Genomic DNA, 72089 nt, shown 5'->3' on the forward strand with positions numbered 1-72089 from the left:
AAAATTTGAATAACCAAAATCTCTAATATCTGCAGATAATACTAAAATGAAGCATTTGAGGCATTTCTGAATTTAATTGAATGAATGTATTCTTTATAATGTGGCATATTTCAAATAAACAATTTCATCTTGAAGCAGATTTAACCACAAGGAACTGCAGTATACTGTTGATCCTTCAACAACGTTGCATTAAATACATGTAAAAATACCATAATTTGACTGGTTTATTAAGTATTTAAAACTATTTTGTTGTAAAACAGCCAAAATTATGAATATACACTTATTTTAAGTATACTAATATTCATATACCAGCACAGTAGTGATGGTTTTAAAGACAATAAAAAACAGCCTTGGAAACCAGGGCTGACGTACCAACAACTGGAAAAAAAATACTTACCCACAATCCCAGTATAAGACATCAGAGCTGAGAGCATGGCATACATAATCCATGGTGGAGAGCCCATTTTTGTCAGTACGTACTTCTTTATTCTTCCTACTGGTAAGATTATTGTTGTAGTCGCCTACTTTTGTAAGCTTTGCTTGATGTCACGTGACCTGACTGTCATTGCTTTTCATGTTCACCAGAAATGTCCTGCTCATCATCACAATTTGGACTATGTGAGAATGATTTTTATAGAATTGTAGAAGTTCCCTTTAGTCCATAAGACCTAAAGCATTGATGAGGAATTAACAATCAGCGGCTATAATGCATGTGGTCGAGCTCTCTGTTGTCTTAAACATTGTCTTATTTGCTCAAATCTGGCTTTAGGGTAAAGACTGTACAGTGTCAGGCAAACGTTTGGGCACCCCTGGTGAAAATATCTATTACTGTGAAGAGTTAAGCACATTCCTTTAACCCCTTAATGCAGCAAGGCTTATTACACACTAAGCTGTATTACTCAGTCACTACAGGGACTCCTGTACAAACCGGTGGGGCTATTCTTTAGTAATAGAAGCTTGTAAGAACACTTTGGGCCCACCAGTAGTCCATGGGCTTTTTAAAAGGTCAATATTAAAGCAAGGTTACTTTTTTAAGGTTATGTCTTTTACAGTTAAAAAAGTCTGGACACCCTGCATGGTCAGTAGTTACTAACACCCCCTTTGGCAAGTGTGAAAGCTTGTAAACACTTCCTGTAGCAAGTTTTTCGGTTTTTGTTTGGGGGATTTCCGGCACCCATTCTTCCTTGCAAAAGGCCTCTAGTTCTGTGAGATTCTTGGGCCGTCTTGCTGTACTGCTCTTTTGAGGGCTGTCCAAATATTTTTAATGATACTTATGTCTGGGGACATTAAGGGCCATGGCATAACCCCTTAGCTTGCGCCTCTTTAGGTCAGTCTTGAGGTTTGGGATGATCAAACCATGTTCACTCGAGGCTGAGAAACCTGGGTGTGTTTGTGTTTGACCAGTCCATGTTGTCTGATGCTCATGATAAACAGCTGACCGATTTTTAAAAATGAAAACAGTAAATTAAGACCAGTAGTTTCTAATGCAGAGCTAGAGATGCTTACACATAGCTTTTATTTAATCTCGGATTGATTCCTGCTACTAGATCAAACAAAAGGTCTCATATAACTCCCCTGTTAATACTTCTGACTTTCTGTTTCTGACTATAGGACCCTGTTTAAAATTCTCACGTTTATTTAAAGAGCGTTGTGTGGTCAGGCTCTAGGTTATGTGGCTGAACTACTCCACCCTCATTTATCATTACCTTTGCTTAGATCAAGTAAGTTTCTTTCTAAGAATCTTCTGTCTGTCCCAAGCTCCTGCCTAAAGACTTGTGGTGATCCAGCATTTAAGGTTTTTGATCCTGAGCTATGGAACACACTGCCACCCTTCTTCAAGATCCACTAGCTAGTACTGACTTGGCATGTTCCACTCGGGAGTACAAACTACCCAGGATGAGATGACGCTGTACGGTAACTTTGCAATAGGAACAGCAGAGTGGCGCCTAATGCATTCGGAACAAGAACACATCTGGGCGTTCGGGCTGCACTTGGCTAGATGTGAACTTTTGAATGGAATAGTAAAGGGCTGCAACTGATGACGTTTCACAAGTCCACAGAAACACAAGCACAGACAAGAATGCAATGATGACTGTGAACAAGCCATTACCCTAACCAGCGCATTAAGGTCTAGGACCTTGGTAAAAGCTATCCGACAGCTTGAATCTTTTGGGGTGCCCGACGCCTGCCGTTCCTCCAACATTTGCATGCCACTGTATAGACGATCCACGGACACCCCCGCAGACCTGTACAAGACCTGCGCGAGTCGGTTTAGTCAGCCGAAATAAGACAGACAGTGCACAGGCAGACGTATGTATATGTTACTTTAATACGTGTTAAAGGAATAATATTTGCGTCAGCAGACAGTGTTATGACGTAGGACTCACTGAGAAGGGCAATGGCAAAGGGACCCCTTTCTACGCAGGGTTTCAGTAAGGCAAGGCTGCATCAACAACTGGGCTGTAACAATCAAGTTCCAAGCATGGCATCATACAGTACTAGTGACACTAATCAGGTCAAGCACACATTGTACAAACTCTTTAAGGGGAGACAGAGGAGTAACCCTTCAACAAGACTTCAAAAAGCCAACAGACATACATTCTCTTATAGAGCAGAAGAAAGGTGTCACCATTTTAAACGGGTGCATAATCCAGGATCTTAAGACTCAGACACAGCTGGAAAGATAGAAGATTAACAAAAACAAGAAGACCAAAAAAAAAAAAAAAAAAAGAAAAAAAAAAAAAAGGGGGTTTGAAAGAGGGTTTGGCAACTTTGTGATTGCTGTAGTCGATTTCCCTGGTTTCTCTATTTCTTCAACAAAGGTGATTGGACGTCCGATTATGGGAATGGGATCATGTTTCTACTGTTCGGAGTATTTGACCAGAGAGGCGATGTGGTGATGAGGCTATGATGCTCCCCTAAGCGGAGCTCAGGATCTGTCTCATGAAGATGACTGGAAATTATTATAAAGTGCTGTTCCGCTGTTGGAAGCAGCCCAAAAACTCCTCCATACAAAGCCATCCCGTACAGAAAGACTGGAATTGGAATTAGAAAAATACAGGTACAAAATCCATTACATTCAAGAGACAATTCTAGCACAAAAGGGTTGTACATCATAAGCTTTATAGCTAATATAGGAACTTGAGATTCATAGAGGCATCTTCTACAGTATATAGAAAAAAGAGGGGAATGACATTTAAATGGACTGGGAACCAAACCTCATCTATGCGTCATGCAAAGGTTCGAATGTTCGAATAAGCGTTTCGTCGTTCAAGGCAATTTTTAAATACAGTATCCTCCCTCAAGACACAGGAGGGCTAATAAGAGCAAATTTCATGAGTAGGGAAGCAGGTGTGAGGGGTTTGGGGGTTGGGAGGAAATCATTTAGAAAGTGACATTTTGGTTTGGGTCTAAGGTGCAAATATCTTTTTTTTTTCTTCTAAAATAGGCAATTTTAAAAACGTCCTGTACACCATGCCAAAACTGCAGGTAGAGGCTGAGGAAATCCATCAGAAATATATAGAATTAGTTGTGCTAATATAATGCATTTATTACCTGAAAACAGACACGCTGACTACACTCAGGTCACCCAGTCTGTCTGGCTTTCCATCGCACCATCAAATTTCTTAAAAGAGAGAGACAGCGTTCCCTTTTCTTTGGCAAATGTCTGGAAACAAAAACCCCGCTTGTTAGACGTAAGCTTATACAGTACAGTTCATAATGTACGCCTTCTTCCGTTATCGCTCTCGCCTTGATGGGAAGAACAAATACGGTGCGACGCTGGACGCGCACACAACACTTGGGAAGACATTTTGCAGTGAAAACTGGATTTAAGACGAGCGTTTGGAAATCGGCTGGACCGGGCCCGAGAATCGAGCAGCACCTCCTTGTGGAAATACTGGTCAGCGGGAGCTATTCCGGATCACATCAGCATGCGATTCAGTTCGAATAATCATAAAGGTGGGCAATACGAGGATATTTGAGTGTGATCAGATTTAGCAGGATGCACAACTTTTCTGAGCACATCATCAGTACTTCAATAACACTGACCTCTGAGACCTCTTCCTTCCTTCATTACAAGCAGCGTAATTAGTCCTGTTTCATTCGTTCATACAAGAAATTCTGAATAAAGCAGAGCAGATTTTGATTATCAAACTAGCAGACTATCATACTGACAGCCATAACATTAAAACCACAGGCTGGTGAAGTGAATAACATTGGCACCTGTTAACAGGTGGGATATATTAGGCAGCAAGTGAACAGTCGTGTTCTGAACACTGATGTGATCTATGGAGGCCCCACCTCACAATGTCATAATGTCTTGGTGCCAGATACTACAGGACATCTTATTGGCTGCACTAGGGTATATACACAACATTAGGCAGGTGGTTAATATTATGGCTGATCGGTGTATATTGTGCATTGTGAAAACGCCTGTATTTATTGTGATAATACCGTCATATTGCCCACCCCTAAATAACTGATTATAGTAATCACAACCTGATAATGTACCTTAAGACAACCAATAGAGTATCCTAGCACTCTTAGAAACAAAGGTGATTCAAAGGTGATTCTTGGAGCGATACCGCTTTAATAGAAGAACCACATTTGGATCCATAAAGACCTGTGTTTGTAACAGAGAACAGAGAAAGTGGTTATTTAATGGAACCCTTTGTAGCACTTTATTTTTAAGAGTGTGGGACAATCCCGTTCCAACATCTTAACGTTTGGGAACGAGGCATGGCGGAGGTTTCCTGAAAACCTCCTAATGTCATGCGGCTCACAGAGAGGGGCAGAGAAGTGGTCAGGAGACTGACTGCTGACTGAGCGGGTCTTTGAGCTGATCTCAGCAGATCAATATTCCCCTCAGCCTTTCGGCATGCCACGAACATGACTGCTTGAACCTGTCCAACTTTCTGTTCAAATACAATGAGGTGAAATCCCTTGGCTTTGAGCTAAATGCTCGTGGTGTGTGAAGAACAGGGGAGGTGGAGGAGGGCAGGGGGACATTCAGACTCTAGCAGGTACGTACACACACACACACACACACACACACACACACACACACACACACACACACACACACACACACACACACACACACACCTCACTGTGCTCATTAGACACTAGCCAAACACGTGGCAATGCAGGTTGCCTCACATGTGCACTCCCAAAAGCAGGGACTATTCCTCTAGAAGCGGTGCATTGTTTCTCAGTGCTCATTGGCTTAACAGGTAAGCATAGGTGTGTATATATATATATATATATATATATATATATATTTAAATTTATATTTTTTATATATAGACATATATATATAATTTATTTTGTGTTTGAGCTTCTGATAATAGTCTTCATCCAGTAGAGTGGACCTCTCGGCGAGGTTTACAACTAAACATTATTATTATTACAAAGAGAAAAAGGCCAGCAAAACCACGCCCTAAAGCACACAACACGATTAAGGGATAAAAAGGATCAAATACAGTATACTATAGATTTTTCTCTTTAAAAAATCAAACAAAAATGTATAAATTCACAGACATCATTTGGAGAAAAATTCAAGGGTGTGGGGGAAGCGTCAGTCAACTTAGTTAGTAAAAAGCGCAATGGCGGACATCGCGGCAAACGTCTAATGCAGGTTTTTTCAGCCTGGCTTGGAGCGTTCCTTCATTTGGACTGAGCAGCGGCCTCCCTGGAAGCAGAACTGGAAGTTTTCAAGCATCTTCGAGGGGGCCGACACGATGCTGCGCATCTCTGCCGCCTCTCGTTCGGTCAGGCGTGTGGCTGGGAGGAGCTGATTGTGAGCACGGATTGTGAACGGAAAGAAAGCAAAAACAACAACAACGTGCATCGACCCAGGAGCACAGCCTGATGAGCCTCTGGAGATGCTGTGGGCACTAATGAGTAGAGAGAGAAGCAGCAAGTCCTTTCCTGCACTTTGTCTTATCCATATCCTTTCTCTCTTCCCACAGCACAGTGAATCTCCCAGGAATGGATAAAAAATGGCAGAGAGGCAGGAGAGAATCCCATGTCCACGCTGCGGAAAATGAAGAAGGTGCGCCGAAGTGAACAGCGCCACCTCGCCTTCAAAGTTAATTAACGACGCCTTCGCCGCTGAAGGACACTGCCGGGAAATGTAAGCGGATCAAACGATAAAGTGGAAATTTATGGAAAAAAAGCTGATCCGAGAGCAAAGGGAAACATTTACAAAAAAACAAACAAAAAAAACCCAACCACATATTAATCATGATCAACATTGCCTAAAAGACTCTACCGTAGCTAAAAATTAGTGCAGTGTCTGTTACGAAACTACCTTAGGAAACTAGTAGCACTCTTTTGGATAAGCTATCGAGACGCTACGCACACCAACGTGTGCGCACACAGGCAAACACGCGCGCAAACATCCATACACTGCAGGAAGGTCAAGTATTGACATAAAATGCATTGTATCATTCAAGTATACTGCTCTAAAAAAATCTATTCATCTCTATAGCTGTGCACGTGAAGAGTGGAAGGGTGCCCAGTACAGTAACAGGGTGCTGTTATAGCAGAACATACAAAACCAAAAAAAAAAAAAAAAAAAAGAAGGAAAAAGAGGATGGCTTCTGACCAGGTCAGTATTCAGTCAATCAGTAACTCTGTTTGCTTTGGATCACAGAGCACCCCTCACAAACACACACACTTCTCCAGTTCCTCTCAGCCTCGAGCTGGGGCAGATTCCTTGTCGTCCCGTGCACCCCGCGGCATCAGGGAAGCCCCTGGAGCGCTGGCGGGCTCACATGCATCTGCTGCATGGGGCCTGACACACCACGACAGAAGTCCTTGGACAGAAAGAGGCATCTAGGCATTATAAGTGTGCATTGTCAAGGTGAAGCCTGCGCTGAGAGGGGCTCGAAACTCGGGCGTAGAAGCAGGCTGGCTGTGAGGTATGGGGGGCAGTTGAGCAATATCTGTTGCACTCATTCACGCACCACAAACACACACACACACTCACACTCAAACACACACAGTGCGTGTATGCTTGGTTCCGGCCAGGAAGGAGAACAGGAAGCCACAAGATTTTCCTCTAACAGAGAGAGATAGACAGACAGATACAGAGAGAGAGAGACAGGCAGAAACAGAGAGGGAGTGCAGAAAAGTTGAGCCGGTCAGGCTTAAACAGACATAAAGAGAGAGCTCCTATATCGTATTAAAAACCTGGCTTTACAAAGAGCAGCCAGCTCCTTCGCTACAGCATGTCCTGCGTGTCTGGCTCTAGTGGAGGAAGCATGCTTGGTTCCTCTGGGGCTCGGCACCAGCCTGCCACCCCCACGTCTCTGTTCGATTGAGGGTTGCGTGAAATAATCCTCTGTTAGTGAAAGGCGGCTTCCTCCTCTTCTTCCTTTTCCTGGTGAACTCAGAGTGTCCCTCATCGCTCCATGATGTTGCTCTCTCTCTTTTCTTTTCTTTTCTCTCTCTCTCTCTCTCTCTCTCTCTCGTTCTCTCTCTCCTTGGAACAAAGCTGAAGAGTTTGAGATATGCCCCAGTAAGTCCACTCCCAGACCAGAGCTGGTCTAAACCAGCCTGAGCTTTCACTGGTCTGCGCAGGAGATCAGCACAGCAGTCTGAGGAGCCATGTCCTTCACCTGTCCTTCAGGCCGCTGGCCTCTGAAAACACATACACACAACACAGTATATCAGCTGAAGTGTTCTGATATGCTGTGACTGGCAGTTTATCATGGGTTCTTTAGTAATAGCTACATACACACACTTGTGATCAGAAATGTAAATGTCTCCGCTGTCCAATGAAAACCATGTATCTCCGTTTTTAGTTTAGAACACCGATTTGAACACCGTGTAAATCGATCTGTACACTGTGTAAATAATTCTGGATAGATGGACCAATAGAAATGCTCTAAATTACTTGGAATGAATTCTTATTTTAAGTTGCCTTCTCCTGTAAAGTCCCTATTTTGGATGTTTTTGAACTTCCTCTTAGTAATCATGATTGACTAGAGCTGATAACTTCTCTGTGCCCACATAAAAAGGGGTTGTTTGACAGCACTCATTTGATTGACCACACTGCAGTGGGGCACTCCAAAGAGTTCAGTGCATGTCTGAAATTAGACAAAGATAAAACAAGCAGAAATGTCTCTTGTAGCCTTTTCCAAACCTTTACAGATCACAAGACCATAATTTCAAACATAAGCTGCTGCACATTCAAGTAGGAGGTGTATCCACTGAGGTATATCCACAGGTGTATCCAAGATCCAAGAAATGGTCCCCTTCAGCTGAGAGGAAATTGGTTTGGATGGTCAGGAACGACCCAGAAAGGACCAAGGCACAGACCTGCCATGAACAACACTGTCTACACTTGTCAGGCTCCACTTGAGTTTCACATGGCCATGGACAAAAAGGCAGCATCTAAGAGAGAACCCCATGCCTCAAAAATAACACACTCAAGCCTGACTAAAGTTTGCAGCTGACCACATGTACAAAGAAAAAGCCTTCTGCTTTCGGAGGACAGTTTTATGGTCTGATGAGACAACAATGAGTAGTAAAGATGAGACAGTCAACGCCATGGACACCGTACCATCTGTTGCAAGTATGGTGGCGATAGAATCCTGCTCTGGGGCGTTTAGAAACTGGTACATTTCACAAAGTGGAAAGAGGACTACCACAGAAGTCCTCAGCATAACTGCACAATTCCATTTAGGCATAACTGGGTGTTCTAACAGGACAATGGCCCCAGTGACATTAAAAGTGGTTGTGGAATAGATAAAGCAGGCTAACATTAAGCTTTTGGAATGGCTTTCCAAAGTCCTGACCTCAAATACACTGTGCTTAAAAGTCGGGTCCGTGCCAAGAAACCAACTAATTGAATGAAATGCTATCAGTTGTGCCAAGAAGAGAGGTCAAATATCTAAGCAGAATTCTGCCAGACGTCTGGTCAAGGTGCAATTTGCTGAGGGGGACATTTAACATTTAACCAACTTATGTACATGGATTTGTATGTATGCCCGCAACTGTATACATCCCAATATGGGACCCATACTGTGCAGTCCCTGTGTGTGTATATAGAGTACACTGTTGCATACCTATGCACATTCTCCATGGCTGCAACCTCGGCAAGGGCTGCCAGGCTAAAGAAGGCCGGCAGGCTGTCTGACGCTTCTGCGCCATCTGCCTCTGCTGGTCTGGGGTCAGTGTAGCAGCTCTCCTTGTTGCATAAAGTCTTGTGAGTTAATGGCTTTTCATCCTGGTCCTGGGTCAGCTCCTTGGCTTTGTCCGCTGCAAAAACACAAAGCCATTTAATATCAGATCTAGTATCATGCCATATGTTAAACATCAGTTCATGTCGAGAACCAAACCATGCTCATACATTAAGCCACTCAAAGCAGTATTAACATTTTTGAGACAACCCATGAAAAGTATTAGAGCATACACTGTTTGGACCAAATTAGTGGGACACCAGCTTATTCATTGTTTTTTTCAAAATCAAGGGTATTAAAAATAGTTTATCCTGCTTTTGTTGGAGTAACTGTCTCAACTGTCCAGAGAAGGCTTTCTACTAAATTTTGAAGCATTGCTTTGAGGATTTGATTTCATTAAGCAACAATTAATGAGATCAGGATGTTGGATGATAACCACCTGACCACATCCCAAAAGTACTTGAAGGAGCACCATCATTCCAGAGAACATAGTTCCACTGCTTTACAGCTCAATGCTTTATACCCCTTCTGCCCACACCTGGCATTAGGCACGATGCCACCAGGTGCCACCAGGTTCAGGTTCACACTGTGTGTGTGTGTGCATTTGCACATGTGACAGCAATGTATGTAAATTACAGTAGCTGAATGCATTCATTAGAGGAGGTGTCCACAAACATTTGGACACATAGGGTACATTACACAGTATATAACAGCGCGTCTTCATAAAGACCACCAGGGTGGTTTGTATATATGTGGACTCATCTGCTACTGTCTGAAAGATACGTGGATGACTCACCCTCTGCGGGTGATAGTCGCCCGTCGGCCGTGCGCACCAGATGAGTGATCTTACTCTTCCTGGCTTTCCTCTTCTGGCTGCCAACAGGCACATCACCTGCCTTGCGGACGTCTGGAGAGAGTGATGTGCACGCAGTGTCAGGCTTTACCGTGTGACCCGCCTCAACAATCACCGGTTCTGGCTGAGCTATGGCTACAAATAACAGAACAGACAGGGGCAGATATGCAGTCAGATGGAGATGCTACACCAGGGAAAGGTACTGTAAGGAAAGGCACGGCAGACTTAGCAATGCAGTGTTTAAGCTAGAATGTTTCTCAAGTCTATTCGTGAATACAACAATTTCCACGAATGTTCCACACATGTACATCAAGTGACTCTCATTCTGTGTGACCTAGATTTGATTTCGTCTGCAACACAAAGCTCTGAAACCTGTCTAAACCACTGATCAACAACACCTCTCACCGCTGGCCTATTTGCCCACACACTTTCATACACGTACACACAAGAACATCCACGTACCCACATGAGCACGCATCCACGCAAGTACTTGCTCAGTCATTCACGCAGAAGACAGACCAAGTGAATTAAGCCAAAAATAAACCAAAATCACATGGCGCATGCTTTCTCTGTATCACCTTTGTCCGAGGTACCCGGCTTCTCCTTTTTGTGCTTGTACCTGCTAACAATCTTGTGGAATAAAGTCTTTTTCTGAGATGGGGATGGACCTGATTGTAAATAAAACAGAAAAGAAGGAAGACAGCATGCAATGTTAGGTGATTGCCATGACATGCTCTACAATGGAGGTGAGCATTTCCTGTTGCCATGACCGAAACACGCAATGAGTGGATACGCCAGGAGGAAGTGAGCTAAAGCGGCCCAATGTGCTCACCCTTGCTTGGCGTGGGAGTTTCAGGAAGGCTGGCTGAGCTGGCTTTCTTCCTTTTTGTGACTGCAGTGCTTTTTTTGTCGAATGTGAGGGGACTGTATTGAGGCAGGCTGTTAAACTTCTTCTCAAACTCTTCCTCCAGCTTTCCCAAATTGCTGCAGACAAGAGAACAATGTTAATCTCGGAACCTGCTAATAAACTTTACAGTAAGTCCTTCTAAGCATAAGTGTAGAACAGGTAAACGCCAAAAACCTATTTTCATTGTTAAGAAATGAACACTGATTTGATTATTTTGCACAGATATCCCTAAATAGACAATGAAAATAATTCATGTCAATACAAAAACCATGCTTCAGTATTAGTTTAACTACAGTGTCATAGAGGAGACAGAACAATGAAGAATAAAGCAATGAAAGTGAGTGAGAGCTCACCCTGGCCCTGCCTCTTCTTTAGATTTAGACTTCTTCAGCTTTTTAGGGTTGCTGGCAGCTGGCTGACTGAAAGCACAGCTTTCATCTGTCCATCCTGTTTCGAGCTCAGACACACTGCCCCGCACTGAACCTCTCTTTCCTGTAGGACACGTGTGCACAAACACAGTTATGAGAAAGTGAAGAAACAATACATATTCACATTCACAAGTTTTGAGAGAGCTGCGGTGACCAGACTATGTTAAGAAATTCCAATAACACTGCATTTTGCAAACATGTCCTGGTATCAGATGACAAAATCAATCAAGTTAATAAACCTGTGCTTCCAAAGTACTGCCAAAAGAATGTCCTACAAACCTGACAAACATTGGACTGTTCTGAGCTGTTTTCCTAAAATTACATCAACGGAAACTGTACAGCTTTAATAGTATACACAGGTGTTACACAGGTGGAAACTCCGTTCCCAACAAGGGAACTCTTTATTTAAAGCTATGAGAAGTTTCCAGAAAATGACACACAGCTAGTCTTTTTCTCTGCTGTCTATGAAAGTAAGAACGAAGATTGTTGTTTGATGCCAGCACAAGCATAACAGTATCAATCTGAGGTCAGCAAACTGGACTGGACCTAGAAACTAAACCTTGAATCCAGTTTCCAGCCCTGTATTTAGTAATCACTGGAAATTTAGGGATCAGCTGATGTAACTGATTGGCCATCTCGTGTCAGACCAACAAAGAATCAAAGGCCCCGCCCATGATCTGATCATATGTGGCTAGCACAAAGTACAGGTGTGAACTTGAGGACACACTGTAATTATTGTAACCTTAATGTGAAGTCATAAGAGAATGCCAGTACCTCGGTCCACGTTGGCTCGCAGTGAGGTCAGCATCCCCTCAGAGACCAGTGTTTTATACAGTGCTCCCTTACAGCTGCGTTCCGATTTCCTATATCCGCACACCTCAGGTTTGGGTTCAATGTCCCTCTCCTCTGGTTTGACTGGCTGGGCCTCCAGTTCTCTCTCTTCTCCTGTGACTGGCTGTGGAGCATCCCCCTCACCTTCAGTCACTGGTTCTGAGGAGACCATCTCTTCAGCTCTGATTGGCTGCTCTGCAATGCTGTGCTGAGATGGGACCTCCGTGCAGCTAGGAGGCTCCACCTTCACCTCCATCTCCTCTCTGCACTCAGGTTTCACCTCCATCTCAGGGCTAAGTGGAGCTGCATCCCTTTCAGTCTCCGGCGGCTTGCGGTCCTCTCCGCTGTCCGGCTCCTCCTGCTCCGTCGCCTCCTCCTTGGCCCTGAGCTGTTTCTTCACTTTGGGTTTGGTCTTTTTCTTGGTTGAAGGAGGCTGGTCCGTTACGATGGTGCCGTCCTCGCTGTCTGAGGGTCGAGATCGTTTCTTGGCTGTCTCCTCCGAGCCGAAGGCCCCTTTGGCCACGGCCTCGATGGTGTACATCAAGCTCTCTAGGTCTGAGCTGGACGACGGGCGCTTCTTGCAGGTCTTTTTGGGCGAGCTGGGGCTCTTCTCAGCCTTTGTTGCGTCTTTGTCTTCCTTCAGCTTTTTCTTTTTCTTCTTCTTTGCGGGCTGGCTAAGCGTGGGAGCACTACAGTCGGTGGGGGAGGAAGAGGTGGAGGAGGATGAAGACGGGGTGGGGTGAGGAAGATCTGGGTTGTTTGGGTGCTCGGTGGGGTCTGCATTAGCGTTGCTGTGCTGAGCACAGAGAGAGGACGAGTCCACAGCAGGGTGAGAAGAAAGGGCCTCCAGTTTCTCTGCCTCAGAGGCCAAACACATCTAACACACACACAGACACACACAGAGTTAGGGTCCACTGAGACAGTGTCTAAGAGCTGGCCATAATGACAAGATTTATCATTATTGTGGTAAATTCTTTTCTTAGCCAATCTTTTATAAATGTGCCAAAAATAATAATGCAACCTAGTGAAAAATACTATATTTTCTATTTATAGCCCATTTGTAGCTTCCACTACACAATACTAAACAAAACACATCCATGGCAAAACATCTACACAGCTACGGTTGTGGAAAGCAATGGCCACCAGGTGGCAGCATTGCAATCATAACAGTACATAACAGGCCAATTATGCAACAGAGCCGCCACCCGCTGCAAACCTCAACCAGCCAGTGTGTGACTGTGCTTGTTACTAATGTTCCTCAAGTCAGTGTGTAATAAAAAGGCATCTGCATGTCTAGCATGCATACGCATAAACAGATACGGTCAGCAGTGAGTGAGTGTGAGGGCAATGTGACCGTGAGTGTGCGTCTGTACCTCAGCAAGCTGGAAAAGAGCAGACTGGCCACACTGCTTGCCTTCAGAAACAGAAGTCTGGGAACCACTGGAGGAGATCTGCAACAGTGAAAGTGAAAGAGGTAGTGTAAATGTACAGCAAAAGACAGTACAAACATTCAGACACGCCACACAGACGCAGACCTGTTCTTCAGTTGTCCTCCACAGTAGTGATGTGAATTACTTCCCAGCAAATTATAGGAAGAAAGTATGAATGGTGAATAGAGAAAGCCAGCTTGACCTTATTGGAGTTCCAGCCAGCAGATCCATATTACACCTGAATCTCACCTTCACTCACAGTCGCCACTTTGAGGGATGCAGATGAAGTTTGCTCGGAGAATGTTCAATAAAATGCTACTATTTTCTACTTGTTGTTGTTGCAGTAATATCTCACTTATAGCTAATATTTCATTACTTTATACTTTTATCTTATTTATGATATTCAATTTGTTTATATTCCAGTTCTGAAGTGTTTTAAAGGTTAAAATGACAATAATATGCATTTTAATGTATTATTTATTTAACAATTACTTCTTGGACAATATATCGTCCGAAAAAAAGAAACATTGTGACAGGCCTAACCAGAGCCATTGCAATTCACATATGAACTCTGGAAAATTCCCGGAGTATATTCACATATGTTTTGTACAGCTGGAGATCGTCTGTGTCAGACTTGTTCTCACTACCGGTAAAGTTCTGCATGGTTTAGGCCAGGGCCGGCACCTGTGTAGTGCGTGCATGAGGTACGAAATGACCCGCTGTCAATTCCTCAGGAAATAACCTGTTCTGTTCACACGTGGGCTCACTTGGACATTACCTGGATTTTGTGCTATAGGCTGCCAGGAGAAAGTCAAGAGTAATGTCCGGTACAACTGATCTGGACATTAGCATTTACACATACGGCTCCTCTGGGTAATAGCCAAAAACGCTCTGGGTTACCGAGCATGTGTGAGGAAGGTCTATGTTTATTTTGCTCTATGTCAGTATCAACAGCTCGTATTTGGAAGGATTTGTGGAAGTAAGGCATAACAGTACTTGGGTTTTAACACTGCTATACAGGCAAGATTGACATACATTATGTCAAGTCCCTCAATCTGTTTCAGCCATTCAAAGACATACTGATCTGTATGTAGCATCTGTTACATATAGGGTTAGGGTCATTTACAACAGACAGAATTTCAACAGAACAGATTAGATTTCACTTCGGTCCTTGCATGTCAGTGATTGGATCACATTCTGATTTCATCTGACAACAACAAGCTTGTTGTTAACACACCCAGGACACACTGTGATCAGATTATGATCAGATCATTTAAAACACGTCTAGCAGTGGTCCGCGACAGATCTTGACCACATTCAAGTGTAAATGAATTGCGTTTTCTAAATTGGCATATTAGTTTTGGAATGTGATTTTAGGGGACGCTGGTTACAGGTTGAGGGGGGTCGCTAGGAAGCTTTATGTACTTAAGAGATCACCATAGTGAGGCTGATGATCTCTTTAATCAGAGAGAACAAAAAGATGTTTCCAACAAAACAGGTGATTCAATTTAAGTGCCTAGCAGCATAGAATGGCTGCTAATTTTACAATACTGGAAGTAAATGTCAATGTCTGGGGTGAATGTTTGAGGACAGCTTCTTCATGTCTGTGCCATTTTTCCCCCCACAGTTTTCAACTTTTTTTTTTTTTTTTATACCACAGCTACCTTTAAAGCCCATTTAGCTTGTTAGCCGGGTAAGTACCAGCTTATGCTAGAAACTAGCACAGCTCAGAGTTCCCACAGTCTGCAGAAACAGGATGGTGCAGTGTTTACATGTTGGCATTTTTTAAAAAAAGTGTCATTCTGCACCTCGCTACAGAGTTGGGTTAAAACCACAATGTTAAATGAAGAATCTTGCGGTTTAAAGTTGTCATGGTGATAGATGCCAGGTGTGATATCTGACATGGTGCTTTTTAATATTACTAATATACAGAATAACTATGCACACAAATACATACACCAGACTACATCAGACTACAGACTGTAGTCCATCTGTTTCTCTGCATACTTTGTTAGCCACCTTTCACCCTGTTCTTCAATGAGCAGGTCCCCACAGGACCACCACAGAGCATGTATGATGTGGGTGGTGGATCATTCTCTGCACTGCAGCGACACTGGCATGCTGGTGGTTAGCGTTTGTTGAGTTGGTCCACCTTGCAGATGTAAAGTCAGAGACTAAAGCTCATCTGTTGTAACACAGTTTGTGTCGTCATCCTCTTCATCAGTGGTGACAGGATGCCGACTACAGGACGCTGTTGGTCGGATATTTCTGTTTGTGCTAACACGCCACCACCACATCAGTGTCACTGCAATGCTGAGAATGACCCACCACCCAAATAGTACCTACTCTGTGGTGGTTCTGTGGGGTCCTAGCTACGGAAGAATAAGGTGAAAGGATGTTAACTAAGTATGAAGAGAAACAGATGGTCTACAGTCTGTAACTACAAAACTACAACATGCACCTATATGGCAAGTGGAGAAGATAAAATGAACAGTGAGTGTAGAAAGGAGGTGGTGTTAATGTTATGGCTGATCGGTGTAGGTCAACCACAGCAGCTGCAAGGCAAAGCCTTCTCCATCTTCAATGAAGATGATATCTGGCATGTTTTGAATATTTATCCTATATTTAACACTGCACAATACACTGGTGGTAGCAGATATGCATATGGCTTTATAGCACGTTAGTGTAAAATGGAAACGATGTATGTGGTGACCATCTGGTCACACTGGAAACACATTTGTAGCGAAAGTGCAAAAGGAATCTGGCCAAAGTTGATCCCAATACTATCCAGACATAAAACCTATGTTACTGCAAGGTGTAAACAAGCTCTTGGTGTCTTGGAGTTGCAAAAAAGGCTGCAGTGGGGACTCTACCTCAGCTAGCTGGAAGAGGGGAGACCGCACACAGCTGCTAGGAAGATCAGGCGAGTTGGGCTGAGACGGGCCACACGCCTGAAGGAGAAAGAGAAGAAGAACATGGAGCAGTGAGCAGTGTATCAGCGCTTCAGAAAAGGCCGGAACAAGAACAGATGCTGCTTTTCTCACATATGTATCGCAGTGCAGTGATTTCCACGTGAGGCGCTCGCTAATACAGCAGTGAAGGGAGCAAGTGAGCATCAGCATGTAAACCATGTTCACTGGAACTGGGGCCAGTTCAGTTCAAGCGGACTGATTCAATTAAAGGTGGAGGTGTAGACGATCTCCCCATGAGGCACAAAGCTGTTATTACAATTGCAATTCCACTGTTTGTGTGTTTGACTTCTGTAGCACTTTAATGAATATGGTAGGAGCCAGGGGAAAATGTCCTTTAGAAAAGTCAGCAGTTCTCAATTACTATTACACAATCTTATTTTTATGACCCTCTTGAACTTGTCACAGTCTCATTTCTTAATTAGCTGGGGTGGACAGGTCCACACACTTCAGTGTGTTCATATTACAGCCATGAGTTGAGCTTCAGGACATAGCCTGCTAGGACAGAACTCCATTTCTAAAATTAATTTATATCACATATAATACTGTCATTCAACATTTTATCAGAAAATACACTGAACATTATCGGTTACCTCAGATGCAGTTGATCCGAGCTGAGACTTGCCTATGGCTCGTTAATGCTCCCTTTCAATACATCCCTTTCAAATGCAGATCATTGCTTACATTCTCCTAAGCGTCCTTTATGTTCATATGGATGCCATACATCCACCAGAGGGCAATTCAGAGTGAGACGTTTCTGACCAAACACCAAACATGGCGTCATCAGAATGTAATTGTGAGAATGTACTTACTACATAAAATATGAAAAAAAAAGGGGCATTAAACTCTATGTTAGCAACATTAGCTTACCATCTCTTGTTGTAAACTAAAGAAGCACACGTCAGATACCACATATGTCTCAGCAAAATAACTGCATCTGAGGTAAGAGATAAATCAGGTTCATTTCAACCATTCCTTCAACCTTACCTATGCTGCATATTGATAATTTAAATGTGAGGATATACTTTCAATGCCCTGTACGATAGACTCTGACGCTTAGAGCTCTCACCTCTGCCTGGGGGACCGCTGGGCTTTTACTTTCTGAGCTTTTAAGTCCTTCAGCAGGCTGGTGTGGACAGGAGGAAAGCTGAGGACATAATAGCACAGAGTTAAACAATAGCTTCATTACACTAAAGGTGCATGTTGGCACACAAGCCTGAGAGAGATGCAAAGTGCTAAATGTGTGTCTAAGTTTCTCACCTCGGCCAACTGGTAAAGGGCAGATTTTCCAGAAAGCTTGGCGACATCCGAGACCCCAGTCTGTGAAGTGCTAGAGGAAATCTACAAATAGAAAATAAATAGAAGAACAAGAAGCTAAAGCTTAAAAATCCACCCCAAGAAAAGATTTCAACAGAAGAAATACTTGTATGATGTTAAAAGCCAAAACTGTATGGTTTGAGCTGACCCTTCCCAGTTGAGCCATGGTTTATTATTAAGGCTCCACTAGAACACTGGTCAAAGAAACTAATGACTTTAGCGAAGTAATTTTCCTCCTAAGGTTACACAGAGACAAAATACTGTTCAGCACTGCAGATGCAAGGACTACAAAATGAAATGAAAGTCCTTTCTGAAACAAGAGGATCTCTAAAGGTACGTTCACACAGAAGGTAAAAAAAAATCATTGTGTCAGCAAGAAACACACTGAATCTGATATTTTCAGTTCTGATTTGGGCCACTTTCATATGTGGTATTGAAATGTAATATATATATACGATCAGTCTGAACCGCCACATGCAAGTTTTACATCAATCCAGTTCGACATTCCTCATAAATGCAGACAAGAGAAAAAGGCAAAAGAAAATAGACAACAGCAGTGAAGGAGGTAACAGACCTCCTGTAAATTTTGGTAAATTTTGAGAAACCGAAACCTCATGTGAAGCATTGCTCTTTTGCACATGACTGTCAATTTAGGAGCATCAACTGAATGTCGGATATAGGTCACATTAAAAACATCAGATTTGAGCCACTATTGGGGCCTCTATTTTTGTTAATGTAAAAAGACCACTAGTTCCAAAAGATACAGGGGCAGGTTTTTTGGCCATTTGAAGGCGAGTGCAAGCCCTCACTTTTTTTTATGTATATATACACATGACCATACATCTTCTGCTATCTACAATAACAATAACAATAACAATATATATATATATATATATATATATATATATATATATATATATATATATATATATATATATACACACACACACACACACACACACAGCCATACATATTTTACTATCTGCAATAATGGAGTGATGAACTGAATTCAGGGCACTGTGTGTTTACTAATATGATATACAGTTATACATTAGGAAAATACACTAATACTAATACTCTAATCTCTGTTGAAGTTCAAGGTGAAATACAGTTTCAGGCTTGCTTGCCTTTTAAAGAGAAAAGAAAAGAAAAGACGTTTAGGCAGATGATGTAATACAGTTTATCCATAGAAGTCAGAGATGCTGCTTATTGTTTTTTGGATGGACCCCCTTTGGCACTCTTTAGTGACATAAACACAGCGCTGAGGGCAATTAGGATCACTTAGCAGCAGCAAAATGGAATTCACTGCAGATTAACAGGAGTGAGAGGAGTCCACAGAGACCCATGCCAGGCAAAGCTCTTCTCAGACTAGAATCATTCAAGACGCACTCTTATTACGCACACACACACAGCTCAAATATGCATAAACCTTTCAGAGTGATACACATTTCAGATTAGGAGTGATAAGAACAGTGACAATGTTGTTTGTATGCCAGCATACTGGATATGAACTGAAACAATGACTGTGAGGTGTAGCACATTTGTATTAATTTGAGGCTATTCACATACATTCTATTTTGGGTGAACAATAGAGAAATATTTCTATACAACGTTGCAAATGCTTTGCTGATCATGACTTCCTGAAGTTGTTCTGCTTTTCAGGTGTTTATACTTGTTACAAAGCTTACTATACAAGGTCAGAAATGTAGTCTGGACAAAAGGTCTATACAAGTCCCCAAGTCACCACAGTTGGGGTGTTGCGTGGGTCACTGTTTGTGGCTATACTGGCCGACGGCCTCACATAGTAGAACAATAGCAGTTACGAAAACCAGCATCAATTTCAGATTGAAAAATCTGTTTTGTCTTTTTAAGAAATGACCATTAAAACCGTTTGCCCTGAACTTGCCTCCCAACCTTCAGGAGAATGTTAGAGATCTGCTTTTTTTCTTCATTGTTTGCAAAAGTGGCTAAGTAATGACCATTAGCTTCTACGGTGCGGCAAATCTACACAATATACATGTCTCATGTGAATCACATGTTTTTCCGTTTTCCATATCCGAGTCATTTTCTGCTTCCTCTTACTGAATCTAATTCCATGGACAGGACCTGATCGTAGGTCAGTAACAAGATCTCTCTGAGATGCTTAATGAATGGGCCACAAAAGCTCATGTGTCCTCCAAAAGCACAGGGACACGACTGCACTTACGACATACAGCATTTGCTCCATATTTCTTTTAATGGCACAGAGACCCAGCCAGAGCACCTAGGCATGGTTTGTAAGAGCCACGGCTCAGTGTAGCCCTGTAATAGTGGAGACGGGCCTGTCATAATGAATTTGACTAGGCAGACATCATGTGTTCGTTATATCAGGGGACAAACAAAGAGTATGTATTTCAAATAGAACTGCAGAATGAGGACCCCCACGTTTACCTATAGCATGCTCTCCTCATCTCTGACCTTGAAAGCCCCATTCACCTTCATCTTTGTCCTACTGTGGTTTTCTAGATACTGTACAAATCAAATGAATTTGCTATCAAAGTATTACGGTCAGTTAATACTGCAATAGCTCAGTCCTTTGATTTCATATTTAGTGCTTACTTTGTTAGAATGCTCTGATACCAAATCCACATCTTTTAGCAGCACGCTTGACACAAAATAAGCCTTTATCTCTTCTGCTACAAGCTGCAGATTGTACCACATTTTCTTTCTTCACCCTCATAACTCCATCACTAACATAATCAGCCTTAAGTTTCATATCCGAAAAATAAACAGAACACTTAGTTGACTGTTAACAGTCTAATAGTGTGTAAATAATATAACAGTCTGGTGTTTTCATGCTAATTACCTCAAAAGACAAAAGGTATTTTTCTATCAGGTATCTGTTTAGCTGAAATATTCAACATTTGCAAGTACATAATCTTCATAAATAAGTATGCAATTACCCATAGTGTGGAGGAACAAAGGTAATATTGCAAAATTTAAAAAACTCAATTTAGAAATATATGATGTGCATCATGATACTTACTAATGTAATTTTATACTGTTAATTTCTACTGTTATTTTTGTTAGATTAGTCTGATTTCATTTTATGAATTTTTATTTTTTTTTATATATTTCACTGGAGTTGTCATGTATCGTAGTATTTACAATATCCATTAAATATTCAGGAAAGTTTATTTATCTGATGTAATATATAATGAAAAGAATATAGATTAAACACAACAAATACAAACTGCCTAATCCTGCCTACAACAGATCTGACCGTTCCAGACATTACACAAGACTCCACAAGACCTCTGAAGGTCTCCTGTGGTATCTGGTAACAAGAGGTTAGCAGAAGTCCTTTAAGTTGTGAGGTTGGATCACACCAATTAGCCTTAGGTGCCCATGACCCTGTAGCCAACTCACTGGTTATACTTTCTTGGGCCACTCTTGGTAGGTATTGATCACTGCATACCTGAAAAACCCTACAAGATCTGCCTGATGTTTTGGAGATGCTCTGACTCGGCTAGCCAGCACAATCCGGCCCATCTCAAAGTGGCTCAGATCCTTAAGTCTGACCCTTTTTCCTGCATTTAAAAACACCACCTTCAAGAACTGACTGTCTGCTTGCTGTCTAATATGCGTACCCCTTAGCAGATGCCACTGCAGATGAAGATAATCAATGTTTTTCACTTCAGTGATGCTAATGTTTTGACTGATTGGTATATATTTATCTATTGAAAGTTTGGGGTATACACACACACAAATGTAAAAGACATACATTTTTAAATTTTTAATGATTATTTTTTCTGTTATACATAAACACAAATGTGGCACTGACAGAGCACTTTGAGAAATAATTCATATCTAATTACACCATGTCTTTCACATTGACGGTATTCTTCAAATTCTATATAAACTATTAATATGCCTTTCTTGTCCATATCTGTCACCACATACATTTGTACAGTCATTCTAACGTGGCAATCATTACACTAAATAGCCATTAGGTGGTGGTTCCTGCTCTTAACAGATATCGCAGCTTTTTTTTTTGTGTTTTTTTGTGTCTGACATGTGCAGCGTACCTCATAAACAGCCTGTCTAACCATGCTGACAGGCGGTGTTTGATGGAACTGAGTGCGATGCCATTTGGGTCTCACTAGGGGGCAGGAGAATCAGCAGTGCTACTGATGGCAGTCAGGTGGCTGTGCCTTTGGAGTGTGCAATTGCTTCCCTTACAATGGTTAAGGTCAAGGCACATATCTGCTCAGTGTCTCAGAGAAGTCACAGCTGCCACCTTTATAACATTCAAATCTCCCTTTCTGAACCTAAGTGCAATAACCTCATACAGCAGACAGGGACAAAATCCTACAGTATCTTTAGAGCATAGCTCAGGGGTGTCCAGTTTTATCCACAAACAGGCTAGTCAACTGATGAGTCTTCAAACAACTGATCACATGTGCTTCTGCTTGGCTGCAATGAAAACCTGCAGCCACATCTGCCTTTTGCGGATAAGACACCCCTGGCGTAGCTGCTTCACAGTTCTTTGAGAAAGCTAAACACTAAACACAATACTGCAAACACTGAAATGCATTCCTTATGGTCTATCCCATGTACTCAAACCTATCTTTGTTATAGAGAATTGTGCCCACTGATGTAACAGCACAGGAGGCTAAAGTGTGAGGAGACTATTGTAGTGACACCATACCTCTCTGGCAGTCAAGGCGTGCTCCCCAGCTAACAGCAGCATGCTCAGGCCACCCATCTTTGTTGGATCTATACACAAATACACGTAGAAATTAGAGTTCATGGGACGACACGGTATCAGTACTTATTTTCATTAAACACGGGTTTTACTAACCAGAAATTAAATAGAAAATCAGCATTATTGGCCTAGAAGTTGTGATAGACTACAATCAAAGAAAAAATATAGGTGTGTGGGAAAACTGAAGATCAAGGAGTAACTTGTATGTACAAAATAAGAGACCAGTGCACATTGAGTTTGATGCACAGGAGACACGAGTTGATACAGGTTAAGAAAACAAGCATAGAAAATATTTGCATACTAGAGGAACCAGTACGTGTTGATAACTGCCATGCCACAGAGGGGGTGCAATTTATTCGGACATCAATAAATGAAGGGCTTTTGCGCTCCTATAGAGTTTGTAAACTTGAACACCAAAATTCTTCACCACAAACTATATAAGAATGTTCTCTGTACCTGAGCAAGAAAGTAAATACAGGAACAAAGGTCCTGTGTTCTGGAATCGTTTATATTTATTTTAATTCATTACTTTTTCATTTTACCATTTTCTACCCAATTTGGAAAGCCAGTGCCCCCAGCACTAGGAGGCCACCAGCACATCTCCTCTGACACATGTCTTCTCACCACCTCTCTTCAAACTGACGCTGATGCAGCATCGCTAGGCAGCCAACACACTGAGCAAAAAGCTTGGCACAACAGCTAACAGACACCTGGTCAGCACAGGCATCCAACATCACCCCACCCCAGAGAGAGCAAGGTCAATTGTGCGCTTTCGAACTGCAGCTGTTGATGACAAGCAGCATGACTGGGAATTTGAACTAGCAAAGCTCCGATCACAGTGGCAGCACCTTAGTCCACTAGACCGCTCTGAGCTTTTAGCGCATATGTCTGTGTAATTTCTTTTCAAGGGTCTCCGTAGGGTTGTTTTGGCCTGCTGCCGAGTACAATTACTGTATACACACCTGCCCAAACAAACTTCACCAAGGGTGATGTTTAAATTCAATGAAACTTTCTTTCCAGCCTGCTTGCTTGCTTTGGTTATGCCTGATATGTAGCTCTGGATGTCAGTAAATACTGGCAGAGCTGACTAACATCTGGATCCACAAGGCTATCGGATCATGTGAAAACAAGGGAAGCAGACAAGAAAGAAATCTCATTTAGTCACTGTTTTCATGTTTTGTGAGGAGCAAGGAACATCCTTTGGCACTTTAAGGTCATTTAATTAATGAAACATAATTAATCATGTGCAGACGCATGCTCTCTGCACATGATTTTGTCAAGGGGGGGCTCAAACTTTTGCCCTTGACTGTGCCTCAAACATGTATCAATGCAGCGCCCATTGTCAATGTCACTAAACTATTAAGTAGACTGAGCCTGACATATTAAGCATGACATTAGGGCTAAGATATGTAACTGTACAGTGTACCTTTTAGGGCATGTGGACCTCATAATGTGTCATAAAGTAATAAAGCAGGTGGTAAGTGTATCAGTGTATTTAATGCTACCCACCTGCCATGGCAAAGTTAAGCTGTGGTGTGCCGTCTGATTTGGGCACTTTTTTGGCAACAGCAGCATCCTTGGTTGGGTTGGAGGGCAGAGACCAGGCCTTCTTTCTGACGTTACTGACTGTGTGAGTGGGACTCTTCACTGGCTTACTGGTAGCAGGACACCACTTATAACCTGGGTTGGCCTTCATGAAGGCATCTTTATACTATAGAATGCAGAGGGACACATGGCACAATTAGGGACATGAATCCTCAAACAGATACAAAAATATACATTCAGTTTTACAAGAAAAACAATAGCAATTTGACATTGCAGTTATTTGGAGAACACTCCTAATAATCAACAACTACAAACAACTACAGTCATAGATTTTTTAAACCCTTTTTTGAAAAGTCACACAGCAAAATAAATAATAATAACTAAGAGACATACAGTGACTACATTGCAATGACATACACAAGTCTTTAACAGTTTTTCCTGAGTCTTCCTGAGAGCACTGCTCTTTGGCCTGGTTAGACTTGTAAGATATTTGGCATGAAAGTATAATAGAAAAGATGCTAGTAACATGTTGAGACACACGCTATAGGTATGACAATTCTCTACATGCACTGCATCAAGTACATTTCTGGATTTGACTAAGCACTGAAAATTACGGTATTGCTTAGCCCCAAACTCAAAACTGACAAGTGGCAACTCAACTTTTGCTGTGGGTTATTCAGGTGCAAATTTCCAACAGTATTTTGACTTTGATTAAGTCATCCTAATCTAAACCAGGCCAGGGGACAATAAGCCGTTTTGATCAACTTGATAAAATAGTAAAAAATTATTCAAAAATACTGGTAATTCTACTGTTTACCACAAATAGTTTTTACAGTTACATATTCCATTTGTATGAGAGACAACAACAATGAGACACTTTGACACAAAATTAATTTAAAATAAAGAAACTCATGTCAATGTTTAAAACTACACACTGACACCAAATTAAAAATGAAAAGCAGTGTTTCTTTTGGTTCTTGATTATGAATTGTAGTACAGAACAGTTGTAGTACAGAGATTCTAACCAATGACGATGCCCATTTGGTTCTATAGAAATGAAGCCAAAACTGTCTGCCATGTTGTCAAATTTGCAATCGGAGTCTGTGCAGTAGAGACCAGAGGTGAAGCCAGACCCGTCTACTCATTTGGTAGACCCGTACCTTTCTCCCAGTCCAAGCATGTCTTATATCCACCTTTACTGAGCTTACAGCACAGGAGCAAAGCAGATTTTCCCTGGTTACCCAGTTTGTCCGGTAAGTGTAATGTTTCAACAGTAAAATTTTATGTACGTTCCACTACAACGCAGCTACTCCATGTAACGAACAGAATTACAGGTCCTGCAGATGGTCTTATTCACCCAAGGCTGTCAACCACTTAATTACTGAGTGTAACCCCGCCTTCTTACGATATAGCAGAGTAATGTTTTAAATACTGATTACTGGGGGGAAATAAAAATGTGCTAATGTAAGCACAGGGAAAACTAGCTGTTGAAATTAGACACGGGATATGGAAAGACAGTTTAGATGAGATAAAGTAAAAGGAATGGTGGAGCTACACATCATACTGCAACCAGCCGGCTCCTGTGGTTGCTTCCCTTTTTGCACTGTCCACTTCTTCTACAGTCACTGATTCTACCTAATGGTCCTATGTTTGATAAGTGGCCTGAATCTGAACATGATACTAGCTTAAAGAACAATCTGATTTAAGCTTTACCACTTCAGCTTTCAGTAACCTGACCTTATACTGCAGACCTACACCCCCAGTCCTTGGTGCAGTGGCTTACCTCCTTAGCCATGTCTGTATACTTTTGCTTCTCGTTGGGCTCCAGCACAGCCCACCAATCAGCCAGGATCTTGGTAGCTCCACGGTTGTCCAGCCGCGGGTGTTCTTGGCGAACTAGCGAGCGATGTCGTTTACAGAATAGCAAGAAGGCATTCATGGGCCGGCGAGCTCTCTGCTCCGAGGAGTCTTCCTCACCTTCGTCCTCCATCGCCCCACATTCAGGTTCCTGACTTCCACGCTCGGCACACACCACCGGCTCCTGGAATAAACGTAAACACATTTAGGCACACTACTCAATTGGGGGCCTGTGTTCAAAGCCTAGAATATTCAGCTCCAGATTCCGCACAGCATGATCATGGGGAAGAGTGGTGACAGCAGGAGGGGTAATCTATAACTGTGTTATAGATCTAAGCTTTAAAGCACTAGACTGGTATAGAGTTATTAAAATAAACCGGCCTAATTTTCTGATACATAATTCAGCTTATCTTTGTTAGTATGGAGACTGATCTCCGATCCTAGTATTGGATCGGTGGATTATTATTTTGAAACATAAAAATAATTATAGTGATCATTAAAAAAGTGGAGCGAAAGAATGTAGTTGTAACCTGTCTTCATTATATTTGTCCTTATTGTTTAATCTTCTCTTGTGACAGCATGGTCGACAGATTGGAAAAGTGCTACCAAAACACTGTACAATACAAGAAATAGTTTGAATTATTTTCCCCTCTCTGGTACACAACACATGCTCCAATGCTTCGAATTTACAGTATTTCCAGACAGTAACAAAATGTTTACATCTTTATGATGCAACTAATCAAGTTGCATCATAAAGATGTAAACATTTTGTTACTGTCTGGAAATACTGTAAATTCGAAGCATAAAACACATCAAATACATGCACTAGCTAGTGATTTGTTGACTGTGATGTCTGATTGCATGGTATAAATGGCTAAGGCAAATGAGTTGTCCAAAAAGTTCAGAGAACAGATCACTGCCTTTACAATCAAGGGAAATGACACAAAACTAGAGCAAAGGCACTGAATGTTCCTAGACATACAGTTGGAAGCACAGTTCGCAAGTCTCAAAGTTAAAGGAACAGTGGGTACACTACCTGGATGTGGCAGAAAGAAAAAGCTATTATCGGCTGCCACCAAATTGCTGGTTCAAAAACCAGCTCAACTGACTGCAAATGATTTGGTGGCAGCAGGCACTGAGGTTTCTGTTTGCACGGTAAGGCACATACTAAACACAGAAGGTCTTCATTCCCGTACACCTCTACTAACCCAAAAGCACAAGAAAATTCAGGATTCTGTTCTGTGGAGCGATGAAACTAAACTGGAACTTTTTGGGCCAGTGGATTAGTGGGTATGTCTGTACGAGGAAGAATGAAACATATGCTGAAAGGAACACCCTGCCTACAGTGAAGCATGGCGGTGGCTCAGTGATGCTCTGGGGCTGCTGTGCTTCCTCTGGCACTGGAATCCTCAAAAAAGCAGCAGGAAATCCAAGAAAACATCATGCCTTCTGTGAGGAAGCTGAAGCGTAGGAGTCATTGGACCTTCCAACAGGACAGTGATCCCAAACATACTCCGAACTCCACCAAGGCTTGGTTTCAGAAGAAGTCCTGGAAGATTCTGGAGTGGTCGTAACAGTTGATTGACTTTAATCTCATAGAAATGGGATTTGAAGAAGGCGGTTGCAGCAGCAAACCCAAGAATATTAGTGAAACGGAGGCCACTGCCCAGGAATGGCCTAAGATTCCTCAGGAACACTGCCACAAGCTGGTGTCTGGCTATGCATCATAATTGCAGCAAGTCATAACAGTAAAAGAATGCGGTACTAAGTACTAAAGACGACGTCATTAAAAGTGGCATTTTATGTTGAATTCGAAGTTTAAAGTTTGTAAATTTTGCAAATAATCTCAATTAGCAGTGGGTATTGAACCAATTTGATTGCAACTGTATATTATATATATTGCAACAGTCTTACATCAAGACAAAACGCACAGCTCGTCATGAAGAAAAGCCTATTGTTTATCACAATAAGAAAAATTAGCATAATAACAATAAAATATAATCACACTGTACAACTCAACCTAAACCTAAATCAAATCCTAAAACTAATGGACTGAATGGCTTGGTAATAAGATTAATTGAATCAGGTGTATTGTGAGCATGAAAACCTGTAAAATGTACATTGCAGTGATCCAATAGAGTATCGGGCCAACTTCTACCTTCTCCAGGTCTTCTTCATCGTCCTCTTCTTCTTCCTCTGAGAAGTCCAGGGCCTTCTTCTTTGACAGCAGCGGGTGCCACTGCAGGCACTTGCGTTTAGGCCGCTGTTTTCCGCTCACCTCGCCCTCTGCTGGCGGCTCCTTCCCCCCTCCTCCACCCTTCATGATGCTGATGACCCTAACAAGGACAAAGGTCAGAGGTCAAGCTGGGGCTTCGGTGCACTCCAACAACATGCTCTTAAGTGAGGATACAAAAGGGCCAGGGAGGCGTGACACACTTGTAATTACTTTGGCTGAACAGAACATTACGTTTCTTTTTTTGGCGCTGCAGGGAAGTGCACACACACATACACACACACAGAGGCTGTGATTTAAACTGTGCCATAACCCCCTCTGCTGGAGTGTCGGGCTGTCTCGCCATTACTAAAAAAAAAATAAAAACTATTCAAATTGACCTTGATCAAGGAATTGGCAATCATTAGCTGATGTTTTGAAGGATAACGTAAAATCTGAAATATCCTGCTGGTCACAGTAAGACTACATGTATAACCTTGCTGTCATGCAAAAAAAATTGTATCTCTGTTTTTGCCATTTTTTGCCCTTTTTGACATAATATAAATCTGGGAGCTGTTCTTTATGTTGTGTTCAACTTTCATAATGAATGGACCAATATAAATGCTGCAAAATGACTGGAATCAGTGGAATAAAATCTTATAACACTGACATCCATTTAACAGTATTATTATTATTATTATTATCATCATTAACAACAACAATTATAATAGTAAGGTATAGCACATTTCATATATAAATGCAGCTCAAAGTGCTTCACAAAGAGATAGACAGTGTACCCACAAATAAAATGATACATGCAGGAAACTTCCAATATAAACTACATTACGAAAAGCTGTAAAATTAAGAATGAAAGCAGGTTACAATGAAAAATGCAAAAACAAAACAACATAAAAATACAAAAGGCTCAAAAATAGCTATAAACCAATACAATAGTTCAATACAATAGTTTCTATTATTAACTTTAGACACTTTCGAAAGACTAGCAGTGCTGAATCTCAAAGAAGGACTTGGAACATACAGAATTAGACAGTCCATAATGGATAATGGTGGTAATCCATTTAATGTTTTAAAAACCAGTAGCAGTACTTTACAATAAAATAGACTGGAAGCCAATGTAATGATGCTAGAATTAGTGTGATGGGTTGGATTTTTTTAACATTTATATATAGGGCTGGGAAACATTATAGCATAACGCTATTGTAAATAGTTACATCACAATATCATCATTATTATGCAAAAACCATTTATGCCATTTTTGTCTTTCACTTTCTGACATAATGTGAATCTGGCAGATGTTCTGTAAAGCAGCATTATGGAGATTATGGGTTTCCAACCCTAAAGAACAAACTTTACACATGCATTTCTTCACAAGCTGAGTGCTACAGAACCATCACTATAACACTTGGACTTTGGAGTTAGATTGAGTTAGTCAGTGTTACACAGTTCTTATGGCTGTGGTTCTGCCCGCAATCCCAAAGTTACTTAGTGCGGTTAGCAGCATCTTGAGCCCAGAGCAGCAACTATAGAAATACTGCGCTCTCTACTACAGGTCAATGGCGCATCACAATGATTTTGAAGCTGTTACTTTATAGTAAAAATAACATTGCTATGAATGGGATGTAATTTCAGGATACATGGACCAACAAAAATGGTCCAAAGTGACTTGAAATGAGACGTTTGATTTCTATTGAAAGGTAAGAAGGATTTTTTTCCTTCTCCAGTCCAGTTGCTTTTTTGGAGATATTGGATATTGTGTAACAGTGACAATATGCTTTTCTATAGTGTATTATGGATATCTCAGGACTGATTTAGTGCAGTACATGAAACCCCTATCTCCTCAGTTTATGACAGTATTTATTAAAAGAAAGGTGTCACCACTGGTTCTTTTTTTGACCATTCCTTTTTTTGACCAACTTATCAGATAGAGCTCAGAGAGGCGGAGAAGATAATGTAGACAGGCAGAGAAAGGAACAGGGTAAATGATGGAGCAGAGAAACGAACAGTAAGAGAATGTGTGTGTGTGTGTGTGTGTGTGTGTGTGTAGTGTTAGCTGAGGGAGCGGAGACTCAGGACTCCTTGTTCATCTCAGCACTGTCTCTGCATCTGCAGCCTCGCTGCTGCTCTACTGCACATGTGACCTTCACATACACACACACACTCACTCTCCACTGCTAGCGCAATCACAGACATACAAACATACATACACACACACATCCACACTCACCTCCCTGATAACACATTCAGATCATATACACATCACAGGACTACATGTACAAGCCAGCCCTCTGCTACACAACAACAGCAGTGCTGCTCTCAGTACAACTGCTGCTGAGCAGTGTGCAGTATGTAGTCATCTATGACTAGCAGACATTTCACTGCCTTCTAGCAGGCCTCCTCTCATTAGTATCTGCTGCCCTCTTGCTGTTAAAAGAGTCTTTTCAGTAACAGGAACACTGTTAATGAACTCCTGGGTTGTGGCCTACAACCCTCAGCCAAGAGGTCAAATGTGCAACCAGACGTCTGTTGATGTAAGAACTGAATGCACGCTGGAGGAAAAGCAACAGTAGTTGTCTATCATATCACAAGTCAAGGTTAGAGAGTATCAGACAATTCTTACTACCTGGTCCTGCATCAAGCCACTCTGCACAAACTAGACAGTAAACACTTCAAATTATGTAAGAATTCTTAGGCGGTTGGAAAAATATTTTTTTAACTGGATAGTAAACAACTATGTTTAAAAAAACAATAACATTAGCATAATTACACTTATTTACATTATGTATTTAGTTTAACAATTTCCAAACCTCATTTAAAGAAAGCACAATACTAATAATAGTTATTATCTAATAACACCTGATTCATTAACCCCTTATACCCTGTATTCATGCCCACACATTGTCACTGTCCAAACAACATTAACACAAACCGTTTCATTGGCCCCAAAATAGACCCCTGTGGAACGCCACAAGACATGCTCAACATAATGGTTACCAAATCATTTTGCATTAAGATGAATGACTAATAAATACATAACAATAATCCTAGAGTTTAGGGGATTAAATTAAAGAAGGGTGGGAATCTTGAAGAACCAAAATTTTTAACTTCAAACTAGTTCATAAGACAAACAAAATGATTGATGCACTAATACAAGATTCTGTAAAATGACCTGAAAACAATTTATATGGTTTTCTTAATTACCATATCTGACAGATCTAGAGTACTTGGAAGTTAAACACACATATTAAGCACACATTATGCAATTATTTAATTAATTAAGCAATGTTGAACAAACTAGAACGTAATGAATGAATGTATTTAAGATACTAAACACTGCATGTTAGAACAACTCAAATTCATTAGGCTTGGACAGCTCAATAACTATAGTCCTAATACTTTGACTGAATCTTTGAGTGAACTGCAGATTAATAACCTTCATCACAATGATCACACAGTCTTCCATCCCTTAACTGACTACATGAACCTGACAGAATCTTGTGGTAATGCAAGTGTGAACAGCACAGAGTCACACTCAGCAGTAGAGAAACTGGTAACTTGCTCTTGCACCCTACAACACTGAAGCTACGATAGGCTAACCATTATAGAAAACACAACTGCACACTTAATGGGAAGTAGTCCGGGGAAACAACTACATCCTGAGGGTGAGTGCACTTCTAGTGTGCAAATATATGGTGCCAGGAGCCACTGGGAAGGGTGTGAATTTTACTCGGGTTGTATTGAACACACAAACCTACTGTGTATTATTGAAGCAGCACAGCTAGCTTAGTTACTGGACTTGTTGAGAAACATTCATATGAGAGATAAGTAAATTCAACATCAGCACAGTTTGTTATTTGGAAAAGTGTGCTTTATTAGGCTTGCGTGAGGCCATCATTATTGAGAATTGATCTGTGGAGAGTTGGGGATGAAGTGGGGTGGTGATCATCCAATATCCTGACCCCAGTAATGCTCATGTCGCTGGTTCTTAACAGTCATATTTCTTAAACCTGTTCATCAGGTTAGGGTTAGGGTCATCATAAATCAAATAGTGTTATATTAAAAAGATCAACTCTGGAGCATCTAGAAAATGACCACAAATATTCATATAACTCAAAATAGCTGAGTAATATGAGGTCTATATCCAGTTTTAATGTACAACAGACTTCATTTATTTGGGTAAAACAACTTGTGAAATTACTGTGTAGTTTATTCAGATACAGACTTCTAAAATAAAGGGTACTTTAAAAAAAGGTACTTTAGGGGATGCCACAGTAGAACCATTTGTAAGAGATTATGTGGAAAGAACCCTTTAAAGGTTTAAAAATCAATGTAATAGATCTTCATGGACCCATCAATCAAAAACCCTTTGTAGCCCCTTTATTGTTAATAAAGGTTAGTGTACCTTAACAACAAAACAAAATTGAGGAATTCAGAATGGCAGAAATTACAGTTCGTCTTCTATCAAATGAGCTTATTGACAAAAATGGCAAGAAAAATGGCTTTTAAATCATACAGATAGGTTCATAGACTGATTCCAGCTCTGGTAAGGATATCTGTGCTGTTGTGTTATGAAAGGATAGCGCAGAGTGTGAAAAACATCAGAGATTTAGCATTGCTCCGTGCCTTTTTTATTTAGTTTAAAGTCAGGGAATTAGCCGAATAATGCCTTAAATGAAAATCAATAACGGTGCTCTCAAGAGGATTTCACAGTCCATGTTCTGAATTCCTTAAACAGACTGAAGTGAAATAGAGTTGACCTCTGTTAACCAGGGTGCAGATAACAGAAACCATTTTCTGAGCTTGCGTTCTAAGCTTCCAAGACCTCCTGTGCTTCTGTGGCTGAATTATTGTCCGGACGGTATGAAAATTGTGGCCAATACCGGTTTAATGGAGCTGAAAATGACTGTAGTTGACCAACAGTTTTGGTTTAAAAGTACTACTGACTCATATGACTGCCGGTTCTTAACAGTCATATTTCCTAAACTTGTTCATCAGTTCCCTTTAGAATGTTTTTTGTGTTATAATATAATGGCGCAGTGGTATCTGCAGAGGTGGGTATATTGTGTTTTTGTAAATGGTCACTAGCCCAGTATGAGTAAATGATTTAAATCTGATCTGCAAAATGAAAAGGTCTTAATAAAAACATATTAAAATAGTTTTTTATGTGCATGCATTCATTCATGTATTGTATATTGATAAGTATTGAGACACCTGCTCATTTCCTGTTTCTTTCAACAACAAAAAATATTAATAAAGAGTTTATCATGCTTTTGTTGGAGTAACTGTCTCTACTGTCCATGTACAGTAAGCTTTTTACTAGATTTTGGAGCACTGCTATAACGATTTGATTGTATTCAGCGAGCGTTAGTGAGTTCAGGATGTCCCAAAAGTATTGAATGAAGCTCCATCATTCCAGAGAACACAGTTCCACTGCCCTACAGCTAAATGCTGGGGGGAGGTTTATAGCGCTCTAGCCTTCACCTGCCATTAGCCATGGTGCCAATAAGTTCATGTTTATCTGCTCCAGAGAGTCCTATTCTACTGGCAATACTACTCTACAGGGACTATACATGCTGTGTGTGTGCATTTGCACATCAGTGTCAGCAATGGATGCCGAATGCATTCATCAGAATGGGTGTCCACAAACATATGGACATATAGTGAATCATGTAAGTGTAAAAGATATAATTTAAACAAATTACATTTTTAATATTATACTATATTTACATACCATCTATTATAGGCATCACATTATTAGTGACTATAGCGTTCACGCTGGTTACACCACTGGTGATTGGACACTGGAAAGTATGTGCTTTTTGCAGCGATAGTGAGATTACGATCAGGTTTATAGGTGGCAATGTGATAATTCCCACTTCTCAAAGGTGGTTATATATGTATATCTGTTGAAACTACATATGAATCAGCACCTCAATCAACTAATGAGCACCAAGCTTCTGTGTTAACCAAAAGACAAGAGTATTAGCAGGATCTAGCTATAAGTATATTCGAAAACCAGCCTACCTTACCTACAAGCTAAAGATACAAGAAGGAAGCAAGCAAGACTCCAAGAACCTTGTGTAGCACCGTTATTTTTAAGAGTGTAGTAACAGCTTTTGTTATTGTGGGAAAAAATTGTGGATATTGTAATTACTTACAGAACAACAGAAATGCACTACTATGTCCAAATCCTGCGATACTGGCTACACCATACATGACTGGATTGTTGGTGGGCTTGAAGGAGACAATTCCCACTTCTCAGGTTATATATGTACACCTGTTTAAAACACACCACTGATGTAGTACTCATGTTATTCTCATGCTAGGTTTGAATACCCTCTCAAGATACCCTCATTCTTATTTGAGGGGGGGGGGGGTAATATGATAGCAGTTATATGACTGTAATAGGTATTACACACTCTTAAAATGAACATGCTTTGAGTGATGCTATAAAAAAGCACCACATATGGTGTGTCCAAGTACTGGGATACATACTATGTATTGTGAAAATTGTGTTTAGGTATCATGGTTGTATTTTTGTGCAGTACTGCTCACCCCTAGCTCTAACCACGATGGTGTTTTTATGTTAAATTCTACCAGTTCAACCTGAAGGAGGACTTAGACTGGACCAGGGCCACAGCTACGTTTTTGGGCTTTCTTGTGTCTGAATACTGTCCACACTGTGGCTAAAAAAAAGCTAATAGTTTTTCCTGCCTCCACTAATAATGTTTGGGAATATTTTCCCAAAAACTGGCCAACCAGTTCATCCGTCTAGCTCTTAATGTTCACAGTCTGTAAAACAGTGCTATTTCTTTTTGGATTTCTGCCACAGTGATCAGAACGCCTGAACTCAACAGGCACTAGGCCTTTCATTTAGGGGTATTTTCAAACACGAATAAGCCATGAACACACCGTCACAACCCAAAGGTAGTGGGCGGACATTGGCTCACAGTTCTGTCATTCAAAAGCTTCCTCTTGTTAGCGTTTACTGTAACCAGTGATATTCCACTCCACTCCAAAGTGAAACTGCACTGGATTCAGGTGTCACTGGTGTCTTCATAATGGCTTCACAGACTGTCGCTTGCAGATGCACATCAACCAAGCCCAACCTAACATTAAACCTTAAACTATACTTAAGTTAATCGTACACCTGACTCTCCAAAAATTGCTGTTTACACACGGGCAGCTGGGGCAATTAACTCTCAAATCAATTAGTTCCATTGCAGCTGCTGTATACTATCATCCTGTCTAGTCAGTATTCATTGTATTTTCAAGAAATCTTGTACTTTAATATTAAGTTGGGAGTTATTTTTTTACCACTAAAGGTTTTGTAGACAATTAATCTGGACCTCTGTTGTTATTATATTATGTTATAATATTATAATAAAATTTCCGGTTGCTGCTGAAGTTATGCCATTGATTGTACTGAAAGCACCAGCTCACTAAGCATACATGGTGGCTTACTTGTGGTCTAAAATATGAATACTGATAATATTAATGCACAAAATGTCGTAACAGGAAATATTAAGCATCGATAGAGATCCTGAGCCCATCATTAACAGGCTACATCAAAATATTTGAGGAGTTAAACAAAACGGATGTTTAATGAAGTCTGGCAAATGTTTGTGAAGGTATGTGAATTTGAACAGTCTTAAAACAATATTTCTTTTATTTATTTGGGGTTCTTTGAGTGATGCCACAGAAGAACCCCTTTTGGTTCCATAAAGAACCAGGTTTGTAATGTAAAAGCATGATTTTTTTTTTTAAAGCTTAAAGGCGTTTTTACTCATTGTATAGGTTCTTCACACTAATGCATCTCTATTAAAAATATTGTTCTTTATGCAACCAAAAGTGGTTCTTCTGTGGCATTGTTTAAAGAACCATTTGCAGGTTCTTTGTTTTTAAGATTGTAGACGTTTTCCTGTGTAGTCTGTACATTTTAAACAGTGCAAAAACATTATTATGAGTGTTATTAAAAACTTACATTACCAAAGAATAGCCCCACCAGTTTCTACAGAAGCCCCTGTAGTTACTGAATAATACACCTAGGTGTGTAATTAAGGGGTTAATGTGCATGTATGTATTCTGTATTTCTATTTTTAATCTATTTTCTATATATTTGTGTTTTTACTACCATAAGGGACTATTCACTATGTTTCACTCACCTTTACACCTGTGTTAATGTGATGTGACAATTAACTTGATTTAAACACAGTTTTATGCAAACGGCTGCCCGAGCGTTAAAGTTCCAGTTCTTATAGTTAGATTTTCCCCTCTTACTCTTTGCAGTAAACCTCTAGTTCTGAGCCACCATTTTTACATCTTGCACAGCAATGTCTACCTGCACACTTTCTATGAGGTTTAGTTCAGGGGACTGTAATCTTGAGTTTATGGCTCTTTAGGTAGTCCACGGTGGTTTTGAGGTGTGTTTCGGATCACTATCCTGTTGCAGAAGCCATCATCTTTTCAGCTCCAGCCTTTTAGCGGTTGATTCGACATTGGCATCCAATATTTCCTGTTATACTTAGGAATCCATTCCTCCCTTCATCTACGTAATATTGCCAATGCCAAAGCATGACAGACCCACCCCCATGCTTCACAGTTGACAAGGTGATCTGTTCACAAAACGCAGCTCCTTTTTTTCTTCAAACATATCTTTGCTAACTGTGTCCAAACTGTGTTACTTTGACTCCATCATCTGGCTTCTCTACATGATCTGATTCTTCCAAAGATGTTTTCTATTTCTTTATTATGTTTATACAAGCAATGCTGCACAGTGGAACAGTGCACCACTCTCTTGACTCTTGAAACTTTTATGCAGGTTCTTGGCAGTTATATGGGGGTTTTGATTTGCCTATCTTACCAGCATTTGAGTAGTTCCCTCCTAGAGCCTTCTTGGTCTTATAGATCTCATCTTTACCTCCACAGTCCCCCTGACCTGCTATTTCTTAACAGTTCTGTACTGTAAAAAAACAAAAGCTGGAAACACTTGGCTATCTTTAGACAGCTGCTTAGAGGAGCCCTTGTTTGATTAGCGTTAGTACAAGGTTTGTACAATTGCAACTGTCTGAGAACTTACCAAAACAAAAAAGTATTTGCACAAGCCTAAGTGATGAATTAGAATTATTTTTTCTGTTGTCTTGTTTTGATATATATATATATAGAATAATTGCGCATTAGGATTTACCGAAAACACTGTTTGGTTTGATTAGCTACATAGGCTGTGTTTACTACTTTTCAATAAAAAACAACATATTACGTGGCCAAAGGTGCCCAAATCTTTGCATAAAAATATGTTTACACTGATAGCAAATGATAACAAGCAGTCACTGGGTGGTATCCTCAAGGTTACATCTTCAGTCCTTTTAGTCAGCAGCCATAACTGTACTATATTTCACTTTTTGGGTTGTTTGTTTATTGTTTATGTGTTTAATGCTTGTTTTAATTCATTTAAAATGCTTATTTTATTTTATTATTATATTGAATGCTGTACGGTACCCTATATTATGGTCCGCGATTTGCATGTCTCCTAGCACGATTCTAATCCGGTCTAATCTCAAGATTTCCTCCAAAAACAGTATTTATTTGTTTATTAAACTTCTAAGACACGGTCTGGATGCTCTGTGTGTTTAGTGGGTGACAACGCTGAATAATGAACTGGTACTCCGGTGCAGGTTAAGTGAAACTGGATGAAGAGAAGATTAAGTGGGGGGCACTGATGAGAGGGGCTGCATCAGACTGGCTTTAACGTAGTGATGTAATGAGTGTGATAAGATATAGAAACACACACACACACACACACACACACACATCCATACATACACACGAGGTTTGAAAACCAAAGCATGCCATGAACTGAAGGTGTACTTACTGATCACAGAATATGGAAATGCTGTGTTTGAAAGATGAAGATGGATCTGTCAGTCAGGCTGTATCATGCGATGGTGGTGACCTATAAAATACAGAAACACACTGCGTCCTCAGATCAGGAACACAAGCCCGGACCACAGCAGCCTAATGTACCACATAACACTGAGCCTGAGCACCATCTCGTCGGCCAGCGACATTTTTGAAGCGGACATTTCGCCTCGATGTCTGTGTCTGTGTGTGTGTTTGTGTGTCCGTACGAGTTGGATGGGCTAACATGTGAGTGGCTACGTGCGGTGGTCGAGCTGCAAACTGTGCAGGGCAGGTTTTTATGAGGCTATCGTTGATGAAGCGTAAAGTTATGAACCCAAACCCCGGTCCTCGAGAACAGCCCTCGTTCAAAAAGCGTTAAAACCCACCGAGCTGTGCTTGAAACGAGTCAGAGCCGGCGATGATCGACCGAGACACACACACACACTCACACACACACACACTCGCGTCGACCGGGCTGCACTGTTACAGTATTGCACCGTTTACGTTAGTTTTCAGGTAGCTAAGACCAGTGGGGGGACTCTCCATCACCCCCAACGAGAAGTCCACCTAAAGACCCCCTAACGTGCCTGCTTCGTCACCTCACCGGTTATTATTTTCCACGCGAGAGGCCCGTTATTTCGGTTTCACTGACCCCTAGCTAGTCAAAGCGAGCTCAGGTTTGCGTCTCGGTGCAAAATGTCGATCTGGGGTCTGACAAGACAGACAGGCGAGGAGGGAGAGAGAGAGAGAGAGAGAGAGAGAGAGAGAGAGAGAGAGTCCATCTTGCTTTGGGGAAAATGAAGTATAAATCTCACTCCTGTCAAACTCCCGCGGCGCAATTTTCACAGAAACACCTCCTCCCTCGACCACTTCGCTCCCTTCGTGCCTTAAAGAGTTTTCGGTAGCGACTTTTTTTTGGAGCCCACGACACAGCCTCGACAGGTCTCTCTCCCCCCTCTCTCTCTCTCTCTCTCTCTCTCTCTCTCTCTCTCCGATTTGTTGGACGGTGTAAAAGTAGCTCGCTAGCTTAGCTAGCTCACTGATGCGAAGCGCTGTAGCTTTGCTGAACGTGTCATTAGCAGAACAGGCAATGGTCTCAGTAAAACCCCCCCTGCTTTACTTACTTACGACGACCCGTTCACTTTCGTAACTCAACTTTTGGCCAAATTGCTGGGTTTTTTTTAACGGTCGTTCGCGTTCTGTGACCTCGCGTTAGAGGAGGGAAGTGCCCGTTCGTTCTCTCTGATGAGCGAGAGAGCAATAGAGAGAGCAAGAGAGAGAGAGAGAGAGAGAGAGAGAGAGAGCAGTGCTGAGAGCTGCCTTGGCTTGTGTCGTACATATTGTCTCAACGGTTTGCAACGCGAACCACGGAGCCGAAACGAGGCTCTGGGCGACGAGGAGAGTCTCGAAGCCCGAAAAGCAACTCGTGTAAAGCCCGAAGCCCAGCGGGCACCGTGGCGGAGCTTGTCCGCCTCGCTCCGCACGGTGCCGCGAACTGGCACGAAAATCGCCCCGAATAGCCGAGAGCCGCCGATAAAGCAGCACTCGGGTCCGGCTGAGAGCAGAAATAGGTCCAAGTTTTCTGTCATGACGGCCTCTTAAAACTGAAACTTACCCCATGGAAGCGAGTCGAAACGCCAAGGCCTTCTCATTCCAGCCTCCGTCCACCTTAAACTTACTGACACATCTGAGCAGTTCTCTGTACAGTAGCCCCCTCTCTCTCTCACACACACACTAACACACACTAACACACTTCAGGCACTTGGCTGTATTTTCACCGGATGGCCGTCGTCGCTGTGCTAGAGCAACGGCGCAGTCCGAAGTCGACAAAAGTGAAGAGAAACGGGCTGTATCTCTTCAAAACAAGCCCCTGTGCGGCCAGACGACTCCTAACAGCACTACTTTCGATTCACTTGCACACATTTTCTCAGCTTGTGTTTTCTCTCTCTCTCTCTGTCTCTCTCTCTCTCACACACACACACACACAGCCCTCCCCCCTCAGTGTGAGCGCTCCCACTAACTCACACTAACTGGTCTCGGGAAGCCTTGAATACACACACATACACACATCGAGAGATAGAGAGAGAGAGAGGTAGAGAGACCAGTGTGTGTGTGTGTGTGGATGTGAGTGTGTGGATGTTCATGGCTCTGTACTGACTGGCCTAGCCAGCCAGTTACCATCATCCACTGGCGGTCTGGCCTTCGTGTCATTCAGCCTGAACTTTACACATCTCAGTCTGAGAGAAGTGCTTCAGAGAGCGACGCCAGACTAGACCAGACCCCGAATCTGAGGAGCCGGAGCACCAAAGCCACTATCCCCCCTCTGTGTGTGTGTGTGTGTGTGGTTGTTGTGTGAGACTACTTAATATAGCTTCCTGGGTGTTGTGTCAAGAGAATGATCACTGGGCTGGTTTGCAAAATAGAGTCTAACAGGGCAACTATACGCCGCCACTTACCTGAAACCAGGGCGCCAGGGTGACTTATCGGCTCGGTGGGCAGACTGGGGGTCTGAACGTGTCGTTGTCCACCTCTGTCACCCTCCGACAGTGTGTGTTTCTCTGTTCACTTTTTTGCAACATGGGCTACTGTACTGAGTGAAAATATAGCTTTTTTCATGCCAGGCCGGACCCTGATTGGCTGCGCGCTTGAGAGGCAGCCCAGGGCAGCCAATCAGCGGCCGTTTCACGTTTCCACTGTTCCGAGACGGACAGATTAATGCAACATCTTCTTAATGTTGTGCTTCTGCTCCCACATCACACACCGCCACACACAGGCGGGCAGAGTGCGGGCCACGATCCCCAAAACGACGGAAAACCGACAGAAAGGGATGGAGGCGCCTTCGACTGAGAGCCGGGAGGCTACACACAGTGTGACACCGCTTGAGAGCAAGCCTATTCTCTGATACACACACACACACACGCATATATACACACACACACACACACCAGCCCTCCGCCAAATGTGCGAGCCCACTGTTAAAACACTGCTCGGTAACGACAATAAGACTCGGTTCGCTGTCTGTGGGAGCCGAGTAGAGTCGTTTGGATCTCAGAGGGACCTGTAAAGGGCAGCCCGAGCTTCACTCGTGTCAGCCCACTCGGTCTCCCACATTCTGTTGCACCGTTTTCCTGTCTCTCACTCGTTCCTCATTCCTCTTGCCCTCTTCTAGCATGACTTTTGAGAGCTACCCTGACAGTCGGCATCTCGTCAACAAACCCCGCGACCTGCCTCGATAACAAAACGACACATCTGAAGCGAGTCACGCGGCGGAGGGCGATGATGCTAATGATTAGAAGGTCACACACACACACACACACACACACACACACACACACACACACATACATATATATATATATGACTATGAGGCAGCCTGCTGTGGAGACAGTCGAGCCAGTGCTGCTGTTTATTTTGTTCCTAAGTTGAGGGCGGGACATGTCCAGAACTCATTTCGGTCATTCACAGCAGTGTGTTATGGCTCACACGAGGAGAGCCGAGGGGTGTTTAATCGACACACTTCAGAACCGCTCGGGAAAAAGAGTAATCATGACGAAAAGCACAACTGGTAGCCTACCTTTCGCCCTGCTGCTCGTTCCTGCCTCTGTTCACTACAGGTTCAGCTCTCTAGGTGCAGTGTAACTCAGCCTTAGCTAGACCTCTCTCCACTCTATGAAACAGTCACACCAACCTTGACCCCTCTTTAGTCAAGCTAATACCCTGACCCTATCTCAGTAGCTGTGAGATGACCATGTTTTACATTGACCCGAGTTAAGTAAGTAGTTTAGTGTAATTGTTTTTTGTTCATTTTTTTTTTTTGATTAGCTACTAAATGTGCACCTGTATATCTATGAAGCCCGCAATATCTATGCTAACAGCCGGTAAAATACAATATCAGAATATCAGTGAATGGACTTAGGCTGTATTTATCCATCTCTGATGAAGCTACGTCCCAGATAGCAAATTTTTGTGGGCCCAGATCTGGCCCACATTCACCCTTTTCATCTGGCCCATTGAACCTACATATATCAGTTGTGTAATGTAGTGTAGCTGGTTTTCTGAATTGTAACACAATGTGAACCTCACCTCTGTATCAGCCAGTAAAATACAATATATGAATATCAGTGAATGGACTGAGACTGTATTTATCCATCTCTGTTCAAGCTACGTCCCAGATAGCATACTTTTGCGGGCCCAGATCTGGCCCACATCGATCACTTTTTTCTGTCCCATTGAATCTTCCCGTATCAGTAACTGTAAGATGATGACATTTTGCATTGACGCAAGTTAAGTAATTTAGTGTAATTGGTTGTTTTTTTTAATGACAACAAAATGTGCACCTCCATATCAATGAAACCATTGCTAACAGTGGATGAAATACAATACAAGATCAGTGAATGGACTTAGGGTGTATTTAACCATCTCTGATCAAGCTATGTTCCAAATAGCAAATCTTTGAGGGCCCAGATCTGGCCCACATCCACCCCTTTCTTCTGGCCCATTGAACCTTCATATATCAGTGACTGTAAGATGACCACATTTTACATTAATGCAAGTTAAGTAATTTATTGTAATTGGTTGTTTTTTTTTTAATGACAACAAAATTTCCACCTCCATATCTATGAAACAATTGCTAACACTTGATGAAATATAATATAAGAACATATGTATAATATCAGTGAATGGACCTAGGCTGTATTTAACCATCTCAGATCAAGCTACGACCCAGATAGCACACTTTTGAGGACCCAGATCTGGCCCACATCCACCACTTTATTCTGGTCCATTGAACCTTCATATATCATTGACTGTTAAATGACCACGTTTTACACTAATGCAAGTTAAGTAATTTAATGTAATTGGTTGTTTTGTTTTTAAATGACAACAAAATGTGCATCTCCATATCTATGAAGCCATTGCTAACAGTCAGCAAAATACAATATAAGAAAATAAGAGAATGAATTGTATTTATTCATTTCTGATCAAGCTAATATTAACCATTTAATATGTCAATGTAAAATGATGGCATCAATCAAAGTTTAACATATTTTCGAATGGGAATAAAATATGCACCTGCATTCCTCTCAAAACACTGCTGATCTAGTCAGAACAATGTGTTATCAGAAAGTGAATGGACTCAGGTTGTATTTATCAATCTTTAATGGAGCTAATGATTACCACATGATATATCTGTTAATGTAAGATGACTAAAATGAGTAATGATTTATTTTTTTAATGATTGTTTATTTTTCTGAATGGTAAATTGCTGTCAGTCCCTACACAGGCCTGGCATGTTTCATTAAAACAAGTATAAATACCTGCATAAGTGGATGCAGTTTAGTCTTTTAAAAATAAAAAAAAATCATTGTTCTAAACCTTTTTGATGACCGTTTCTAGAATCTGGCGCAATTTGTGCATTTTATTGTGTTAACATTTTGCCGTATTTGAGTATCATAAAATGTCTTATTAGTATTATGATTCATTTAGTAACTGAGTGAAACATGCCATTGACCAAAGTTGTGTAATTTTGCATTATTCTTCTTAAAACGTGGCTGATCTAGTCAGCAGAATGCAATATAACAACATCAATGCACCCAGGTTGTGTTTATCCATTATATGGCAGGCTAACTTTACTGCTCCTGCAAGCATGTTTGAGGTCTGTTATTAGGTGTACTGCCATTGTTTGGTTTTGTCAAACCACAAGGTCACATTCCTACTTGGACTGATATGTTGTTCCTCACATGGGAATGGGCTGTTGAGATGGTATCTGTATATTAATTTGTAGTTGCCTCTGACAGGCCAGGAGAACTTCCCAAAAATGCATCTAAGTTTCTTCACAAATGAGGAAACCCACTCCAATACCAATCTGGTATTTTTTAACCTTAAAAAGAAGCTTTGCTTAAGGTGAGCATCTATAATCTGAAATTTAATCCAGAATGATCTACCTGGCACTGATACCTGGATATTGGTACATACTCCTGATGCATCTCTATATCCTCCCATCTATTAAAAACATATATTATATTGCAAAGGAAATCATGCAAATACATCATCATTTCACAGTTATGAATTGAGGAAAACATTACATATCTTTGTCTGGAAAAGAATGGGACTATCTATGAGTTAAAAAGGGTAATTGAAGTCTTCACTATCAATGCCTGGTCTTCACCATGCAAGTGTATACAAGTGTGCCATGACTCAAACAAAGGAGAATCCTGAGAACCTCAGAAAATGAGTTAGCAAAGCTCACCAGGCTGAAAGATCATTGCAAAAAAAGTTTGGCCTCTATCAACCCAGATGGCCAGAGGCAGATGATATACAAATGGAGGAAACTGAGCACCATTAAGCAAGAAATATATATCAAATAATACAAAAGAAAATGACAAGGAACCCAGGGTAACATCTTAGGACCTCTCTTGCATTGAGTAATGTCAATGTTCATGAATCCACCATCAGACAAACACTGAACAAGAATGGTGCAAGTATGGCAGGACACCAAATTTCTTCAAGACAACTTAAATAAGCCAGAATCTTATCGGAAGATTCAAAAATGGAATCAAACATTAGAACCAAGCATTCCAACATAAGAAATTCATCCCAACTGTGAAGCATGGGGGTGATAGTATCATGGTTTTGGGTTATCATTGTTTGGTGCTGCTTTGCTGCCTTGCAATAAGAACAGCTTCATACTATCAGTGAACCTCTAAAATTTGGATTGTGCCAGTAAATTCTTCACGGATATCAGGATATCTGTTTGTGAACTGAGGCTTAACTGTAAGTGGGTCATGCAGCAAGAAAGTGACCTTAAGCACACAAGTAAATAGTTAAAGCAGAACAAATGTAACATTTTGGTGTGGCCCAGTTGATGTACAGACCTTAACCTGACAGATATGTTTTGGAAGAATCGAAAAAGCAGTTCCTGCAAGAAAGCCCACCCGCATCACTGAGCTGAATCAGCAAGGGGTCAAAATTATATACAGAACCATTATATCTCAAAGAATCATTCGGATCCTGTTTTTTTTTGTTGGGGGGGGGGGGGCAATATGTAGATAGTTCTACGTAGAACCTTTTAAAATGGTCATATATAACATCACAAAGTCAAAGGACCTATTTGCAGTCCTACATAGAACAGAGCTTTACACTGTCCTCAATGTCCAACAGACTCGGTCTATCCATTTTCTAAATCAATGGCTACATAGCATATTTAATTTTATAGGAATTATTATATGTCCAAATGTTTGTGCACACCCCTTCTAATGAATGCATGCAGCTTATTTAAGTTGCACCCATTGCTGACACAGATGTGCAAATGCACACACACACACACACACACACACACACACACACACACACACACACACACACACACACAGCTTGTCTAGTCCCTAAAGATAAACATTGCAAATAGAATAGGACTCTCTAAAGTAGATAAACATTACCCTAGTGGAACCATGCCTAATGCTAGGTGTGTGCTAGAGGGGCATTGAGCTCTGGACCAGTGGATCTGTGTTTTCTGGTATGATGGTGTGCCATACAGTATTTTTCAGATGAGCTGGGAAGTTGGGCATGAGTTGGGGTGCTGATGACTAAATGCTATCAAAGTCTCACAGCAATGCTCCAAGATCTAGTAAGAAGTTTTCCCTGGACAGCAGAGACAGTTACTCCAAGACTTTTTTTAATGCCATTGATTTTGAAAGAAACAAAAAATGAGCATGAGTATAGGTGTCTCAATACTTTTGTCCATATAGTTTATATTGTATAGGATGCTGCAACAAGGGCCTACATATAAACGTTCAGTTCTATTCTGACCTCCATCACCACTCAGCTTTCTGACAGCTAATCTCCTAATCACATGGACTATTAAGCAGTTTGAAACATACCTATTTCTCAGTTTCAGTGTTGTCAGTGTTAGGGTAGGAATAGTTGTGAAATAACTCAGGTTTGGGATGAGGTACTATGCCTGTAGCCCCTCCTCCTTCCAATCTAACATCCCACAAATTTCCATCACTACCTGCTGTTTCCTGAGATGAAGTTTTGCACCCCACCACCCCCACATCTTCTCCCTGTTCCTCAGTCCCCTGTTCCTCATGGGGGGCCCAGGCTTCTAACTTAAAGCAGAAGCTGCCAGAAGTTCCCAGAGTTCTAAAAGTTCTCTCTCCTCCTGCAGTCATACAGTCTCTTCTCATAAAGCAACCAAATGCTGAAGACCTTAGTTTGCACTTGTATTTCTGAAGGGACTTTACTGTTTACTGTACGTTTTCCCTGACTTTTAAATTAAAGACAATGGACATGCTTAATTAGATGGTTATGGTGGAATATCAAATACAGTGGCTTCCTTTATAATAATACAATAATAATAATAATAATACCTGATACTTATATAGGCCTAGTACTTATCAAAAAAAGATGTTGAAAGCACTGACAATAGAACGTGAGGCTCTGGAAGAGACGTACACATGCCTAAGGCCATCATGCCCAATGTCAGGTGTTGACTAGAGAAGAATAAAGCCTTGCAGTTCTGAACAGTGGAGCAGAATTGCTGGATTCTCTGGAGTGACGAGTTTTCATTCAATACCTTGTCATGAGTTTGTGATCCAGAACTAATCATCCAGCATCAGCATCTGACCTCACTAATGCTCTTGTGGCTGAACACAGTCAAACCCTCACTGTAATGTTCCATCATCTAGTGTAAGGTCCTCTCAGAAGAATAGAGGTTGTTTCTGCAGCAGAGATGGAGTAAAATTTACACTTGGCTTAAGAAGAAACTCAGGTATCTACAAACATGTTGAGCGTTTTGTAGGCGAACAGTTAGAGACTATACTGAAGCTTATCTCTTTCCACACACACACACTTTGTGTTAGTCATTCACTAGCCCTTCATCAGTGGCCAATTCCTGACCACAGGACCATTGTTGGCTGGATATTTTTGGTTAGTGGACTTTTCTCCACCCAACAGAGATGCTGAGGTGTTTATACATCTCAGTAACTCTGCTAGACTTGTACCAGCACGACACACCGTAACAACCTCTGTGTCACTGCGGCCTTAAGATTCGTTCACCACTCAAACGTTACACCCGTAAATGGTGGTTCTTTGGTGGCCCCATTCCTTTGGTGGATGTCTGTGCAGGAACAGATGGGCTACAGTTCACTTCTGAAGGCACACTGTACACACTCAAGTTCCTTAAGGTACTTCTGGAGGTTCTGCAATTTGAAACTGTGGAGGAACCTCTCAATATGCTTTGAGGAACCTTTAAGAATTTTTTTAGAAGAAAAAGGTTCCTTGAAGGTGCCTCAAAGCACCGTAAGATGTTCCTTCACAGTTTCAAACTAAATGTTCCTCAAAGAACTTTAAACAGTGTACATTCTGAATTTCGCTAGCCAGCATGTAGCCATAGCGCCCCATAAACACAAATCTTTTGAGATTTTAAGACATTAAGAAATTGTATCTCCAGGTTTGTGCTTGTTTTAAAGGTCCTGTATTATAATATATCTATATTATAATGTATATTATATATTTAAGGTAAAGGTGCACATATTTGTCACTGTACAACGAAATGTGTCCTCCGCATTTAACCCATCTGTGGTAATGAACACACACTCACACACACTAGTGAACTAGGGGCAGTGAGTACACACACCCAGAGCGGTGGGCAGCCAACTCCAGCGCCCGGGGAGCAGAGAGGGTAAAGGGCCTTGCTCAAGGGCCCAACAGTGGCAGCTTGCCAAGCCCGGGAATCAAACCCACAACCCTGTTATCGATATCCCGGCGCTCTAACCACCACTGTATATATATATTGTGGGATGACCACTCTGGTTAAATATCATTAGATGAGTATTGAATACTATACTAGCATTATAATTGTACAGTATACCTCACAAAAAGATCACAAGAATACTGTAAAAGGCCAGACCACATAAAATTAGGCTATATTTGTAGCCTAGGATAACGGCAAGACTGAGAAACTCATTCATATTATTCACACATGACAAATGTTGCCAATAGAAGAAATAGAAGTTAATCATTGAATTTTCCATGGAATAGAATCATATTCTCTCCAGAACACTACACACACATTAGTGGTTCACAAATAAGACCACACGTGTTCTGGTAGGCCCCCAAGGCCATACACAATATCTGATCATATATCTAATCTTTTTGGGGGATTCTTACCGTTCTTCAACACAGTGGCCAACCACACGTGTCTTGACTTCACCCCCCAGGAGTGTTGTTCTGAAGGAAGAAACCTAGCTAGTGGCTGAAACTGCACATGACTCTCATAGAATTATACATATTTGTATTAATAATGGTACCCAGTATATATATGTGTTATTAATTCTTCTTAAAAGAGTGTTGCTGGGTTGTTGTTTTTTTGTATGAATATTAATAATTAAAATCAATATGTTTTCTGTTTTCAAAAATAAAACACAAGTGTAAGATCATTAACTATATATGAATAAAAACTAAAAGGTCTCTATAGAAATATGCTTACTTAGATTTGGATGGGCTTATTAGGGGTTTCCCCCTAGTTCTCTAATTAGGATAAAGGGTTCTTGTACCAAAAATGTTTCTATGACGTAAGAATAGATGAGATATTTTTGGCACTGTATAGATTTTTTTCGATACAGTTTTATATATAGTTCTTTAAAGAATAATGTATAATAGGTTCTCCATAGAGCTGGGTAGGTTGTTATAAGACATAATCTTATTTGCCCTAAATGAGTTTTATTTTCCATTTTTTTAAGGTTATTTGAGGTTATTGTGATATTGTCATATCCCACTGACGAAAATGACAATATCAATACAATACAAATTACACTGTCATGAAGTAATGGCAGAATATCCGCAGAGCTTATTTACTGTATCTTCCAGGCAGGTATGCCATGTGGACAAAATTATTGGGACACACCTCTTGATAAGGGAATTCAGGTGTTATCATTCAGTGCCATTGCTACAGGTGTATGAAATCAAGCGGTCTGCCTTTTCACACATTTCTCAAAGAATGGGTGTTTCTAAAGAGCTTACTGAACTCCAGTATGTTGCCGTAATAGGATTCCACCATTACAACAAGTCAATTTGTAAATTCTTTTCTATCCTAGATATTCCACCATCAGCTGGTGGTTGTTGAAAAGTGGAAGAGTTTAGGAACCACAGCAATTCAGCCACAAAGTGTCAGACCACGTAAAGTTACAGTGGGGTCACAGAGTGCTGAGTTCCAAAACTGCTGTTTGAGCTGCAAAGGGGCCAACGACATATTAATGCCTATGGATTTGGAATAGGACGTCCAAATACTTGTGGGTATAATGTATAGGTGTCCAAATACTTTTGTCCAAATCAGATATTAGGTGACTGCAGCATGGTCACCTGCACCCTATGCTTGCCTATGGTGTAGACTTTGCTGTGCCACGTGTTTTACAGAGCAGCATGCCTGACATGGCAGACTACAATAACACACTAATAGCACATACACTCCACCACTCTACGTAGGACAGACCTGCACAAGTGATCTAATTATGAGGCCTCTGTCGATACTTGAGGAGCTAAGAATTGATCATTCATAGCAGTAATTTGTACCACAGGTTCATACAGAATCCCAGGGAGCCCCATGTCAAAACTGCACCTCAAAGCAGTGATCCTAGAGAGCCACGTTCCTGCAGACGTCAGCTCCAGCCTTAATCAACCCCAACAATCCATCTAAGCACCGCCTTGAGAAGTGCTTGATTAGCTGAATGAGGTGTGTTAGCTTGTTAGGCTTGGTGTGTTAGATCCAGGAGGAGGGTTGCTGACCAGGGCCTGAAAGGAATTGTTTACTGTAAAAATCAAATGCTTGCAGGTTTCCCCTCACCCCATTTCTTGGTGATTGATCAAGACATGGCTGGAATTTACAGTTTGCCTCTTTGGTTCAGCTCTGGAGCTGCATTGCTTATATAATAGAAGTCTATGTCACCCAAAAAAGATTCAGTGTCGTCTCGTAGCCCCAGTACTAAACCAAACAATCAAAGTTCAGACACAAGCATGTCCTGATTGATTAACCACACTTGGGGAAAGAGGGGAGTTGTGTACATCTGATCTCTCTGTGAACCCCTCCTTTAATACAGTATTATCATGTGCAGCCTCCACCATTGCAGATAGGTGGCACTGTTGAGCCATGTGGAAGTAGAGTATATACTGATGTATTGCAGTGTTTACTGAATGTAGAAGCGAAAAATACACTGTTGCAAAAGTGTTGCTTGCAAATGGCCTAGGAAACCTATCAGACAACAGGACAGTATTTTCAGTGTCCATTATTATATTACATACAGAATTCCATAGGTCATGTTTACTTAATTGTATGGTAATTCATTGGTTTAAAGGACTTTGTCCTTATTGCCCCCTTTCTCCACTGTACCGATTACATCTTAAAAGCCAGTATTGATTGGTCTCATCCTTCTTTAGTTTTGGCTTATTTGTAAGATGTGGCTGTTTTGACTAATTTTAATAGACTTAACTGAAAAAAAATACATTAACAAGAGATTGAGCCTTGTTTTGAGGCCTCAATACACTGGACAAATGAACATACTGAATTTGATTGTACAAAATGTACCACTCACCAGCTATTGGATTAAAAAAAGTAAACTGAAAGCTAAAGAATATAAACTATGTACATATTAAGTTAAGTTGTGTAAATTAATTGCAATACTTTCTCAGTGTACTGAAAGTCTGTGTATTGAGGGATGGGAAGGGTTCTCTGAACAGAGTGTAGGCTTCTCTGGTAATGTGGGACACAACGTCTACCCGAATTCCAGCTTTTATAATCATAACAGAAACTGCGAAAGTGCTCTCAGATCACACTGAGACTTCCACCAGTGCCTCTGGTGGCTCTAGGAGAAAGTTAGTAATCAATGGCGGAAAGAGATGAGAAAGGCCTGCCCTTTGCCCTCAGATTAGGAGAGGAGCAGATTCTGGCGTGCTCGTTGATCCCCAGCTGATTTGGGGTGACTGCCCATGGTATGTCTCCCTATTCAATGCTAATAGACCTGGGATGGTACTCTTAAGGCATGTTACGTTTGAGGGTTGGGGGCGGGGGTATTGATTACATTTCTGAGAATGACTTTTTCATAAAATTCCCCATAACAGTGACGTCATGCTGTCCTTGCAAGCTAAACAGAGCCGCTCCATAAGTAAAGATGCTGTATATATGCTATAAATGATGTTAAAAATAAATTAACTTCACTGTCTTTTATTTGCATTATTTTTACTCGATTGTTGTCCATCTGCTCTAAAAAGCATCCACAGATGCAATTCCTCTGATGACTTCTCTGAAACAGTCTTTGACCTGAAGCAGAATGTATTTCTCACATTTTCTTTTCTTTCTGTGTAATTCAACCAGCCTTTATCATCATTTATACTTGTACAGTGCAGCAAAGTTCTCTTCTTTGCATATCCCAGTTTAGAAGCTGAGGCCAGACATGCTACGGCATCTCCGGAGGAGAGAGGGTTAAGGGCCTCGTTCAAGGGCTTTGCAAACCCAAGTATCAAACCCACAGGCTTGTGATCAAGGGCCTGGCACCTGCCAACCTCTTTCATAGTGGTTTGATGTGAAATGCTCCATTTACTGAAAGTTATTACATGGAATGGTAATGTATATGCTGCCTGAGGCCTGATATTTTGATGTAAAGGCCTGAACTGAGATGTTATGATAGCTCTGAGTGGTCCAGCACTGCCATTGTGACCAGAGGATTGCTGGTGCAAATCCCAGGTCGTGCTACCTGCCATCAGCAGCCGGCACCTGAGAGAGCACATTTGGCCTTGCTCTCTCCGGGTGGATAGATCTCTCTCTCTCTCTCTCTCTCTCTCTCTCTCTCTCTCTTTCCACATCAATCAGTCAGTGTGATGCTGACGACATGAGATGCATCAGAGCTGGGTACCCGACGCTTTCCTCTGACTGCATTGGTGGCCAGTAATTGGCTAATTTAAAAAAAAAATTGGGTGGGAAAATTGGGTAGAAATGTAAACAATAATGTAAATAAACTGTTGTGGCTGGTGGGGAGGTACATGAAGGGCTTCAAATAAAAATATATGTATTTTTACATTTTACCATCAACATCTATGATACATAAACTCTGAAGACATGTGCAGGTTTTCTGGTTGTTTGAGAGTAAATAAAATGACGACATTACGCTGTGTGAATTTTAGTGAATGAATTTAAAAGTTGCAATTTACCTTGAAACAGATTTCTGTTTATTAGCATTACAAATCTGTTTATTAGCATTACAAATTAGACACATCGCTTCCTTCAGACTGAGGCCAGAGCTAAAGAGCTGTCAGGTGATTGAAACTATTCTCATTTTCATTTAAAAACTTTTGCAAAGTGCAGCTAATTCAGCTAATGAGAATTAAGGCTTCTCCCAAACTTTATTTATTTCATAACTCCATATTGTGTATAGATTGTAGAACAGATTGTTGTAATTGATTTTAGATTATAATCATTATTAATAAATAATTATAATAAATAATAAAATCTTTACACTGCATATCAGAAAACTTAATTAATAAATCATTTATGGAACATTGCTTAACACATATTTATTATATTTTATAATAAATATATATTTATATTATATATTTATGAATACCATTTATATATTTTACATTTATCATAAATTATGACATATATAAATTATTATTATTATTATTATTATTATTATTATTATTATTATTATACTATATATTACATTTAAATTTTAATACTTTATTCATTGAATTTTATATTTTAGATATTATTTGTATCAACATGTTAACACTTTATATTTATATATATTACATATATTACATAACAATATTATTATATATATATATATTTTTTTTTTTTTGTAAAAATAAAATCATCAGAAAATGCCATGTTTAAGTTTGTTTTCTGTTGAGGCCTAATTTGTACTTATTTTCACTATCACCAAAACATGAACAAGTGTGTCCAAACTTCTGCACAACACTACATAAACCATTAGATATCATGTTAATATAGTTATTCAAGCTGTATGTATACTTTGTGTACCTACTTTTGCAGGGTGCATTGCTGTACACAGGCTAAACCCACAGGCCCAGATGTACTCCCCCCTGAGCGGGAGTGACAGTTAGCAGTCTTGTCTGTTAGCACTCTCTAGTGTGGGTAGCAGTAACAGCCTCTGAGGGCATTTTTTCCCACTCTACTGCCCCTTACTGGCTACTTCTTTCATTGCTCCTGTGTATACCTAGTGGTCAGTTTCTGGAACTGTCTCTCGTGCACTCCTACAAACCATGAAATGGATATAAATAGAGTTGATTAAATGGAAGGACAGGAGAACAAGTCCTGCGATTAACAAACTAAGCGCACAAATGAATGGATATCAGAACAGCTTGTTATTTGAAAGCAAATCCGAGTGACAACAATGAAACTGGGAGCTGAAAAAGACAGGGGAGAAAGCCTGAGCACAGATGGAGGTAGAGCCAGGCGGCAAAAGTATCGTCTGAAAGGGAAACACAGGAAGAGGGGTGTTAGAGGAGGATTTGGCACAATTAGAAAGCACCGGTACTGCAGGATGTGAATGGAACTGAAGTCAGTGTGTGTCTGTGTGTGATTGGCTGGCTGGGGATTTCTAGGTTAGTGCTGTAGGCTCAGAAGGCTCAGAGAGAGAGAGCGAGAGAGAGAGAGAGAGAGAGAGAGAGAGGAAGGGAGGGAGTGAGAGATAAAGAGTGAGTAAAAGAGAGAGAGAGAGAGAGAGAGAGGGATGACAGGGCATAATGGCTCTCATAGGTTATAACTAAATGCACTTAAAGTGGTGGATTTTAATATTATTCATATAAAATTTCCAAATAAATGAAACCTATATCTTTAATTACTGGCAGCCGAAAAGCAAATTAGAGGCAAAATAGTGCTGATGTCATACAGACATGAGAAAAAATGAGGACAAACCTTTTTCTAACATATTTAAACAGTGTTTAATGAATAGAAATGCATATTTATGATAAGGAAAAAGTTCAGACACACCTTCATTTATTACTGCTTAAAATGTCTTACATGCCAAACCTTAGAATCTGGTGCCCCTCATCAGCTACAGATGATTAGATCATGGTCAGAGAGGTTTTTGGAGGAGCCAGACCGATTCTCAAGCTTCTCAAACTTGTGAAACGTCATCAGTTGCAGATAAAAGTACTGTTCCGTTCAAAAGTTCACATCTAGCCAAGTGCAGAACGACAGGCCGAGTGCCCGGGTGTGTTTCTGTTCCGCCGGTGTTATCGAGGATGCATCAGGAGGTGACTTGTGTGGACTTGGCACAGCAAAATATCCCACAATGGATTACTCACCATGCTGCTGTTTCAACTGCAAAATTATTGTACAACACCCCCCCCATCCTCAGGGAGTTTGTTCTCTCAAGTCCTCTGGGACTGAGAAACCCCCCGCCTTATTCAAACCATTTAGTTTGGTTTGCTCTTGATTGCTGATTAAAGTGAGGGATATCACCATGGCCAGATCCAGAACGCTCTCTGAGGCCTTGTAGATGCAGATGAGTCTGGGAAGGAATGTGAAAAGATCTCAGAACACTTAGAAATCAGCCGTTCCACCGTCCACAAAATCATTTACCATTAAAACAACTGCCAACATGGCCAGGTCAGGCCGTCCTAGCAAGTCTACTGGTCTACTCAGCTCAAGAGTAGCCCATGTGATGTGTACAGAAGTCTCCAACAGCTGATAACCAAGTACAGCTTCTACCATTAGAAGAGGACTGCCCAAGTTTGATTTTCATGGGAGGTGTTCCAAAAGGAAACCCTCATATCCTCTGACAAGTGCAGAGGTACAGTCTGCAGATCTGTGCCAGTTAATCCCGGCATGATGTGTTTGTCCTTCAACTCAAGTGCTTAGTAGCAAAGCATAGCATTGCCAAAATTGTGCGTTAATCCATCTTTGCTAGCGTGTGCTGTGGTCTGGTTCAGTTTTCAAATTCAGCAGCACCAGTCGGGCCTAGTAGGGTCAGGTCTCAATGTCACAGGTATGGATTGGGTCTGGCCTTCAGCCTTCAATATCACTCCAATGCAGACCTTCAACAGTTTTTGCTATATTAACACACATATACTTTAGGGTAGAGCTGGACAATATGACAATAATTTATCGCATTGTGATACACAATATGCTTATATTATAGGAGTGTATCGTGGAAATCATGAGTGCTTAAAGAACACTGATTATCTTATTTTATTGAATGGAGTGAAGCATATTTTAAGTAAATATCACGGTACTCAGTATGGGGGAGTATTTGGATAGCAGTCTATGTGACAAAATAGTGTGATTAATATCATATATCATAAAAAATCTCTTTAATTATTGTGATATAATTTTTTTTTCACCCAGCTCTACTTTAGGGCTGTATAAAAATATTGATATGTCAAAGTATTGTGATATTATGTTTTGTAATACTGTATCAATTCTCAAAATGCAGATTTTCAACCCCTTAAACAGCAAATGGTCCGTCAGCATGCTGAAAGTGTTATTAGCCCAGCCCGTTTGTACTGAGGTCCCTGTAGTTACTGAGTAATACATCTCAGTGTGTAATAAGCCTACATCACAATACATCACCTTGATTACAGATTCAGACACTAAATGTCACAATATACTGAATCATAACCTCTGTACCATTGGAGGGTATTATATCGCCAGGTTCTCGTAAAAAACACTGCCCTAATAAACAGCAAATCTGGAGCTTGAAGGGAAATAAAAACCCTAAACTAAATAAAACGCAGGATATCGGCCCTTTAAACAGAGCCTGTTTTGCCAGGCTATTAGATGTTAGAGGCATAATGCCTCTGTAGGCCTGCTGTCCTCTGCCTCTGGATGGGAGCAAGAGTGAAGGCCTGTCCAGTAGCCGGACCCTCACAAGAGCCTTCCTGCCAGGCAGCGACCACCAACCACCCCCCACCTCACTTGTGTTAATCTTCCTGGCAGGTCCCCCAGGCCAAGCAGCGGATGGAGCAGGCACACCAGGAGTGGCACGCTTCATTAGTGTAAAAAGAGGGGATTACATGTTAATTGCTTTTGTGCGAGCGGCAGCCTAATTTAAGCAGAATGAGAGAGGGGTCAATTTGCTCCTTCAAGTGTGCGGCCGGTTTCATACCATGTTTTTTTTTATGCTGTATCTCCAGTTAATGAGCGAAGTGGAGCCTCTGTGCAGAAGCATCATCGGTCGCAGCAGGACGCGGCTGCCATTTGAAGAGAGTGTGGAGAGAGAGTGAAGAAGAGAGCGAGAGCGAGAGAGAGAGAGAGAGAGAGAAAGAGAGAGAGAGAGAGAGAGAGAGAGAGATGAAGTGGCTTTTTTTTTTCTTTGCCTATCTCTGCCTGCCTCTCTCTCACTTTCTCTTTCACCTTCTCTTGGTCTGTCCTTCTCTCTCTCTCTCTCTCTCTCTCTCTCTCTCTCTCTCTCTCTCTCTCTCTCTCTCTCCATCTCCCCTGTGCTGGCCTCATTTATCTCAAACTAATGAGCTACAAGCTCACTGATTTGCCACCCCCCCACACACACACCCAACCTCCCCCCAACCGGTAACAGCAAACAACATCCTGCTGAAAGTGGCCCTTAAGTAGCTCTCACAAATACAAACACCACTTTTTCCTGTTTGGATTGTGAGGGAAAATGGCACATATTTATCAGTCTTATTGGACAAAATAACATTTATGAGCTATTTTGCTGCTGACATTAAAAATAATGAATAATAAAGAGGCTAATAATGGTGTAATTACCCCAGTACAGTATGATTTTATGATCATTTTGATGGAAATGAGATAATAATTAAAACGTCTGTTAAAACGTCTGATAGTTTATTAGCATAGTGCCCATAGGTACATGCCTATCTGCTCCAGAGATTCCTATTCTATTGGCAATACAGAGACTACTACAGGGACTAGACTCGCTGTGTGTGAGAGTGTGCATTTGCACATCTGTGTCACCAATGGGTGCAACTTGTCGTATCTGAATACATTGATTAGAAGGACATATAGTGTATACTGTCAGCATGAGATTGAACAGCTGGAAGCTGCAGTGACTGGTTTTTGACCACCAGAGGGCAGCACACACTATGTTTTAAAAGAAAGGAAACCATTACTGTGGGTTAATATGACCTGAACCCATCCATGGCAGTGAACACCCACACTCCCACTATGGAACAAGGCTGTGAGAATCCACACCCCTGAAGCATTAGGCATTGCACCGGGGTGCAATTTGAGGGCATTTTTGAGGGCGGGGAGGGCACTCTTCCTTCTCCCCCCTCCGTCCCAACTTCCTGCTGGTGACCTTCTGGTCCCAAACCTACCTACTTCTCTTAAGCTTAATACCGTAAATAACCCTTGATAGCAGAAGAAACTGTGAATGAGCAGGTGTCTGTATACTTTTGTCCAAACTGTGTATCATTTCTGCAGCTGAACAGCTTTAAAAGTCGCACTTTGAAGCCAGTAAGGGCAAGAACGTGGGGTCTGTGACATTCAGATCAAAAAGCACTGAGACGAGCAGCTCTCTCTCTCTCTCTCTCTCTCTTTCTCTCTCTCTCTCCAGCAGAGATGGATGCCCTGGCAGGCAAGCTGCAGCAGTGAGTGCCCCAGGCCTGATGGAAATGGAGAGATAATGTGTTTAGCATCAGATCTTCTGGAGAGGAAGAGCTGCATCAGGCCGATTCGATTAGACGTTTCCCAAACAATCCCATTGATCAGAGTCATTATCTTAACTCGGATTTATGTTAACCAACAGGAAGCCATTAGGTTGGATCAGTGCTACGCGCCTCAGCAGCGTCTCGTATCCTATTCCTAACGATGAATAGACAGTGAGCGCATGAAGGATGCTTTGGGGAGCACTTCACCGGCCTCACCCTGTGATGTCTTACAGGCCTTTCGCATAGACGTTCTGGAAGACCGGGAATACCCCAAAAAAGAGCTCTGTCCAGGAAACAGACGGAAGCAAAAGGCCAGTAAGACAACACAGCAAACCTCGATCTTCTGTAATGCAGGCTCTTATTTCTGCAGTACCCTACTCTCTCAAAAGAGGGTAAAAAAGAGCTGCTTATTAAAGCTGGCTCTAGCTAGAACCATGACAACACAAGTTATTGCTTATGTTATGTTTGTGGACACCCCTTTCAAAGAATGCATTCAGCTACATTGAGTTTCACACACTGCTGACACCCACATACAGTCTAATCCCTGTAGAGAAGTACTGACAAGAAGCAAACTCTCTGGAGTAGGCATCATGTCTAATGCTATTGGCGTGGGCTAGGGGGTTATAAAGCCCCCCCGGCACTGAGCTGTGGAGCAGTGGAACTGTGTTCCCTGGAATGATGGTTGGTGCTCCACCCAATACTTTTGGTATGAGTTGAGGAGTTAGGGGTGGGGTGGGATGATTATCCAACATCCTGACCTCACTAACATTCTTGTCGCTGAATGCAATCAAATCCTCACAGCAATGCTCCAAAATCTACTCCAACACAAGCAGGATAAACCCTTTTTATTACTTTTGATATGGATTTCAGAAGAAACAATGAATGAGCAGGTGTCCCAATACTTTTGTCCATTCTATTTTGGTTCTGTATTTCTCTAAAAAAAAAAAAAAAAAAGAAATTAACCCCTGAAGTACCCCAAAATGGAATACGACAGCAATTCTTTGCCTGGTTAAAGGATTCTTCTCTCTGATGGAAAACCTCTTGTGGAGTGCAGCGAAATGAAAAATGTGGTTCTTTATGGCATGTCTGAAATTGTCTCCACGTTCATAAGTGCAACAGCACAGTCCAGGGAGAAAGCAGGGGTCAGACAGGGGTCAAGCTTTTGCAGTTGTATTCGTTTGACAGATCTCACCTCTGAGCAGGGACTGGAGCTTTCATTCTGAGAGAGTTTACTGCTGTCAGTCTCACTGATGCACAGAACCAATGAGAATCAGATTCACTCCTCTCAATCCCTCAGTGGAGCTGTTGCGGATTTTCCGTTGTACCAGATTACGATCGCTGTGAGAGCAGGATTTGTAAGTAGGAATATTAGATCCTGCAGGTTCTGGACAGTTAATCTGTATTTTTCAGGTGCTCGATGTAGACGTCTAAACCTGCAGCACTTTGTCAGCTCTGCACACTTTCAACTATTCTCCAATTTATTTATTTTGTGCATTGTCAACAAATTGATGATACAGGGAGTTGAAATTTGTGGATATGATTTTTCCATGATATATTCCTTTTAAGTGAGTTGGAGACCTCTGGTCAAAAACTGAATGTATGGGGGTGGATACATCACAGTGACGTCACAGTTTCAGCATCAGTTTCCATACATGGACTGTGTGGCCTGAGGAGGCAGGTCAAGTCAAATCATATATAAAATGGTTGATGTAACTGACAGTCAGTAAAATTTCATCAGTCATCAGTCATCAGTCATCAGCCATTAGAGTATAAATCGAATTTTTATTTCTTTTTGTACCTTATGGGGGCCCTACCAGCTCTCTCCCTGGCACTGATTTCAGCCCAAAAGATGACTTAGCCACCTCTTTGTTGACATCGCAGCCTTGTTGGGACATGGTGGTCATCCACCGACCATCCACTACTCCATCCATCTGGACCATCCAGGGTTGCACGGCACTCATCAGTAAACAAGGCCGTTAGAAAATAAGCCTTCATGTATTTCTGGGCCCACTGCGACCATTTCTGCTTGTGAGCACTGGTTAGGGATGACCGAATAGTAGGTTTATGCACAACTGCAAATCTCGGGAGGCACCAGAGGTACCAGCAGCTTCAAATACCTGTTTGTAGTTGTAGTTGAAGTTGTCCTTTATTTCGGCTTACCTGGCAAACTAATTATCACAGGTGTCTGAGATTGCTTTCAGTGATCCACTGAGCCCTGAGACACAACACCATCCATGAGTTTAACTTATAAAAAACAATTAAAGCCAATATATATATATATATATATATATATATATATATATATATATGGACACCTGGAAAACGGGTGGTGAAGCAGATGGTAATGATTGGCAAAAAGAAGTGCTTGCATATACAGATGAACAAGCGAACAAGTGCTTTCTCAATAGCCTCAATACCTCAATATCCCACTTTTAATGACGACTGTGGTCTCAGAATTACTCACCCCCTTTATGACAAGCGTCTTCAGTACTTAGTAGAGCCCCTTCTGGCCTTTATGGCCTGCACCTCAGAGGTGTGGATGTGTTAGAAGAAACCCATGAGGAACTTGTATAAGGTATAGTGTAAGGCTGGTGAGGCTTGAGGCATATCAAAAGGCTCAGAACACCTAAAGAACATTTTTAAATGGCAACGGTATTAACAAGATAAGGCCGGTTGGGGATTTAGGGCCAGTGCTCCAAGTGTGATTTGTGTTTTGAACGTTTTTCTACCTCATCAAACTCTTCGATTTCAGTGATACAGCGAGGAAACCATAGCTTTTCTTCCATGTTTTGACCCCTTTGAATACTTGGAGCCAGAACCTCCCAACTTCAGCGTGCCACGCTGGTCTTCCTGCACTGATCTATTCGAGCACATACCGCAGAGTCTGTTGAAAGAACACAGCATTTTCGTTCCTCACTTTGATCCCTCTCCAGTAAACACACTGCAGTGAGACTGATTTGACTTGATGTGACTGTGTGACGGCGTTGGCCTCGTTCATTAGGAGGTTGATTCTCCCTCCGCGTCTCTCTCTCTCTGCTGTCGTTGCTTTTTCCTCAGACATCGACAGATATGTCAAATCTTAACCATGCCAGGAAGTGGTGTTACTCATAATACACACTTAAATACCAGATCTGAGTAAACAGTCCTCTGTGGGGATCAGTAATAAGCTGTCTAATTAGTCATATGTAAATGATTACATATAAAGAAAGACATAATACTGGTCAAATTGATAGCTGTGATTGTTTAAATATGGATTTAATATGAAATATTACGTATGTTTTATATATATATTTATTGTGATGTCACATAATATATATGTGTAATTTGAACATGTTGTGATGTACAGTACAGAACACTCGCTTGGATGTTTATATATGGGTGAATGTTGAATATACAGTCCTAAATGTATTCAGTACCCCCTGACTTTTCTTGTTCTGGCTGCAGTGGCTGTGTAGATCTCCATATTGAAAAGGGCTTTCCTCACTAGCACGTCGACCCTTCTCTGATCGTGGGGTAACCAGCAATCTGATTGGCTCTTTTTGTTGAAGGGCGGGACTTAATACTCCATGAACAGACGCCATGTTGAGCACTACAAGACTTCCTTTTCAAATATCCCGCCCTCTCATTTATAGCGTCTCTGGCTGAACTGATACTTCTATGGCTGGTAGTTCTATGGCTACAGCCCTGTCGCAAAAGGTGAGCCATATAGCAGCAGCAGTTATCTTGGGCTGTGTCCAGGGCTCATCAGATACCTTAACGAACCTCCATTTAGTCGGATCTGGTGTTTTGGAGTTGTTACCATTGCATGGTAGTAGTGGAACTGCTTTTTGGTGGAAGGAACTGTCAGTATTAAAGCAGATTCACTATGAAATGCAGGGCTTTTTGTAGTTTATTTGGTAAAAACTGTTGTATAAAGGCGAATGAACTCTCTAGGTTGTGTTATTGCTTAAATAAATTAGAGCACCTTAAGAACAGACACTGTTGTTGTCTGTTCCGTATTCATTTACACTGTTCCTCGCTGCTTTGCAGGGTTTTTTTTTTTTATGTAATTCTTCAACCATCTTGCAAATTTGACTATAAAACCAGGGGGATTTTCAGAAATTCAGATGAGACAGTTCTAGCACTGGTGTTAATCCCTTATAAGAGCTCAATAACACTGATATAACTGATCTGCATGGTGATTAATCAGTCCACTCAAGCTTCAGCAGAATTTAGTAGTGCGGAGGCAGGAACTTCAGAGAAGCTGTTTGTTGGGTTCCTCTTTCGAGAGTCTTGTGTTGGGTGTTGGGCTCCCAGAACATTTTTAGTGTACCTTGTAGACATATATTCTACAAGTCTAGAACTTAACAAAGTACCAAAGAGACATTCCCCTAACTGGTGATTTGATGATGATGATGATGATGATGGTGGTGGGGAATCAGTTGAAATTCTCTGAGGTGTTCAGCTAGATTCCAGTTCCACTGACTGTAAAAGGCCCTAGCATATTACATACACTTACATCACTTACATACTCATCAAACCGATTTACCCATGGGTGAAAGGCTCTTGCTGACCTAATGTAATAATGTCCTACCCTGACATGTCTTAGTAACCTGAGGAACAGCTGCTCTTTTCTGTATCTACACATACACACATACAGTAAACTTACTGTAAATAGACATCTGACTCTATAATCCATCACATATCAGAAGCCCACTCAAACTCACAAATCTGCTGTATTAGATTTACTCTGGGTGGTGGCTTCCTGTAGAAGGGATATAGAACAGAGAGAGATGGGAATAAAAACAATGGATAAGAATAGATAGAATGTGCAGAATCATGTAGCTGATGAAGTTTTATGTGTCTGGAATCAGCCGAGACCCGTGACTATTAGACTTAGGCCACCAGTTCAGCCAATTACTGTAAAAACTTAAGAAATCAAGAAATGAGGAAAAAAACTCATCTACTTTAATGTAAATTTCTGCTTGCCATCTATGGGATTCAGGGAGGTATGTCAGTGCTGAGCTAATGGCAATGCACTGGACCATTTTACAACACTGACATTTAAACCTTGCTAAAAAAATATTACCATATATTTAGCAGTGAAAAAGGCTAAGGAGTCCAGAGCAGCTCCTACTGATTTCCATTTCTAACAGCTGACTGAATCCTGGTGTCACGACCACTGGTATTCACAACCACAGATGTCTCGAAGGCCCAGAGCAGGGGGGGGGGGCAACGGGGGGGTGGTGTCCAGCACAGTTTTCTGATTTCCCTTCTCTAACAGATCTACCAAACTTGGGGCAGGTTTGAGGTTGAAGCAGGTGAGTTGAATCAGCAGTGGAATTATTAGGTATTCCATGTCCGTTTAGTGTACATTACATGTATATCATGGTGCATTGTGGGATTGTTACAGTGCACTGAAAATTTGGCACTACAAAGTGATGGAAAGTAGTGTGTATGTGTGTAGTGTTCACCATGTAGTGAATAGAACCATGAAGTGAACAGATTCCTCTGTAGGTGGTTAATCTGATGCATTAGTCTTCAGTATGACTTGTGAAGTCCTAACCAATGGGTAAGCTTGTTTGGCTGTATCTAACTAGATACCAGGGGAAATGTGCCAGATTTAGGTATGGGCAGCTTCCCAGGGTGGCATCCTTTTGGGGAAGGCAGCATTATATTTGCACGTCATGTCAATAAACTCATCATGGTTAATTAACCTTGTTAGAGTGGGCACCCTGATTAGGTCTCCCACTGAGAAGTAGAAGATGGGGAGGGGCTGTCAGTAATGGCCCCGCCTCATTATCATGCCTGCAGTTTTTGTTTCTTTTTAAATTACCTAGCCGTGCGGTCATCCATGTGCTCGGTGTCTCCTCTCCGTTTCCCACCTTTGCCTTATTGTATCCAGGTGTTAGGAGTAGGGTGGTTTCGCCCAGGGCACCGAAGCAGCTAGAACCGCCACTGTAACCAGCAATGCTCTTTAGTGCACCAGACTGTAACAACTGTTGACTTTTGGTCTTTGGTCTTAAAATGACTTGCTAACTGCCCGAGTGGTGTACATAAAAGCCAGCGTCAGACCATGTGTGTATCTCTTAATTGTAGACTAATGTGTAAAGTGCTTTGCTCCAGGGCGGTGAGGTAGAGGATCTGTGTGAGACTGTGTGGGTGGAAGACCCGGGAGAGTTCATGCTGGCAGCTCTGGGGTCAGTAGGACTGTGAGGCCTCACGTCTGGTGTGTGTGTGTGTGTGTGTGTGTGTGTGTGTGTGTGTGAATGAGTCACTAACGTGTTACTCACTGTGGCCAGCTTTGATGGCGGACAAGTCTGGGGTTGGTGATGTTCACAGGAAATGCATCCCTGAGGAAAACCTTTGTTGTCCCACACCAAACGGGCAGGCTGAGTCACGTTTGACTGCCGAGGAATCCCCTTGCACACACACACACACACACACACACACACACACACACACACACACACTCACACACATGGATACACATACACCACCCTATATTCTCCTGAACCTCCACAGATTGAGTCAGTGGCAGATGTGGGAATACACATCCTGTGACCCTTTTAATCCCTGCTCTGGTTACCCAGGGCCCTTAAACACACACTCACACACACACTTAAATGATGGAAAGACAATGATCTATGGCTGGGGGTCTACTTTCCTCTTTGATGTGCTGCTGCGTGACCAAAAAGAAGGTAACAGAGGATGCTCTACACACACACACACTCACACACACACACACAAATGTTCTAATTAAATTCATCAATCTTCTTATCTGCTTCGTCCTGGTCCGGGCTGCAGTGAGTCTGGAGACCAGAATCATTGGGCGCAAGAAATGAATACCCCCTGGACAGGGTGCCAGGCCATCGCAGGGTACCACACACACACACACACACACACAATCAATCACACATATCTAGGCACAATTTAGCACAGCCAGTTTGTTTGTTTTTGGAAGGTGGGAGAAAATCAGACTACCTGGAAGAAAACCCACAAGGGAGAACTCATCAAATAGAGAGGACTGAAGTGTTGAATCCCGACTCCAGGGCCCTGGAGAGAAGACTAAAATGACCAGAAAAGTGCATTTCCTGAAGGAAACACAGATCCCAGGTGATTTCTATGGTGTTGCTAGGATGTTGCTAAGCGGTTGCTATGGTGTTGCTATGTGGTTGCTATGGTGATGCTAAGTAGTTGAATGGTGGTTGCTATTGTTTTGCAGCTGGTTTTTTATGGCACTACTAAGTAGCTGCTATAGTATCCTAGGTGGTTGCTATAGTGTTGCTAAGTAGTTGCTAGGTGGCTGCGATGGTGTTGTCAGATAGTTGCTGTGGTATTGCTAGTTTGCTAAGGTGTTGCTAGGTGCTTAATAGGCTTAGGTTGCCACATGGAGTCATATTTTGGAGCAAATTAACTGTCTTTACAGTGTAAAGTGTACAATGTACTGTATAGTGTAAAGAACGAACAGTGAAATCAGTGAAAATCAGATATTCAGATGTTCTTCACCCTTAAAGAGTTGGATTAACATGAAAATGATCATTTATTAGTCATTTATTAGACAGTTTGAACCACCAATAGGAGGACAAACAACATCAGGAACGCTATGGGCCCCAGAGTGTAACTGTGAACCCCAGTGGGTCTTTAACTGCTGTTGTTCGTTTACCACTAGAAGTGTGACACTGTCAACCATGTGATTTTACTCTGTGGGGGTACAGTGGGGACATATATACTCCACAGTTGCGTTTAGGCAGCATTATGTAAGAAGTGGTATTTCTTTGTTCCCTGGCTTGTGTTATTACTAAAAGGACTTGCTTGCTTCACCAAACCTACAAAGCGCAGTTAGCAATGTGCCGTGCCCGGCAAGGCAGTGATGGAGACGCCATTCTCTTTACTACAGGTCACTGAAGCATCAACATGATTATGAAGTTGTTACTTTAAAGTACAAATGTCACATAATGTTGCTTTAAAATCAGCAAAAGTAGTGTGACTCTGTGTGTCTTTTATGTAATACGTTTCTGGAGATGTTTTACTGAAGCACTCATAAGGCTACATAAGCCTTTAATTACAACTATCGTAAACTTGCATAAACATTTATAGTGGTTCATTCCAACAACAGCCAGGCTGCTTTGGTCAATTTTGCTGTCATTTTACCACACCGCGGAAAGTGTTATGACAGCTGACGCTTGTTGAAGTAAGCCTGTATAAATGCTTCAAGGGGTTTGGATCGTTTGTCGAGTGTTAACAAATTTCCGAGCCCAGACCAGAGCCTATGCTTCACCTCCAGAACTACACGGATCTGTTAATATCCTTTTCATTTCAAAATGAAACTCTGTGCTGAGGCCTGTGAGGCAGGACACGCACACACACACACTCACATCTGATGAGAATTAGAGGGTCCTCAAAGGCACCACGACACTGTGTGTGTGTGGCTCAAAGAGGCCCTGGCCACAGCTAAAAACAGACAGCATTCAGTTGGAACGTGTCTGTTTCCCATCAATGCTTTTTGTGTCCCAGTCTTACAGGGGATCACTTAAACCATTCAGAGACACACACAGCACTTCCTGCAGGGTTTTTCTTTTTTTTTGGGAGGGGGGGGGTGATCAAGGGACAGAGAAGGAGAGAGAGAGAGATATTGCGATGGAGAGAAAGAAAGTGAGATGGAAAGAGAGAGATGGAGATGAAAAGAAAGACTGATCAGAAGAAGACAGAGAGAGGGAAAGAAAACAAAAGTGAGACAGACAGAGAGAGAGATGAAAAGAAAGATGGGGAGACAGAGAGAGAGAGTGACAGAGAGAGAGAGAGAGAGAAAGAGAGAGGAGGAGATAGATATGAAAAGAAAGATGAAGAGAAAGAGAAGCAGGGGTAGGGCACAAAAAAGAGAGAGAGAGAGAGAAAGACAGACAGACAGAGGCTAAGAGAGAGAGTAAGAGATAGAGAGACAGACAGAGAGACATAGAGACAGGCAAAGAGAGATGGAGAGAAAACAGGGCCTTGAATAAGAGAAAGGCAGAGAGATAGACATGGGCAGAGAGTGTGTGAGAGAGAGAAAGAGAGAGCAGAAGAGAAATGTCAAAAAAAAAGAAAGAGAGAGAGAGAGAGAGAGAGAGAGGGAGATAAAGAGAGAGATAGATAGATAGAGAGAGAGAGAGAGAGAGAGAGGGGGGGGTAAATATAAAAAGATAAGAGATAAAAGATATAGAGACAGCCAGAGAGACATTGATATAGAGATAGAGAGTTAGAGAATCTTGAGTCAGTGAAAGGCAGAAAGAGAGAGACAGACATAGACAGAGCTCAAGACGGACACAGCAAAGAGAGAGAGAGGGAGAGAGAATTAAAGAGTGAGTCAGAAAGACAGGGAGAGCCAGACGGCCAGACAAACATAGGCAGAGAGACCTAATGTTGAAATTCTATAGCACTTCACTCGAGTGCTGAGACAATTAATAAGCCATTAAAGCTGGTAATAATGTTCATGCACTAATTGGATTAAGTGTGAATATGTTAGACTGTGCTTCCTAATCAAATCATTAAACTGCTGAACTGTGACTGAGACAGAACATCATATTAAACTGTGCAGTGTGCTCACTCTCAATCGGCCACAGCGCCTCAGTGCTGCAGTCCCCTTACAGTCCACAGGGGGCACTCTTGTAAAACTCAGAGAAATCATCTTCACACACTTCGCACAGACGCACACAGGTACAAGCACACCACCAGACCACATGACGCACACACATAGGCGCATACAGATCAAGGCTTAGATGTTATCTCTCCTTCTGTGGTGCCACATACTGGAAAACAGCTAGGTTCTTCAAACTGTAGACCAACTTTGATTGGGCCGTGCACTCAGTGTTTATTTTGGTAGGGAAACGTACAGTCAGATAAGACAGAAATACAGTTGTCTGGCCACGGTCACCAGAGGTATAAGGAGCACTGTACCAACTGTTAAGCGTGGTGGTGGGAGCATCATGCTTTTGGGCTGTTTTGCTGCCAGTTGAAATGAGGCCCGTCCACACATACCTGTATATATTTGAAAAAACTTTTTCTGCCTCCATTTTTGAACACTTTTCTGTTCACACAGAAAGGAAAAGCTTGCATGAGTATGCTTGCTCTAAATGAGGTGATAGTATCTCATAATTTTTAATCCCATAATATACACTATTCCCTATGTAGTGTCCTATGCAAGTCAAGAAGTTATCGGTATATCCCTTCCTAAATGCTGATGTAGTTTCATGACCGGTAGGTCACTATATATGGAGTAAGGAGGTATTTGAAATTCAGCCAGAAACATGCATTCGTTTTGATGTCAGCATTTTCATAAAGCTGTGTTTTTCCCATCCACACGACAACACTAAAAAACAGAGTTAAAAAAAATATCCAGATACATGTGGACAGGGTTTGATTTATTGCGCAGAGTGGATGGAAAAATGGGGAGGACTAACTAGGACTAACTAATTCTTCAGCATAACCTCAAACCATGAGCTCGACGGCTGGAACATGGACACAATTGGGTGTTCCAACAGGACGGTGACCCCAAACACACATCAAAGGTGACTGTGGAATGGACAATGGAATGGAAGCAGGCTAACATTAAGCTTTAATATTAATATTGACCTCAAACAGACAGTATCCGAAATTCTATGTTAAGTCTATGTCTTTTGTTAAGTTCAGTTAGATGGGAGCACATGCCAGTAAAATTGCCATCAGCAGTCACGTTGGGCCCCTGAGCCAAAAGGGACCCCCAAAATATGTATTTTGTTGTTGTCAGTATTATAACATCAGAAAAAAAAATATTTGAAAGACATTTTCGATGATTGTTAATACACTGACTAAATTATCTTTACATTTTAAAGCATTTATTTATTCTATGCTGCATTACATGGACAAAAGTATTGGGACATCTGCTTACCAAGGTAGCAAGGGCACTGAAAGAAGAGTTTATCCTGCTTTTGTTGAAGTAACTTTCCCTCCTGGGCTTTCTACAATATTTTGGAGCATTGCTATGAGGATTTGATTGCATTCAGCAACAAAAGCACTAGTGAGGTCAGAGAACACACAGTTGCACTGCTCCACAGCTCAATGCTCTAGCACTTACTGCCAATAGGTTCATGTTTATCTGCTCTAGAGAGTCATATTCTATTGACTGTTCTTCTCTACAGGGACTAGACAAGCTGTGTGTGTGTGTGTATGTGTGCATTTACACATACAACTGGTGCAATTTAAAGTAGCTGAATGTATGTGGTAATTAGAAGGGCTGTCCACAAATATTTGGACATATAGTGTATGTAATTCTAAAAGAATTTCTAGCGATTTTAGTTGTGTAGATTCTGTTTACCCTGAATACAGTTTCCTATTCTTGCATGCAAAAAGCTTGACAGGGATGGACACAGGGCCCTCAAAGTAGAATGTCCCCAGGGACCTCCAAAAGTTCAAAAAACAGCCCTGATGATCCCAGAAGACAGTTCTGCTTGTTCTTTGTCTTTCATCCTCCTCCTTTCTTCCTTTCTTATTACCTGCTTCTGCTATGTGTCACAGGCCAGCTTTAATCTTTACATGGGGTCAAGAGGTCATGTGCTGTAAAACCTGAACTTGGGTATGTGTTTGTGGCCTGTGATGTATATGTGTGTGTGAGCATGTGTGTGTGTGTGTGCACAGCAGTGTTTGTGGGCAGTTGGCAGCAGACAGGTTTTCTTTTCAGCCTCACAGCAGTTGAGTCTTTGGCCACTCAGCAGAAATAGTCTGACAGTAAGAAGTCACCTTGTGGAAATCTGACGAGTCACCATGACTCAGCCGGATTCACCGGGTTCCTCCGGTCTGAACTCAGTCCATCGAGAAAGAATTTTGTTCAATTACTCCATTACTTGTGTGTGTAAATCATGTAAATCATGTAAATCATGCAGATCTGTGAAGCCATGAAGCCATAAGCTGCATCCAAAACCATAGGCATATTTTGAACCGGTAATTTTTTGAGTCATCAAGTTTGGTTGGACACTTTTATCCCACAATGCAAATGTTAAGCTCAAAGTCTGGGGGAAAAAATTGTCAGACTTGTCAGTGTTGTCAGTACAGCACCCTTTTGCTGGTATGACCTGCTGCAAATGTGATGAATAGCCAGACACAAGCTTCTAGCAGCGTTCCTGAGAAATCTTAGCTCGTTCCTCATGGGCAACAGCCTCCAGTTCACTGATATTGTTGAGTTTGCGTGCTGCATCTGCCTTCTTCAAATCCCACCAAAGATTTTTCATGAGGTTAATGGGTTCATCAGCCACTCAAGAATCTTCCAGGACATTTTCTGAAACCAAGTCTTGGTGGACTTTGAGATATGCTTGGGATCACTGTCCTGTTGGGAGGTCCAAGGATGGCTGAGCTTCAGCTTCCTCACAGAAGGCATGGCATTTCCTCCAAGAATTGAATCCATTTTGCCTTCATAAGCGGCAGGTTTTCAGTGCCGGAGGAAGCAAAGCAGCTCCTGAGCATGTTGTACTTGTACATGGGTTTCGCTTGTGTTTGAGGTACATGGCCTGTCAGTTCCTTTTATGAACTGAATTCTCATTATTCAACTATGCCAGAGTTATGGGTTTCTACCTCTAGTGCACCTAAAAAACAAACTACAGGCCTTTAAGTATTTCCTATCATAAATTAGAAACCAGAATTTGCTTCATTTACAAGGCTTTTGGTCAGGCCAGGTCCACCATGACCCTAATGAGCCCTAACTGCTTCAATTACACCCGGCCTTAACATTAACATTGTAGATGCGTCCTTAATTCCAGTAGCTGTCCCCTTTTCTGTGCTGACCCATTTCCCATTTTTTTCCCATGCTCTCTAAAGGGGGCTCATGACATATTTTTGCTGCAGTTTCTCAAAGCTGCTGACAGATGCGTTCACCCCATTTCCACCCTTTCTGTGATGTAATAGGCAACAGAACTGCAGTGTGAATAAGGCAAGAGGTCTTCCAAGAGTGTTTTAAAACAGTGGTTTGCCAAGTCAGTCCTCAGAAATCCCCAGACGGGGACGTTTTTGCTCGGCAACAAAAATATGTGGATTGCGTGGGGGTCCCTGAGGACTGGATTTGAAAAGCTCTGCTTTAAAAGGTTTGACTTAGAACCATGACTTATTTGATCAGATCTTTCTCTGTTCTAGGGATGAATTCATTGATTCTTTGCCCCTGGCCACAACCCTCTGCATGCTCTCTCAACACACACCCACCCAAATACTCACCATCCCCTTAAGGCTATACTAAGAATTATCCTTCTGCGTCTGCTGAACATGTATGGGCATCACGCGCAGACGCTCTCATAGGTGTCTGCCAGCATGCCTACACTTATTATGATGCCTTGCAAGATGGGTCCTGTAAACGTATGTATTGTCACACTCCTTCTGACAAGCGATCCTCAGACTGCACCTGTTTAACCCCTTAAACCCTGTGCGTCGGCTCACACTTCAGTTCTTTACTTGCATAACTACAATGCAGCTACAATTAGCATCAGCTTCGAATCCCTAACATGAAACCCTGTGGGATGCCACAAAATGTGTCTAAACTAAACGGATACAAAATACATATTGGTTTCTACATATAAAGTATTGTTTGGGTCTCGTTCCGCCCCCAATTCTTTTGGATAATCTATCAAAGTTGGTTTGATGCAAAGCTCCACATATTTGCACCATGTGTAGCTGAGACTACACATGTATTATTTACTCAGTCAGGTATCGGGTTAGGTGCTTGTATAACTTGTGTTTACAAAACGACAGCAAATAACATTTGAAATTTACTGAAAATTTGTGACCAGCTCTGCTTTTTCAAACAACAGACGCAAAAAGTTGCTATAGTGCTGACACAGCTGTACTGTACTATAACACAGATACACACAAAATCCACCGTGGTGATAGCCTGGCTGCCTGTTTTAGTAGCTAGTCATAAAAAAATATCTTACCTGCTCAGCAAGAAAAAAGCCAACTCAGCATCACTTTTGAATCCTGTCAGGTCATGGAGCTCTGGCCTCCTTTCAAAAGCCTAGCCTAAGTAAAGCCTGTTTTGGCTCCCTCTTCAGTTCTAAGTTTCCTTGGTTTAATAAGGTGTGTATGAGCAGATGAAGATATCTCCATGTATAACAGCACCATCAGCAGTGCTGCGGTTGCTCAGGTACCAAGCAAATGGTCCTGGATCCATTTTTTTTCCAGATCTGTGCATGTGATGTAAGTATGTAAAGACATGAGGCATGGCAAAAACTCCTACTCCTTCCAGACCAGTTTTTGGAATGGCTATAATT

At 41.6% G+C, this 72089-nt stretch overlaps 1 protein-coding gene across 5 annotated transcripts; it reads right to left on the reverse strand.

The window, feature by feature from the left end:
• Positions 1 to 2311: 2311 nt before the first annotated feature.
• Positions 2312 to 40738, reverse strand: bbx (BBX high mobility group box domain containing). 5 transcript variants are annotated; one of them, XM_072659686.1, is made up of 17 exons: positions 40662 to 40738; positions 38177 to 38257; positions 28234 to 28411; positions 26002 to 26259; positions 24183 to 24384; positions 22617 to 22684; positions 17870 to 17950; positions 17679 to 17756; positions 16514 to 16591; positions 13584 to 13661; positions 12154 to 13087; positions 11305 to 11443; positions 10877 to 11028; positions 10623 to 10712; positions 9988 to 10179; positions 9078 to 9270; positions 2312 to 7647 (listed from the first exon to the last, which is right to left on the reverse strand). In XM_072659686.1, the coding sequence occupies exons 3-17, from the start codon at positions 28396 to 28398 to the stop codon at positions 7572 to 7574; spliced, it is 2784 nt and encodes a 927-aa protein (XP_072515787.1). In that variant the 5' UTR covers positions 28399 to 28411; positions 38177 to 38257; positions 40662 to 40738; the 3' UTR covers positions 2312 to 7571. The 5 variants fall into 5 exon arrangements, with proteins under 5 accessions (XP_072515787.1, XP_072515786.1, XP_072515785.1 ...); XM_072659685.1 differs by lacking the exon at positions 40662 to 40738 and adding an exon at positions 39821 to 40099; XM_072659684.1 differs by lacking the exons at positions 38177 to 38257; positions 40662 to 40738 and adding an exon at positions 39821 to 40099.
• Between the last annotated feature and the right edge of the window lie 31351 nt (positions 40739 to 72089).

Source organism: Salminus brasiliensis, chromosome 16 (assembly GCF_030463535.1).
Source record: "Salminus brasiliensis chromosome 16, fSalBra1.hap2, whole genome shotgun sequence".
Lineage (NCBI taxonomy): Eukaryota > Metazoa > Chordata > Actinopteri > Characiformes > Bryconidae > Salminus > Salminus brasiliensis.

Bases quoted from the DNA above. Each gene is read 5' to 3' on its own strand.
- bbx (XM_072659684.1), bottom strand. The intron at 13,088-13,583 runs GTACAGACGCAC...TGTGTGTGTTAG, and splicing joins CTCTTTTCCAGCTTGCTGAG to ATGTGTTTGGCCTCTGAGGC. The intron at 10,713-10,876 runs GTGAGCACATTG...ATTTACAATCAG, and splicing joins AACTCCCACGCCAAGCAAGG to GTCCATCCCCATCTCAGAAA.